General features: G+C 39.9%; 1 protein-coding gene across 1 annotated transcript; it reads right to left on the bottom strand.

The window, feature by feature from the left end:
• Positions 1-5,810: 5,810 nt before the first annotated feature.
• On the bottom strand, positions 5,811-31,485 carry CDR2 (cerebellar degeneration related protein 2). The gene is made up of 5 exons (XM_007449971.1): positions 31,087-31,485; positions 22,761-22,873; positions 9,653-9,801; positions 9,234-9,395; positions 5,811-7,741 (listed from the first exon to the last, which is right to left on the bottom strand). The coding sequence occupies exons 1-5, from the start codon at positions 31,163-31,165 to the stop codon at positions 6,883-6,885; spliced, it is 1,362 nt and encodes a 453-aa protein (XP_007450033.1). The 5' UTR covers positions 31,166-31,485; the 3' UTR covers positions 5,811-6,882.
• Between the last annotated feature and the right edge of the window lie 40,604 nt (positions 31,486-72,089).

A 72,089-nucleotide genomic window follows, 5' to 3' on the forward strand; every position in this document is an offset into this window, starting at 1 on the left:
AATATTAAGTCTTCAGTTATCTATCTGCTAAGACTTCTGCCAATTTCGTTAAACAAACCAAACTGAATTGTTTTACTGTTGGTTTCCTGTGGCCATTTTCCCTTTTAAAACAACCTACTTTATGTAGCAGTCTCAACTGTTTACATGAACCATAGCAAAAAATCAGAATCAAATCCATTTCTTCTTAATGTTTGCATAAGGATGCAAGCAAAACCAGGTAAGTATGGAACAGTGTATAAGTGAGGTCATCACACTTTGATGTAAAGAATTTATATTTTGTGTATTTTTAAAATAAATGCTAACACTAACGTGGCATCATGGTGCTGTTGTCTTCAAATGGTTACAAGAAGGCAATGCTCTCTGTGGTTTCAAAGCCTTGTATGTACACCAGAGGGAAGAGAGCCAGCAGCACTGCCCAGTAGTGCTGTGCAGTCACATATGTAATTGTAAAATTTTCTGGTAGACACATTAAGATAGTAAAAAGAAACGGGTTAAATTTTAATGTATTTGATTTAGCCTAATATAGCTAAAACATCAACTTGTAATAAAAAATAATATTTTCTTGGTACAAAGTTTTCAAGATCTGGTATCTTATAACACGCACAATTGGACTAGCTACAGTTTAAGTACTTGGCACATGTGTCTCGTAGTGACTACTGGACAGTGCAGCCCTTAGAGGATTATGAAAAAATAAGCCGGATTGGGCTAGATGTGAAATTTTGCTAGTTAAGACGTTTGCCCTGGTCTATTTTGGGCAATAGAGCCATTACTATCTGAAGGTTTAGATGATGGTCTATGTGTATGTACACCCCGCCCTCCCCCCCCCCCAAAAAAAAAAGAGAAACATCTATTATTTGGTAATGTAGTTTTTAGTAGGCATTGATTGATTGTATATTATGTTCTTGGTTCTAATTGTTAACATATATGAGTCTGAAAAGAGTAAAAAAAGCTTCCAGAATTTTTCTGGAGTGTGTCCAGCTATCATATAATACTTCCAAGGGGAGGCCCCTTGTGGTAGAGCAGAGACTGAGCAGAGCAGAACTGGCAGGGGTTGGGGGAAGTCAGGCTCAGCAGGGAGTCAAAGCCTTAAACACTAATAAAGAGAGATGAGTTAAACACTGAATTCAAATAGCTAGGAAAATGATAAAGAACATAGGAAATGTTGAAAAACAAAATGAGGTAAAAAATGAACGTAAAGTAAGATATCTCAGTAGTTACCAGTGAAGGAAAATGGCACAAGCTTGTATAGATAGTGAGATGGGAAAAGTTACAGGGATTAGATGATTTATAAGAAAAATATAAATGACTAAAAGTGGTTGGAAAGAAATTGCAGTAGAGCAATTATTAGAGAAAAAAGGGCCAGGGATTATCATAGTTGAATTATAGCACATCTTTCTTTATGAGGTAACACAAGGGTTAAACTTCAGCATGTAATAGGCCCCCAAGTTCTTATCAAAGGATTAATTTAAAAACCTGAGAAAGGGGCTTCCCTGGTGGCGCAGTGCTTGAGAGTCCGCCTGCCGATGCAGGAGACGCGGGGTCGTGCCCCGTTTCGGGAGGGGCCCACATGCCGTGGAGCGGCTGGGCCCGTGAGCCATGGCCGCTGAGCCTGCGCGTCCGGAGCCTGTGCTCCGCAAATGGGAGAGGCCGCAACAGTGAGAGGCCCGCAGAACGCAAGAAAAAAAAAGAAAAAAAAAAAAAAAAAAAAAAAAAAAAAAAAAAAACCTGAGAAAGATAGCATGAGATGAATAAAAATTCTAACTAGTGGATTCCAATGGCATGTTAAAGAAGTCAGTCAGTCAACCATAAAAGGGTGCTATCCGGGCATTTCCTCTAAGATCAGGCACGAGGCAAGGATGCCTACCGTAACTGCTTCTGTTTAACATAGTGTTGGAAGTCCTCGCTGGACCAGCTATAGGCAAGAAGAAGAAAAAACTTGGAAATGAAGAAGTAAAATGATGTTTGCAGATGGTATGATCTATACGTAGAAAACTAAAGCTTCCACAAAAAGCCTGTTCCGATGAGTTCAGCAAAGTAGTAGGAAACAAAGTCAGCCCAAAAATCAGTTGCATTTCTACACACTAACAAGGAACAATCTAGAAAGGAAATTACAAAAACAATTCCATTTACAATGGCATCAAAAAAATAAAATATTTAGTAACTGACCAAGGAGGCAGAAGATTTGTATAATGAGAACTACAAAACATTGCTGGAAGAAATTAAGACAAACGGAAACACATGTTCATGGATTGGAAGAGTCAATATTGTTAAAATGTCAACAGATTCAGTGCAATTCCTATCAAAATCCCAATGATGTTTTTTGCAGGAATAGAAAAACCCATCCTAATAGTCATATGGAATCTCAAGGGACACCAGATAGTCAAAACAATCTTGAAAAAGAACACAACTGGAGGACTCACACTTCCTGATTTCAAAACTTACTGCAAAGCTACAGTGATCATAAAGGCACATAGACCAATGGAATAGAGAGCCCTGAAGTAAACCCTCATATATATTGTCAAATGGGAAAGGGCAGTCTTCAACAAATGGTGCTGGGAAAACTAGACATCCACATGCTAAAGAGTAAGTTTGGACCCTGACCTAACATAGAAAAAGTTGACTCAAAATGGATCAAGGACCTTGATGGAAGATCTAAAACAAAACTTTTAGAAGAAAACAACTAAAGCATTACTACACCGGATTTGGCAGTCGTTTCTTGCTATGACACCAAAGGCACAGGTAACAAAAAATAGACAAATTGGACTTGGTGAAAATTTAAAAATTTTATGCATCAAAAGACTCAACAGAGTAAAAAGGCAACCCACAGAATGGGAGAAAATACTTGCAAATCATATCATCTAATGAGAGATTAATATCCAGATTATATAGAGAACTAAAACCCAACAAGATAACCCAATTCAAAAATGGGTAAAGGACTGGAGCAGACATTTATTCAAAGCCTGGTACAAGCCGGGGGTGCCCTGAGGTGGTCCTGGCAGGCCAGCCAGAGCACTAGGTGGTCTTCAGTCTGTAGCCTCCACACTGGGACTGGGAGCAAGCAAGTGTGCATGCTGCTCAAGAGCAGAATCCTGGTTACTTACAGCCATCTGGTAAGACCCACCGGTTTTCAAGCCAGCTAATGGGGCTCATCTCAGTGTCGGACTCCAGGGCTGGGGTGCCTAATGTGTGGCTTGAACACCTTGCTCCCCAGAGCGGATCCCTGAGCCTGCCCTGTGATATCGCCTCTTCTGGGTCACCTGCTATGGGTGCAGGCCTGGACTACATCACTTCTCCCTATCAATCAGACTCCGTGTGGTTCTTTTTTTACAGCCTTGGTTGTGGAAGAGCCACACTGCTAGTCTTCAGATGGCTCTCAACGAGAACTATATGTGGTTGCAGTTTTGATGTGTTTGTGGGGGGAGGTGAGCCCAGGGTCCTACTCCACCATCTTGATCCCGCCTCCCAGAGTTATTGCTTAATGGCTATAGTTTCAGTTTTAAAGAGGAAGTGTTATGGGGATGGATGGTGGTGGTGATGGTTGCACAACAACATGAATGTATTTAATACCTCTGAACCGTACACTTAAAAATGGTCCAGATGGTAATTGTGTGTGTCTACCATACCACAATAAAAACAAAACCAAAAAACTTGAAGTTCAGATGGCCCAAACAATCGTCAAGCACAAAAAGAAAAGTGTTTAAAGATTAATAAAACTACATAAAAGTATTGCTTGGCAAACTGCCAGTAACAAGGTAAAAATTAAATAGAATATTTGTAATTTCTAATTGCAAAAGTGAATTTCCTAAATACTAGAGCTCTTAAATAAGAAAAGTAGGAGGCAAAGGACAATACAAAAATGGCTGTTAACAGATTAAAATCTATTCAACCTTATTAATAAAAAATACAGAATTAAAAGGAAACACCATTTTCTTCTTCTCTTAGTTTGGCAAGGGTCATAAAGTTTATTGGCATGGCAACAGGCACATGAAAAGATGCTCAACATTGGTAATTACTAGAGAAATGCACATCAAAACTACACTGAGGTACCACCTCACACCAGTCAGAACGGCCGTAATTAAAAAGCCTACAAATAAATGCTGGAGAGGGTGTGGAGAAAAGGGAACCCTCCTATACTGTTGGTGGGAAAGTAAAGTGGTGCAGTCACTATGGAGAACAGTATGGAGGTTCCTCAAAAAACTAAAAATAGAGTTTCCATATGATCCAGCAGTCCCATTCCTGGGCACGTATCTGGAGCAAACTAATTCAAAAAGATACATGTACCCCTATGTTCACAGCAGCACTATTTACGATAGCCAAGACGTGGAAACAACCTAGATGTCCATCAAGAAATGAATGGATAAAGAAGGTGTGGTATATATATATATATATATATATATATAATAGAATACTACTCAGCCATAAAAAAGAATGAAATCGTGCCATTTGCAGCAGCATGGATGGACCTAGAGATTATCATACTAAATGAAGTAAGTCACAAAAAGACAAATACCATTTGATATCACTTATATTGGAATTTAAAATATGACACAAATGAACTTATCTACGAAACAGATTCACAGACATAGAGAACAGACTTGTGGTTGCCAAGCAGGAAGGGGGTGGGAGAGAATGGATTGGGAGTTTGGGATTAGCAGATTCTATTATATATAGAATGGATAAACAACAAAGTCCTATTGTATAGCACAGGGAACTATATTCAATAGCCTGTGATAAACCATAATGGAAACCATAATGGAAATAAACCATAAACCATAATGGAAAAGAATATGAAAAATAATATATAGGTACAACTGAATCACTTTGCTGAACACCAGAAGCTAACACAACATTGTAAATCAACTATACTTTAATAAAATGTTAAAAAAAATACATGGTTCAAAAAAAGAGATAACATGGTTCAGTAAAAATGGAAGATATAGTATACTCCTATTTTAAAATATGGGGTGGGACTTACCTGGTGGCATGGTGGTTAAGAATCCGCCTGCCAATGCAGGGGAACATGGGTTCCATCCTTGGTCCAGGAAAATCCCACATGCCGCAGAGCAACTAAGCCCATGTGCCACGACTACTGAGCCCGAGCTCTACAGCCTGAGCCACAACTACTGAAGCCCGTGTGCCTAGAGCCCGTGCTCCGCAACGAGAAGCCACTGCAACGAGAAGCCCGCGCACCCCAACGAATAGTAGCCCCCACTCCTGCTCGCCACAACTAGAGAAAAGCCCAGCAACTAAGACGCAACGCAGCCAGAAAAAAAGAAATAAGGGATGATAATGAGCACACTTGTAAGGATATACCAACAAACTGGTAACCAGTTGGTTCTGGGAAGAAAGGTTGGGAGGTCAGGGAAGATGAGACAACTTACTTTACACACTCTTTGTACTGTTTGAAAAAATAATGTTTTACCCATTAATCCAATTTTGCCATTGAGCAAAATTAGATTCAATGCTCATTTTAACATCTGAATACTGTAAAATGTCTTTCCTATGACTGATCAAATGTTTTGAGAATTACCTAGTCAAATGCTCTTAATCCAGAACCAAGCCTGACATTTCTAAAATAGTGAAAATTATATACAGCATATAAATTTGAAAATGTTTTTCAATCATAATTTTAATGAACATTTATCAGTATGAACAGAATTTGTGCTATTACACAATTCCAAGGAATGGGAAAAAATGGAAATGGAAAAAAAATCACTCAGTTCTTCCCAGAGAGATTTGTTGGAAGAAGAAAAGTTGGTAATAACAGTGAAAAGGCTTAAGCTTAAAATAACAAGCAATTGATCCATTTGTTCATTTTCATAGGTAGTTTTATTTGGTTTTTAGAAAAATATACACAATAAATGGAACCTCAGTTCTCTTAAATAGTTTTAAATTAAAAGTATGCAAGTGAGAGGATGAGTGTTATTTCCACAGTCCGGACATCAACACTGTTTAATAAAGTGGCAGATAGGAATTTCTGCAGCAAGTCACAAACGTTTACAGGAATGGCAGGAAGTGAGGAGAGCAGCCTGAGGCTGGCAGTCTGGCCAGCTCAGACGGCACTGCGGGTACAGGTTCATCGCGCCCCTTCAGCCTGAATTTAAGAAAAGAATGATTTGCCTATCCTACAGCTTTGAGTAAAAACATTTGAATGTGGGGAAGAGGCCCTCCAGGGCTCTAACAAGCTAACTGGGCCAACCAGAGCCTGCCCTTTTAGTTTGGTATTCAGTTAGACTAAAATGTATTAGGGTTACCTGTCAGTCACAGTTCAACTGGTAGCCCATGTAACAAACTCAAAGGCCTGGAGTATTTGTTAATGCCATGTATTTTGGATTAGACCACTGCTTTCTCCTGAACATTCTTCTTAATGAATTCACAGTATCCAACAGTGTTTGCGAAAGATATTTTCCCTTGACAGCCATCTGAGTTCTACATAGTTTTGAGAAGTTAAGCAAGGAGGCAGTAGGAATTGTCTTAGCTTTGTCTCAGCTCTGCCCCTTTCCCTATATAATATACACTACATATATATATGTATACATACACATACACACTATACACCACAGTTACTCCAGGCCTACTTCTCCAGGAGCACATATTTTCCCTCCACTGGTCCTGGGGTTTTTCAAGGAATCGCAACCTAATTGTCACGCCAGCCAGAGGCCAGTTTGTCATGGGATTTACTGAGGAGCTTAAATGGAACTCGATTATACAACTGCCACCGGTAGCCACCTTCCTCCCTCGCTGTATGCATTTGCTAAATAAGCAAAGCAATGAGGCAGACGTCAGGAGCAGTATCAGGCTTTGGGGTCTACACACACTTGTGTGAGTGCGGGAGAGAGGTGATAGGAAACAGGCCAATTAGTAGTGGAGCTGGCGGTTCACTTAGGAATGAGAAGAGAGAGATCGGTATTTTGTTCTCTGTTCGTCTATTTCCTGTTTGGTTTTCTTGATGCAACTAAAGATCTCCTTAAAAAGCACTTTGTATTCTGGTGGCGTCGAGGTGGTGGGGCAACTGATGGGCTCTGGGGTGACGGAGGCCGGTTCCCAGCCAAGAGTGCCAGGCTCAGGCTGGGCGTTCACTGCGGCCGGGTCCTTGGCCCTGGAGGTCTGCACAGCCTTGTGGGCCAGGGAGTCCTCCTCCTGCTGGCACTTCCTCAGCAGCTCCTCGTACTTCACCTTGAGGGCGCTGTACTGCGTGTCCACCTCGTGCAGGAGGGACATGCCCCTCTGCTTCACGGCCTTGGCCCTCCGGATGCAGGTCTCCTCGTGGCCCTTCACAATGTCGCCACCCGCCAGGCTGCTCAGCACCGTCTCGCTGCTGCTGCGCTTGAGAGGCTTTCTGTGCGCTTCGGGCATGGTCAGGAACATCTCCTCCAGCAGGCTCTGGCTGGGCTCCTTGACAGGGACAAACAGAGAATCTGGCACCAGCTTCTCAAACCCATTCACAAAAGGCCGCTCTGACTGCAACATCTGCCGCATCTCCGCCACGTCGGCCTGCAGCTCCAGCACACGGGTTCGGTAGGCTTCCGCGGCCCCCAGCTGCTGCTCCAGTTCACTGTTCTCCTTCAGCACCAGCCCGTACTCCTCCTCCACGGTCACCCGCTTCTGCCGCTCCAGGCTCAGCTGGGCCTGCAGCATGGTCACTGTTTTCTTCAAATGCTCGTTTTCTTCTTCATCAGGGCTCTGCTGACTTTGTAAGGCAGTGATCTTCTCGGCAAACACATGATCGTACACGAAGTGCCTGGGGAAAATGTTGAAAATCTATTACACAGGTCGACTGAGAATGCAAAGAGGGAGACTGATGATTTTTTTCAACTACCTATTTTTGAGGAGCTGTGATGTGACTGATGTTTTGCCTATTCCACACTAGAGCAGTGGCTAAAATGAACACATGTGAGAAAACACAAGTTCTGTAACTAATTTTTTTTTAAACATTAAAAATACTACAGGGCAATTATACTCCAATAAAGATGTAAAAAAAAAAAAAAAGAATACTACAGGGCTTCCCTGGTGGCGCAGTGGTTGAGAGTCCACCTGCCAATGCAGGGGCCACGGGTTCGTGCCCCTGTCCGGGAAGATCCCACATGCTGCGGAACGGCTGGGCCCGTGAGCCATGGCCGCTGAGCCTGCATGTCCAGAGCCTGTGCTCCGCAACGGGAGAGGCCACAACAGTGAGAGGCCCGCGTACCGCAAACAAACAAACAGACAAACAAACTACAGAACATCGATTCCCAAAGACCAGCTGTATGACTGATACTGTTCAAGGAAATCAGAACAACCAGTGGTGCTCAGTCTCGGCTGCAGATTAGAATCACCTGGGCAGTCTTAAAAAATACTGAAGCCTGGGTCCCACCCACACAGATTCTGACCTAGCTGGTCTGCCACCTGGACTTGAATTTGTTTATTTTTTTAAAAAGCTCTTCATGTGATTCATAATATACAGCTAAGACAGAACCACTGCTGCAGCGATTTTTAAACCACAAACACATATCAGAAACACCTGGGCAGCCTTTTCCTCACACCTAGAGATTCTGATTAGGCCTGAGGGAGTCGCTGCTTTGGCAGTGTGAAAAACCGCACAGGTGACCTGGTGAACGGTCAACGTTGAGGACCACCAAGTGCACGGGCTGGTCTCTCGCCTCTTCAGACTCCTAGGCAACTTGTAACTGTACTTATTTGTGTGATTATTTGCTTATCTGCCTCTTCATGAGACTGAAACCTTCAGGAGGGCAGGAACTTTGTCTGTTTTGCTCACCACTCCTCACATCTGGCATTAGCACCTGCCTTACAACAGGTGCTCAAGAAACAGTTCCTAAATAAAGATTCAATCTCAGAACTCTATATTGTAAAGGCATTTCTACAGGCAAAAAAACCTTGTTTGCCTGGATTTTTGTTTTACTGAATTTTCAATTTTTTTCTTCACTGGAATGTGAAATACAACCCCCAAATCTGTAGTCTATCAGAAGTACTGCACCTTATTTTAAATTAAGATTTAACACATTAAAAGCACTAAAATACAGGAGACTTCCCCAAATAAGTGTTCACTGAAGTACTAATACTCAAGAACTCAATCATTTGTATGTTTAAATTAAGTGGTTTTGTTCAAACCACCGTGGACTAATAGCCAAGTGGCATTTCCTAAAAGGGTACTTTTAATCTACTGGAATCCAGAATGTGTCAGTGACACGAGATGCGCTCCTGCTTGCAAATGCCATGGAAAGGCAGGCTCTTACTGGCGGAGGTCATACAGCTCTTTCAGAGACGAGAAGCTGGGTGCCGATTTCTCCTGGTCATGCTTCCCCCGGCTCCTCCCTTGGCCAGATGACTTCAGCTCCTCCACTTGGCTCTGGAGGTGATCAATGTTGGCTTGTAGGCATTCAATTGTTTCAGTCAGACTGCGAGGAACAGACAGAAGCCAGTTGCTGCTTGTCATATTAAATTAAGGGCGTAAGCAGTGACAAGAGATTAGCTGCCAGCCACTCAAACTGGGCTTGCATAATTGGAAAAGACTTCTATTTAATCTCTATTCTCCACAGAGAATTAAATTAAACCTTACCCCATATCGACCCAAACCCACTACAGCCATGTTCTATTCTAGTTGATACTAAATGACTTTTCCTAGGGCTTCTTCAATGGATTCTAAAAACTTTACCTCAGAATCTTCTGCTGTGAGGCCTTGCTGTCAGCAACGAGCTTTTGATTTGTTTCTTCCAGTTCCCTTGCTGTGACATCTAATTGCTCATAAACCTTTGCGTGCTGTTCATTCATCTGCCGCAGAAGCTCCACCTGCTTGGTCAGATACTGGAAGAGATGATTGTGACCAGTTTACACGTTAAACAGATAAGATACCTGCAGCATTCCAGCACCAACTGCATCCCACAATTCAATTCAGTTCTGGCACTAACTACTGGAGCTATAAGGGCTCAGCCCCACAGAACCGCCCCCAATTCAGGCGCTGCTGTCAAGTCCCAGGGACCGCCCGTACATTCAAACAACCAGCTGTAAATCTGGGGGCTCCCGTGACCTCCCCTCAGGTTCAGTAATTCGCTAAAACAACTCACAGAACGCAGGAAAGGGATTTACTTACACTTCCTGCTTTATTATAAAGAATACAACTAAGGAACAGCCAAAGGGAAGAGATGTGTAGGGCAGGGATGGGGGTGGAGAGCAGTGCGGGGCTTTCTTGCCCTCTCCAGATGCACCACCCTCCCAGCACATCCATGTGTTCACCAACCTGGAAACCCAGCTTCACTGCACAGACGTGATTCATTCAATCACTGGCCACTGGTGAATGAACTCAATCTCTAGTTCCTGGCCCCTCTCCAGAGGTTGGGGATTGGGCTGAAAATTCTAACCCTCTAATCATGTGGTTGGTCCCTCTGGCAACCAGTCTCCGTCCTATCATTCAGGAAATTCCAAAGGATTTAGGAGCGCTACACCAGGACATGGGGACAAAGGTCAAATATATGATTTTCATTATACCACAATACCACAGGTTTATTTTATGAAAAGAAGAACTTTAAATCTCAATTAAACTACTTTCCTTAGTAAGAACTGAGTACAAACCATCCTTTATATGCTCAGTTTCCCTAAAGCTCACCAGCATCTCGTGTATCATAAGGCTCTTCTACTCTTACAAAGCACAAAACACACATAAAATTAATATTTGACAGAAAAATCTAAGACACGATAATCCCACAAGAGAAAAAGCATGGAATACATGATCAATGTTTAAACAAAAATATGTTTTATAGACATAAGAAAAGCCTAAAGAGGAGGATTTTAGATGATTTTTGCTTGAAAAAAATTTAATTTTTTTCCCTCTGGGTGAGACATTCTGGACAAAGAACAGGGAGAAAGTACTGATGTAACCAGAAAAAGATATTTTAACTTAATATTATTCAAAGATACTTTTAATTCTGTGAGAATGTTGTCACCATAATCCTCCTTATTTGTGAGAAACTTGCCAGATTATTTATTTTGGTACTGCTAAGACTGCCTTCTAAATGGCCAAGGATAAAGGGGAATAGTCACAACCTTAATGCCTCAATGTTACGTTTCCTTGTTTCCCCTCTGACTCAACTCCACCTGAACAGGATGAAATACAGTATATATTCCAAATGAAATAGTCACAATATTTCTCTGGGGCACAAGCAGAAAGAGGAAAAAGGTAGGTCTGAAGCATTACCAACGACCAAATGGTAACAGACCAGACATGACTTTAAAAATACTTTTCTTGAGGCTTCTCTTAAATACCTATACAAGTATTTACAAAGCTAACAGACTTCCTTCACAGACTTCTTTCAAAGAAAGGGCTATATGACTTTCAATGGGCTCTTTAAATGGCAGTGGTGTGGCAGAGTTGAAAAAAGTATATATGAGGCCTTTTTTCAAACTAGTTACATAGCTCGGTAGCAATGTGTTGATTCTCATACCCTCTCATCTGAAACTCTTGGCCAAGAGTGTTTTGGAAAATTCTTTAAATTTTAGGAAGACGACACACACTTTATAACATCCCAGTGAGGGTTGGGTAGCACCCTGTTATCAAGCATTGATATTCTCATCAAAAGTATGAATAAAGATTATAAACAGCCTCACATGAGTTCAGTCAGGGTTTGCTGTCAAATGAACTTGTTGCCTACTTAAGAAAAAAATCTTGTTTTTATAGAGTTTTTCGGGTTCAGAATTGAAAATAAATTGTGGATCCGTTAGTACCTACCTTGTAGGATTGAAAGTATTAAATGAGATGGAGTGAGCACACAGCATAGCCCCTGTAAAAGCCTATGTTTATTCTTCACTCTCTCAATCCCCACCAGCTTCTCCTAGAAGTGTGCCTGTAATCCTGCCCTCTGGCTGGCAATGTTCTGGTAGATTCCTGTCACTGGTAGGGAATGTTTTCAATCTCTTTGGAATACTGGAGTAGAAAAAGGTTTAGAACATAGGAGTGTATATAATAGCTGCAGAAATTTTGCAAGCTACTTTATGTCAAGTATAAGATCTCAAGTATTCTTTGGGACTGATTCATAACAACCTAAAAAAAGTCTAATGCACAGACCAGACACTAATTATTGAGTTACCACAGGAGCTGTCCCTGCCTAGTGATTGGAATAGTCGCATCCTCTGTAGGACACATCTGCTCCACAGAGGGCAGGTGGGATGCCAAGTCTTGGTGGGCACAGGATCAGAGAAGAGAGATGGCCTGATGGGAGGCAGCAGCACAGAAGCTAAGAGCACAGGCTGTGGGGTTGGAATTTGGTTTGAAGTCCTACTTTGCCATTGCTAACTGGGTGACCTCCTGTAAGTAACTTAGTTTTTCTAAGGTGAGATTTCCTCATCACCTACCTCACAAGGTTGCTGTGAGGTTAATATGAGGGAAGGGTTCAGCATGGTATCTCGCAAATGGAAAAACTGCTCGATAAGAGTAGCTATTTCATCCTTATCTACAGTTACGCGTTTTCAAACTTTACATGTGCTAAAATTCAACTGGGGGATTTATTGAAGTATAGGAATCTGGGCCCCTTTCCCCTAAAATTCTGAGTCAATGAGACTGGGGTAGAGCCAGGATTCTGCATTTTTAGTACAAACCCCAGGTGATGTTAGTGCAAGTGGTCCATGGATCACACTTATTAGAGAAATGTTGATCTTGGACATGGAAAATGCTGGAAGCCTCCCCTCCTCCAACCCAATGTCTCTCTTTCTCTTGGGTCCAGGAGACATAAACATTCACTTGGATCGACCATGATTCTTAAGCTTAATGTATACCATTTCCCTTCTTAGGACTTAATTTAGTTGCAGTTATTCACAAAAATTAGGCTATATTTTGACTGTATCGCAAAAGCATTCTTTATCATGTTGTATTTTGACATGTTCCTACAATCATAATTCCCTGAAATTATATACTACTTATATAATTGAGTACTCCTTCCTAAATTCTCAGTCCACCCAAATACTGATTCTCTACAGATGGCTAATCTTATCTACTGCATTTAAAAAACTTGTTAAAATGGGGATTCCCTGGTGGCGCAGTGGTTGAGAGTCCGCCTGCCAATGCAGGGGACGCGGGTTCGTGCCCCGGTCCGGGAAGATCCCACATGCTGCGGAGCGGCTGGGCCCGTGAGCCATGGCCGCTGAGCCTGCGTGTCTGGAGCCTGTGCTCCGCAACGGGAGAGGCCACAACAGTGAGAGGCCCGCGTACAGCAAAAAAAAAACTTGTTAAAATGGATAATTTCAAACATATATAATTGCAGAAAAATGGTTTAATGAACCCTCATCTATCCATCATCCAGTTTCACAATTATCAATACACAATCTTGTTTCATCTCTACTTTTCCACTCCCCTCATTCCCCAATTTAAAGCAAATCCAAGACATCTTAATTTAAGTATACATATTTATATATTTCTAAGCGATAAGACCTCATTTTAACCACAATTCCAATCACACTTTTAAAAACCCCAACAATTCCTTAATATGTTTCAGTGTTAACATTTTCCCATCTCTTAAATGGCCCGCGTACAGCAAAAAAAAACTTGTTAAAATGGATAATTTCAAACATATATAATTGCAGAAAAATGGTTTAATGAACCCTCATCTATCCATCATCCAGTTTCACAATTATCAATACACAATCTTGTTTCATCTCTACTTTTCCACTCCCCTCATTCCCCAATTTAAAGCAAATCCAAGACATCTTAATTTAAGTATACATATTTATATATTTCTAAGCGATAAGACCTCATTTTAACCACAATTCCAATCACACTTTTAAAAACCCCAACAATTCCTTAATATGTTTCAGTGTTAACATTTTCCCATCTCTTAAATGGTTTTTCCAGCTTCATATGTAGTCCTTATTTCACCCTCAGGGGGGTACCTTTATCTTGAAATTGTGGAGTTGCCTCCCTTTAAGGGAGGCTCCCCCTTCCTTTAGGGCCTTCATTACCCAATCTCCCCTCTCCCAGGGGTCTCGCCTTTCCTGGTTGGCTCCTTCTAATTCAGCAGCTCTTGACCTCAGGTCCACGGGTTGAATTGACAGGGTCCACGAACTTGGATGGGAGAAAAGTTACACCTTCATTTTCACTAACTTCTAACTGAAATTTAGCATTTTCTTCAATTATGAATGGAGGCCACATACCACCAGTAGTATGAGGAGTACTTAGGACTTCATCACTTACAGGAATCACAGATGTTTCCATAGCACATGATAGTGGCTGCAGAAATCTTGACATCACTATTTGAAATGACAGTTTTTAGATTGCTATTAGGTCTTGGTATTTAATGAATTAATAAACACATATTAATATATCACAAATTTATTTTTTCAATATTTTGATAGTCATTTCAATATAACCGATTCCCTCTGTAATTTTATGTATTTTATGTATTTTAAGAGGTTCATCTTAGAGTCACGAGATAGCCAAAGGGATCCACAGCACAAAGATGGCCAAAAAACTCAAGATTATCCTTTAGGCCTCCCTGTAAACATAAAGGCTTCAGAAGCCTTTCTAGACCACCCCGTCTATAGCAACACCACTCCCAAGGCACTCTATTCGTTTCCCTCAAAACACTTCACACTTAATAATAAACAACCAAACGGCTTACTTGTTAATGTCATAGTCTTCCTAACCCTCCTTGAAGAAGGGAAGGCTCTTATACATCTAGTCCATTTAGCACAATTCTTGATACACAGTAGGGACTAAAAAATACTGGCTAATGGCAATTTCTAGACCTCTCTTCACAACAGCTCATCATGCTTGGTACCACAACTCAGACTGCTGTAATGTCGAGAGCCTTCTTTCAAAGAGTTTGAGAATGGCTTTGGCTATAGCCCTTTTGGGAAAAGGCCCTAATAGATACTAATTCTTTCCCCTCTTGCTCCATTTATGGACAATTTCTCTGTGTTTATTCCCATGGCACAGGTATGCCTTAGCAATCTGAAAGAGACATTTTTTTACCAGTCTCTCTTACATGGGCCCCAAGCTGTGTCCCTTTTTAAAGATATAAAATTCAAATTAGAGTTGTGGCCGACATAAAGGAAATAAGTCAACATGTAAATAAGTACAAAGAGGCTGTTTAGAAAACTGCAGTAGGTCCCCCTCATTTGATATATAAAAACCTGTAGGGGAAAAAAACCACAATGAAACCATTTAGGAAGAACTTGTGATATTCTGGTCTTAGAGGACTTGGCTTTAAGGACAATCTAAAGAATGGCAGGAAGCTTGTTTTCACGTGGTAGGAGTTTAATCTTATTATGATTAAATCAAAACTAATCAGAAAAGCCCTTCACTTCTCCAAGAATCTGTGATAGGTTACCTAACAAAGGAATCTGACTAAATTGGTCAGCAACTTAGAAGAAAAATTTTCAGCTCTCTCAGCAAGTATTGACGTGAGGCCAGAGAATCAGAATCCATGTAGTCAGACACTGCTTTAAGGCTTGGCCTCTAAAACTTCAAATTAGTATTTAATCAATTTTTTTCTGATTCTACAAGGAAATGGGTTAGCTTATTTTCTACCCTTCATTTAAAGGTATGGCTATGCTTCTCATGTTCTGGTTTTCTCAATTCAGAATCTTTGATCATAGCCTCAAATGAACCTGTCTGGACTGCCAAGATCCTAAAATTCAAGTGCCAAAAAGAGATCGAGTACAAAAGTATTTGTCATATTAAACAGGGGTGGGTGATGAGGGGATATTAAGCTAAACAGTGGAGGGAGGGGAACATGGGGGTAGCAAAAACACAGGCAAAAATGTCAACTTATAGGCAAGAGTGTCAAAGTTTAAGTTCCGTGGGTTATCTCCCACTTGTCTTAGAATTTGTACAGAATGTCACCTCAACTAGAAGTAAAAGGTTCAGGTTATGTGAAAAAGCTATAAATAGGCCACCTTTACAACTGAGGCAAACTTTTGAAAAAGGCCAGCAGGAGTCTATTAACACCTGTTTGCAACTGTAGAACCCTGACCTGGAATGCTGGAAAAGACAGACACAACCAAACTAAAAACTCATAAGGAATGGAATGGAAATTCAGCTTTTATGCAGTGTTGGGATTATTCTTATATTAAGGATTACAGCCCAAATCCTCTGAATTTAGTATCGAAATGACCTTCCACAATACTGAAGAAATATTTCCCATTACCTTTGAAAAACTTCCTTCCCCTGATTAAAATATTATATTTCCCCTGAAGGAAATTTAGGAAAAAATTAAAAAGTATGAATATGAAAATAAAAACCACCTATAATCTCACTATTAAAAGCCTGGCTTGTTCCTAAGATCTATTTTCCAATAATTGAAAAGGATTTATTTGTTTCAGAATTAAGATTCTTTCATGACTAAAATTCTTAAAACACGGATAAACTGTGCAACGATTTATACTGTCCAAAATATACACACATACATAATCTCATCACCTCAGAACAACTCTGTACCAATGTCATGCAAGCATTCTTATCACCATTACACAGCAGAGCAAACAGGATCTGAGAGGTAATTCACAGGCCTAAAGTTCAGCTATTTGCTATAGAATTAAGGGCTTAAGTCTGAACATTCTAACACTGAGGCCAGAGCTCCTTCCACCTCCTTTCAAAATCTCCAGAGGTGGAAACCCACAGTTTAGGAATTATTGGAAGTGCTTTGTAAACTGCTTACCTGTCCTCTGTTAAGATACTGATTTGAACAAGTATTCAGTGATTACCTACTATGTTCCAAAGACTATGAATAAACACAGCAACAGCCTTCAATGTTGCAACGGAAAATGGGGAGGTGGCGGGGGGAGAGAAACAGAATAAAACAAATCAAGAAATAAGTGTAATATATAGTAGAATATCGATAAATGCCATAGGGGAAGCACAAAATGCTTTAAAATTTCCGAGGAAGACATGAGCTTTTGAAAGAAGGGACACCTCTAAGGCCAGACTTCTTTGACTCCTGTGGGGATAATGCAGGTTTCCAAGCAGAGAAGCAACAGAAACACAAGGCTGTGGGCTGCTCACACAATTGTAGAAAACTTTACGAGAATCCGATTGTGTCTGATGTGTCAGATCTCATAACTCTCCAAAGCTTCTCTCCACTCCCTCATTCAGGAGAGAAAAACTTGCTCTGGAATCCTGAAAAATTAGACGCTAAGTAAAAGCCACACAGACTAAAGGTATCTCTGAAGCCAATCATTACTTTCAACGTTTAATCATTTTTTTACATTAAAAACAATGCCTAACAAAATACTAATTTTTATGAGGACTGTTTGAAACCCGTTAACAGTCTTTGAAAGCACACTTGTAGTTCTACTGAGAAAATATCCTTTCACAGTTTCCTAGTTGTCTATTTCCATAATGAGTCACAGTTTGGGGGATTTTTTTTTTAAACATCTTTATTGGAGTATAATTGCTTTACAATGGTTAGTTTCTGCTGTATAACAAAGTGAATCAGCTATACATATACATATATCCCCATATCCCCTCCCTCCCACCCCTCTAGGTGGTCACAAGGCACCGAGCTGATCTCCCTGTGCTATGCGGCTGCTTCCCACTTGCTATCTATTTTACATTTGGTAGTATATATATGTCCATGCCACTCTCTCACTTCGTCCCAGCTTACCATCCCCCCTCCCCGTGTCCTCAAGTCCATTCTCTTTTTTATAGCTTTTTAAAGCCATATAAGTAACTATTCCTAATCAATACATTTTTTAGTTTAGTTTTGTTTTTGAACTTTATATAAATGGAATCACCCCATTTTATATTGCCTTTTTCTGCTTAATCTGATCTCATTTACCGGGGCAAGAACCCGTATCCCCTGCATCGGCAGGCGGACTCCCAACCACTGCGCCACCAGGGAGGCCCTTTTTTTTCTTTTTTTTCTTTCTTTTTTTTTTTTTGAAGTCCATTCTCTACATCTGCGCCTTTATTCCTGTCCTGCCCCTAGGTTCTTCAGAACCATTTTTTTTTTTTAGTTTCCAAATATATTTGTTAGCATACGGTATTTGTTTTTCTCTTTCTGACTTACTTCACTCTGTGTGACCGACTCTAGATCCATCCAGCTCACTACAAATAACTCAATTTCGTTTCTTTTTATGGCTGAGTAATATTCCATTGTATATATGTGCCACATTTTCTGTATCCATCCATCTGTTGATGGACACTTAGGTTGATTCTATGTCCTGGCTATTGTAAATAGTGCTGCAATGAACATGGCGGTACATAACTCTTTTTGAATTGTGGTTTTCTCAGGGTATATGCCCAGTAGTGGCATTGCTGGGTCGTATGGTAGTTCTATTTTTAGTTTTTTAAGGAACCTCCATCCTGTTCTCCATAGTGGCTGTATCAATTTACATTCTCACCAACAGTTCAAGAGGGTTTCCTTTTCTCCACACCCTCTCCAGCATTTATTGTTTGTAGAGTTTTTTGATGATGCCCATTCTGACCAGTGTGAGGTGATACCTCATTATACTTTTGATTTTCATTTCTCTAATGATTAGTGATGCTGAGCATCCTTTCATGTGTCTGTTGGCAATCCGTATATCTTCTTTGGAAAAATGTCTATTTAGGTCTTCTGCCCATTTTTGGGTTGTTTTTTTTTTTTTTTTTTTGCAGTACGCGGGCCTCTCACTGTTGTGGCTTCTCCCATTGCAGGCCACAGGCTCCAGGTGCGCAGGTTCAGCGGCCATGGCTCACTGGCCCAGCCGCTCCGTGGCACGTGGGATCTTCCCAGACCGGGGCACGAACCTGTCCCCTGCATCGGGAGGTGTACTCTCAACCACTGCGCCACCAGGGAAGCCCCTGGATTGTCTTTTTGATATTGAGCTGCATGAGCTGCTTGTATATTTTGGAGATTAATCCTTTGTCAGTTGCTTTGTTGGCAAATATTTTCTCCCATTCTGAGGGTTGTCTTTTCGTCTTGTTTATGGTTTCCTTTGCTGTGCAAAAACTTTGAAGTTTCATTAGTTCCCATTTGTTTATTTTTGTTTTTATCTCCATTTCTCTAGGAGGTGGGTCAAAAAGGATCTTGCTGTGATTTGTCACAGAGTGTTCTGCCTATGTTTTCCTCTAAGAGTTTTAAAGTGTCTGGCCTTACATTTAGGTCTTTAATCCATTTTGAGTTTATTTTTGTGTATGGTGTTAGGGAGTGTTCTAATTTCATTCTTCTACATGTAGCTGTCCAGTTTTCCCAGCACCACTTATTGAAGAGGCTGTCTTTTCTCCATTGTATATTCTTGCCTCCTTTATCAAAGATAAGGTGACCATATGTGCATGGGTTTATCTCTGGGCTTTCTATACTGTTCCATTGATCTATATTTCTGGTTTTGTTCCAGTATCATACTGTCTTGATTACTGCAGCTTTGTAGTATAGTCTGAAGTCAGAGAGCCTGCTTCCTCCAGCTCCATTTTTCTTCCTCAAGATTGCTTTGGCTATTCAGGGTCTTTTGTGTTTCCATACAAATTGTGAAATTTTTTGTTCTAGTTCTGTGAAAAATGCCATTGGTAATTTGATAGAGATCGCATTGAATCTGTAGATTGCTTTGGGTAGTATAGTCATTTTCACAATGTTGATTCTTCCAATCCAAGGACATGGTATATCTCTCCATCTGTTTGTATCATCTTTAATTTCTTTCATCAGTTTCTTATAGTTTTCTGCATACAGGTCTTTTGTCTCCTTAGGTAGGTTTATTCCTAGGTATTTTATTCTTTTTGTTGCAGTGGTAAATGGGAGTGTTTCCTTAACTTCTCTTTCAGATTTCTCATCATTAGTGTATAGGAATGCAAGAGATTTCTGTGCATTAATTTTGTATAGTTTTGGGGATTTTATCCTAGCATTTTCACCAGTTCTGCACATTCTTCATCTACTCAGAGTAGCTTGTTCCAAGACCATTTTCTGGCCGATTTAAAATTTCTCTGGGTTGGTAGGATAAGAGCTTACTTTTTGGTTTTCATCTATATTTTGCTAAATTTAAAAAATGATCATGATCGAATCAGGAAAACCCCCAATAAACATTCTAAGAAGTCAGTTTAAAACTTGTACAAGTGATTCCATTTGTGTAAAGTTCAAAGACAGGCTAAACTAATCTAGGGTGTTAGAGTGCTGTTTAGGGGCCGTGGTGACTGGAAGAGCTGATAATGTTCTCATTTCTTATCTGGGTATTGGCTGCATGGGTATGTTTATGAAAATTCTCTGAACTATATACTTAGCATTTGTGCCTTTTTCTGTATGTATATTTCAAAAAAAAAAAAAAAAAAGGTTACTTTAAAGAGAAAAAAAAGACATAAGGTTTGAATTAAGGAAAGAGTCCTTATAAAGTTTAGGGGGCTCCAAAAGGATATAATGATAAGAGGCACTATACCTATTGCAAGGGTCATCTTTTAGTACAGAATTAGGTTCTTCAGCTGCCTGGTTACTTTTACAAGAGCGTCAGGCTTTCCTTGTTGTAGACTACTGGAGGGAGACCTTGGAAGTCTGTTGAGATCTGCAAGTCTGCCTGGGCCCAGGTGTGAACCAAACAGGCAGTAAGGCTGGTCTGTGGGAGGCCTCTGGCTGATAAGCGGGCTTAGCCAGAACTGCCATTTCATCTCCCTGTTTCATCCCATTCCTATTGACTTTCAGGAAGTGATTTATAAAAAGAAAGAAAGAAAGAAAGCCAATCGTAATGGCAGAGAAGAAATGTAAGACAGTGTTGTTCTTAGTCAAAAAACCGCTTTGGATAAAGAGTGAAATGTTGAAGGCTACAATGCTTGGATCTACGAACCAGTGGACCACATGCTCTGTTACAGAAACAAGAGATCCATGGAAATGTTTCTGGAAGTAATCCAGGCTAAATTTATTTAATTAGCTTTATACATATATTTAATTGTATATTTATTTAATCATTAAGGTCTGACCTGGACACTTCATTTCTATTATGCTTTTCAACATCTTATAAGAATTGGGGGTTGGGGAGAGGTGACTGCAGGGGCCAAGGAACCACATCTGTGTAAAAGCTTGATTACAAACATTTTTTAAGGAAAAAAAAATCTTACAGAAGACTTTAGATAGTGAAGTGTTATTTGTAGATTTGGAGACTCTTCAAAGATCTTTGGATTTTTTTCAGAATGTCAATGATCTGTTTCAACTGTTTAATCATCTTCAATACCACAGAAAAGAAAATAAAGGTAGAAAGATAGGTAACTTAGATCATAAACTAACTGTGTTTGTCATCTCCTATAGTAACAAATAGGCATCATTCTCTAATTATACAAATATTTGGACTTTTTCATCTATATTTGGAAAAATGTGCTAAAATAAGCATTATAGTATTCAGTTATAGTGATTTATAGGTGCTTTCATGGAAAACATCAATACAATGTATTAAGACTATGTTTCTACCCAAATACAGATAAATGTACCTCACGGTATGCAGTGATCTTCGTGTATATGCCCTAGGACCACTCTATGAAATTTTCCAGTGAGTTGAAAAACGACGTCTATGAAGCAAAACAGGAATGAGTTCCTTGATCATGTATGACATTTGGCTAGTTTAATAGTTTTAAAATGCCTGGTTTTCCTGCATTTTTAGGTTTCTGCCCAATTCTATTCAGTTTTGGGTATGGCATGTTCTATGCTCTTCTGATATAGAATATACCAAAAATGATAGCTGGTGACTTCAATATCATTATAAGATACACCTTCCTAGAATTAAAAAGGTATATTTCAGTCACATCATTGGCTAAATTCATAAACCCTGATGAAGGGGGGAGGGGCATCTACTGTATGCATCTTAATTATGGCTACTATGTAAAATTAAGGATACTGAAATAATAAATTTGTCTTAGTTTTGATGATAGGCTTATTTGTATTCAAAAACTGAAATCTGTGTAATTTTGATTGAAGTCAAGGACAATGTTATTCCACGTCTTTGCATTTCTAGCACCTGGTTCAATATATAATCAGAGCTCAGTAAGTTCTGATCTTGATGAATGGCTTCTGTGTTCTAAGGTCTTTTATATTTTTCTGCACATAGACATAAGAGTCCTGGTTCTACTGTACCAATTCGAGGAGAAGGAGTTATAATTTAAGTGCAATGCTTTTTGTGGGTGGGAGGGTAGTTTGGGGCATGAAGTGTTCTAATAGGACAAGTGTTTGGTTAATATCCATAACTAGCATCTTTACAGTCACCTGACCTACACATAGCTGGGCTACTTTAATGGGACTATTTACAAGACAGCACCTCCATTTTAAAGCCTTAATCTAGCATCTTTCATATTATGAAATGAGGTACTACAATTTTAAATTTGTTCATCAAATTTAGGATGGTGTTTGTTAGGGGGAGGGGATGCAGCCAAGGAGGGGTTATAGAGGGAGTCTCAACAATGTGGATGGTTTTCTTTCTTAATCTGCTTGGTGGGTACACGGGTGTTCACTGTATTTATTCTCTTGTACCTCTTCGCATATCTCAAATATTGCATCATTCATTTTAAAAAGAAAAAAGTGAAAAACTAAGTATAATATTCACAGCTTTATTTTGCTTCACATACTTGTAAATACTGCACCATTTACTTCTAGTACACTTCACCCAGGGTGAAGAGAGAAATTTCTTTCATCACAGCAGACTTACATGTTGGGAAAGCTTAAAGAAAGTAAAAGTCAGCCTCCACACACTTCCCAATGGTTCTTTATTCTAAAAAAAGTGTATATTAGAAATTAAACATTGCTTTTAATTCCAACTGTTATTTTAGTAGAATACGATTGGCGCTAGAGCAGCGACAGGCCACACCTCAAAGGTAACTCTCCCGCTGAGTAAATTACCTCAATTTCCTGTAACTGCTCCTGATTGGTTGTGTACATCTGCTGAAGAGAATCCTCCAGCTCTGTGTTCCGATCCAGTAATGTCTTCCCAAGCTCAGCGGCAAGTTGGAGATCTAGCACAACAAGTAAATCTTAGAATAGTGCAAATGATCTCACTTTAACATTTTACATAACCTAGTCCTTTATTTTAAGAATGAAACAAGACCTAACCCAACATATAAAGTTTAAGTCAGATCCCAATGGAAGGTGGAATGGCACAGAAGGAAACCTGGATTCTACTTAAAATTCAGTTGTATTAGGGCCTTTTACCAGGTAATGTACTCTTGATGTACCCTCACTTGTAAGACGTGAAGAATAGTGATATTCATTTCTTTAGGAATGATCATTCAGGATTGTGACATCTAAGATCATAATTATTTGCTAATGGACTGGACTTAATCATATCCTGATTGTCTACTTTTCTGAATGGACTGTTAAGCCAAAGCACAGGCAAACCTTGCAATAGTCTCCAAAGTTCCCAGTAATCTGGCTACTGTGAATGCAACTGTCAAAGCAAAGTGTGTTGTTACAGATCCTGGCCTCCTAAGTGGACTAAAAATTAAGTCACAAAAAGGAAAACTATTGATACATCAGTGATAAGAACATTGCCACAGGTCTCTCTCATTTTTATCTGTTTCTCTTCATGTCCTTCTCTAAGATGAGCAAACCAGATAAGCACAGCAGCAGTACAGTTTGTGTGGTAACTCAGTCATGGCTCATACTTTCATTTAGCAAAGAAGCATATTTCTTTTCTAAACCTTATTTTTCAAAGCTCTCTCCTTAGGCATATAGGCATGTAAGACAGGATTTGTTATAAATCCCAGAAATAAAAATTTAGTGATACAAAAAAGGACAATAGTTCTAACATAGGTGACTGAAACACTTATCTGCATAGTATATTTCTTTGAGAGGTCCTTTGATATAGTGGGAAATGCACTGAACTGAGTAGGAAGGTCTGGGGTCCAGTTCTGATTGCCATTTACCAGGTTAACACTTTCAATATAGTCCCTACATTTAGTATTTTGTGTAGAGAGATGACTGTCCTGTCAATATGATTCTGAAAATCAAATGAAATAATACAGAAGTACTTTACAAACTAAGCTGCAATACACAGGCAAAGTTATTATTAGTATTCATTGATTCACAAATGAATGATTTTGTTGCTAGGCACCATGCTAAGATTTGGCTAGAATGGTGAATAAATGGATGAATTTCCTGCTTTCCTGACACTCCCAGATTAATGGGGGAAGGCAGACAGCAAGTAAGTAAATAAACTTGCAAACTGTGATAAACACTGTTCATCCATACATGTATGTGTAATTCAATAATAGCAGACACTGTTCTGGGGATATAGGAATAAACTCAGCTAAAAAATTCCCTGCCTTCATGGAGCTTATACTCTATTGGGAGAGACAGCATGAAAAAAATATATACTAGATAGCAAAAAGTGCTAAAGAAAAAAAAAAAAAAGAAGGAAGCGGGCAGGATGTGGGAGGTTGAAATTTAAGAACAGGCGACAAGGGCTTCCCTGGTGGCACAGTGGTTAAGAATCCGTCTGCCAATGCAGGGGACACGGGTTCGATCTCTGGTCTGGGAAGATCCCACATGCCGCGGAGCAACTAAGCCCGTGTGCCCCAACTACTGAGCCCGAGTGCCTAGAGCTCGTGCTCTACAACAAGAGAAGCCACTGCAATAAGAAGCCCGTGCACCGCAATGAAGAGTAGTGCCCGCTCACCGCAACTAGAGAAAGCCTGTGTGCAGCAGTGAAGACCCAACGCAGTCAAAAATAAATTTATATATATATATAAAAAAAAGAACAGGCGACAAGGGTGACATAAGACTCAAGATGTGAAGGAACTGAATATGTGACCCACGTAGATCTACTTAGGGGACCGGCATTCCAGGCAGAGGCAAACCTGGCAAGCATGACTGGGGCTAATAAGGAGACCAATGAGGCTTGAGGTGTGTGTGTGTGAGTGTGTGTGTGTGTGTGTCAGCAGGAGACAAAGAGGGGCTCTATGGAACCCAGTGAAGGCTTTTCAAACAATCACTCTCTCTGGCTGTTGTGTAAATAGATGGAAAGGGACGAAGGTGGAGGGAGTGTGACAGGGATATTGCAATCATCTGGGTGAGAGAAGGTGGTGGCTTAGACTACAGTGGCAGAGATGGAGATGAATAGAGGTGTAGGATTCTGGATATGTTTTGAATGTAGAGCTAAAAGGATTTGTTAATCAATTGCATGTGGTATGCAAGAGAGAAAAAGGAAAAAACCTCTGGGTGTGGTGATAACGTACAAAGGATCTACTTCAGAAAGGGAGGTCACAAGGAAAGTCTTTCTTAGGAGATGTTTTAGCTAAAGTTTGAAGGAGGAGGATATCACCATGTAAACGCCAGGCAGAGGCCCTAAGGCGGGAAAGAACCTGGCACACTGCACAGCCCAACATAAAGCCAGTGTGACGGAAGCACACTGCAGGAGAGTGGTACGCAAGCTGGAGGAGTAGGCAGGGATCAGATCACACAAAATTTTATTGGCCATGGGAAAGAAAGTTTAGATTTTATTCTAAGTATGATGGAAAGTCATTTCACTTACTGTCAAAAAATATACTTATTATTACTCATTATGAAAACAGGGAACCTTGCCACATATGATTTTAAAACAATTTTTAGAGGTTGACAAATAAGGTTTAACATTATTCATTACACCAATATTAAAACTTAACCTAGGGCTTCCCTGGTGGCTTAGTGGTTGAAAGTCCGCCTGCCGATGCAAGGGACACGGGTTCGTGCCCCGGTCCGGGAAGATCCCACATGCCGCGGAGCAGCTGGACCCGTGAGCCGTGGCCGCTGAGCCTGCACGTCCGGAGCCTGCGCTCCGCAACGGGAGAGGCCACAACAGTGAGAGGCCCACGTACCGCAAAAAAAAAAAACAAACAAAAAAACTTAACCTAGAATGAGTGGTAAAAGAAAAGCAACAACCTTTGTTACCTGGTACTGTCCATCTGAGCGCATAATTAGCATTGTGCTTGGTTAGTTTTCCCTCCTTAGGAAAAAACAAAGCCGCAAAACCTGCCAAACACCACTATTTTAAAACATTTTACACCCGTTTAAAATAAAACCTTATACTTTTGTCAGATAGGTGTTAAAATACATTCTCCTGTGATTTAAATGTTAACAATGTCTACTAATGAACTTAAGACTTCAGATATCAAGTCTACGAAATAACATCTTGTATTCACAAGACATAAAACCCTTTACAAACCATTCAAAGCATTTAAGAGACATTAATTTTTTATATCTTTTCAAGGTAGTTAGCCGATGCTAATCAACCTGACCGAATGCACATGGTGAGTCACAAGCAAAAGATAAACCACTGTCAATTCTAACTTTCACCATCATCACAATTCTCTATTATCCATATCCACACAATTTTAAGTCTATTGACAGAGATGTCCATATACTTCTTTGTTTAAGGGAGAGAGTACACATCTTCCTAGTTGAGGTACTTAATCTTTTCACTTGTTTTCCTGGATGGCAATGAGAAACTAGAGTTAAGCTCTTTGGCTTTTACTGCCTGCGCTGCCAGTGAAAGCATATACAACCCCAGGCAAATTAATATCTTGTTTTCATTAAGTGAAAAAGGAACTAAGTACAGCTGAGACGTTCCAGAAATAATTATTTTGTACTCAGAGGGTAGGCAATGTGTATACATAGCCCCACACAGGAACCACCACGATGAATTACTAAGGACAAAGCATATAAACATTACCTAGACATTACTTAAGTCTCTCCTGGCCTGCTGTAAAGGGGTGAGTAATTCCTCACTGGGAAGGACCCGAGACTCACCAAAGATATTCTTATCTAGCAATCAAAACCTGAGCCAAAACTGCTTCCAGAATAAAGACTAACTTGAGACCCCACTTCAGCTATTTTCCTCAGTTAGGAAACTACCTATGCTACTTAATACCAGCCAGGAACAGCTTTCCTCTTCCTGCTGCTGCAGAAAGAGATGCCAAGTATAGCACTCTTCTAGTAAACAGCAAACAGAGAAGAATTTGAGACTCGTCCTTATCGCAATCCTTATTTCTAGTTAAACAAAGCCCCAGCCTGGCTCAGTAACCTGAAGTCTCAGTCTCCTAAATATTTCATAGGATGTTTAGGACAGAATTCTGGCAAAACAAGTCTCAACTACAAGAAAGTGTCTGTGAAGCCACACTGTATAATAGGATATTACTTCATCTGTTAGTTTAAAGACAAGAGTCTTTTTTGGTCTTAAGAAAAAAAAAAAGTTTATTTCCTGTTGTGTAGCATCTGGCTTCCATAACCAAAAGGAGCCAAAAGCTGGCAGTAAGCCCAAGAAGGCTTTCTAAAAAATTAGTGGGGGGAATGGGAGAATAAATGTCTTTTATTTTTAATTAACATATAAAAGAAAAGGAAACAAGATAGTTTTGAAGCCTTATGCACCTGTTCATCTCACCTTACAATAAGGATTTTCATTAAGAGGTTGCCTTTTCTAAATCCTACTGAACTGGAGTAGACAGCCACTAAAAATACCACAGATTTACTGCAGGCTTGAGAACCGCAACTTTCCAATACCTTCATGTTTAATATTCTTTCACTAATCAGTCTTTGCAAGTGATAATAATCTATTTTAACAGTGTAAACTGTTAGCTTTAAACAGATATTCTACTCAGCCCTATGCTCTAGGCAAAGTGATTTTTTAAAAAAGATCTTCCTTCCAGAATTCTGAAATCTTTAAATCCCACTGCTATTACACTTTTCTTATTTTACTTCAGTTTTTTAAAAAATACGAGGACGACATATTCCCATGTTAGCTGTAGTCCCTAGCAGTAATTCAATAACATTAAGGCTGAAAGCTTTTCCTATTACCAAACCAAATGCGTCATTTGGTGATGCTTCTGTGCAACCCCTGTTGCCAACGTTACTATAACTGGGAAAGCAAAAAACCTGAATATAAACATCAAGAAAAATGATGGTGTCAGTTTTAATGACCAGTGATTCAGCAAATTAGTTGCTCACATGGAAAATGTACTCCTCTTAAAAAGGAGTAGAAATCTTAGGATTCCTTTAAACTAAGATTTCATTTGCTGAACCATATAGTAGAAACCCAAATCCTTATTCTAAGCTTGCACAGCTCACCAAATGACAATTATAATAGCAGCTGGTCTAAAAGAAAACCCAGTCTCTTAAGTCTTTTCACCTTGTTCTCAGGGGCACATTTCAGAGCTAGCACCATCATTACCTGCACAGGAGCCTCCTGCTGTCCCAGAAAGGATCTCACCCCCAGAGACCACTGTCAGTGTCCTCACTGTGCCAACTCAGCTCTCTGACAAAAGACAGTCTCTTCATCAAAGTGTTTTATAAAAGCAAAGGGTTTTCTCCTTCTGCCTGCATACAGCTTTACGTGTTTCTAACAAGGTATGAATGGTAGGCCAGAGCCTTCCGAGGTTAGAAACTTTCGGCAATTTTAATTTTTAAAAAGAATGCCCCAAGCAAACTTTGGTACAGAGATTCAATCTACTTAAATAATGCTTCTATTGCTAAAGGAAAAAAATCTGTACTTCTATGACTTTGAGAACAGGATCTTAGTTGTTTTAGCAGCTCTCTCCAAACAAGGCTCTCTCAGTAAAATTAATAGTGAGGATGTTAAAAAATGAACAGACATATGTCTGCACTTGATAACATCCCACTAGATCTGCTTATCAATCTAAGAGGACAGACCTGCTCCCAAACTTTATTCAGCAGCAAAATTATCTAGTGAGGGCTCGCCCTGTGCCAGGCACTACATGTAGTAGGCACACACCAGGAGGTGGCGTCTCCTCCAGTCAACAGTTTCCTAGACCGTCAATGAGTAGGATCCCGCCTATCCTATCTTGCAGACAGGCACTGTGGCCCCAGTGCCTGGATGAACAGCTGGCACAGAATAAATAAAATTTTTGAGAAATTAACAAATTAAAAAAATCCTTTAGAAGTTTAGGAGTTCTTTAACATATAATTTAATGAAACTGGGACAAAGATACCCTTCTATTCACACTGTAGCCTTCTTTCTTTTATAGGCCATATTCACAGTTATGATTGTTGGAATTTCACATCTATTCCTACACTACACACTTAAACTAAGTTATGACACACAGGGTTATGTCAAAGTCCATCGCGATAACAGATGTAAAAGTCTTTTGAAAAGCACAGAACAAATTCCAAATGCAAATTGGCATTAAGGAGGTTTGGACCTGTGCTCTTTAAGGTTTCATTAAACGTGAACACCTGATGACTTCATTTCGATCAGATGTTAAAAAGTTCCACATCTAACCCCAATATGTTGCATTTGCTCCTCAGTAGATTGAAATATTACAACCAGTTGTTCCTAACAACCTCCCGCAGGGGGAAAGTGCAGTGTGGACTAAGGCACCTGATGGAAGAGAGCCATGAAAACAATAATCCTATGTGAGTGCCTCAGTTTAGTTCAACAAATGTTAAAATCGAGCTTCTATTATGTGCTAAGTATTGTGCTAGATTAAAAAAAAAAAAAAAAGAGCCCATACAGATCTACACTTTCTAAATACAGTAAAGAAAACTATTTAGCTTTGATTATAGGACAAACTGCTTAATTTATTATAGGGAAATGTTGCAAGTGCACAATGGCTGCCTCATAAATCCTGGAGAAAGTTTCAAACCAGGCCATCAATCCTTAGGGGGAATTCTGAAAACAGGTTAAAATGTAAGACAAATTTGACTTGTGGACACTGTGAACATGATGAGATACTGCACTGCAGCCACTGAATAGCTTAGACTATATGAAGCGTAATGGTGAACTACTTTGGTTTAAGTGACAGGCCACGACATACTGATTTAAGAAATCACCTTCCCCAAAAAGAATTCCTTATGTTTCTTTTCTAAGTACGAGTCATTCAAGCCTACATTCTTTCTTCCCCCCAAATTCAATGGTTAGCAGGAACAAACACCATGGCCATTTACTATTCAACTAAATGAGATGTTAATTTTTTGTGCAAGTTAGAGCTGAAAAAGTTGATTTACACAGAACAGCTGAAACAAGATGCCTGAATAAAATTCCTAAGGATTATTCAGGATTCAGTATAGTGGTTGAGAAAGTTTACCCTGGAGTTTGGAGTGGAATCCTAGCTCCCCCAATAACAGTATCTACTTCTGCCTCTGAAACTTCGTTGGATTAAACGAGCACCTGTGTGAAGGGCGCATCAGTGTCTGGCACACAAACGCTGTTTCCCAACTGCAAGTTCCTGCTATTAATAGGCAAAAAGCTGGGTGGCACTGGCTCCAAACTGAGGGCCGCTCTAAGGTTTTCTCTGGAGACAAGAAATCCAAGACAGGCCAAGACAGGAATGCCTGTTTTTAACTAAAAAGTTAGGGTGCAAAGTGAAGTAAGTGGCAGAGGCAGAAGTGCCCTCAAGTAATCTCACTTGGCATCCGGTAAACTACTCTGCATAATCAGTTTTTCGCCCCCAACAGTCTAACACCAACTGAAAAAGCTGTAAACCAGGTGGTGAAGAAGAGACAGGGTTCGGGCAGTGACTATGATGACTCCTCATTCTGTGTGGGTTCAAAAATACTTTGCTGTACAGCAGAAACTAACACAACATTGTAAATCAACTATACTCCAATAAAAATTAGTTAAAAAAATACTTGCTCCCACACTTAACTTGAGGGAAGTCATTTGGCCGCTTTAGCCTCCGCTTTCCCCATCTGGAAAATGGGGATAACGCGAATTACTCTCTCACGGAGTTATTGTGTCTATCAAATGTGTGCAAAGGGCTCGGCACGGTTCCTGCCACACAGCACTGCCAGCCGGGGACTTAACACCTGCAGCAGCTCACACTCGCTGGGAGCCCCGCCTGTGGTTCCCCCCGGAGGCGGAGAGGAAGCGGGGCACGAGCCCAGTAAGGGGCCACCCCTCTCTGCTCCGAGGAACGCCGTGGAGATTAAATCAATTAATCCGGAGAGAGCGCTTCAAATGGTGCCTGGCGCCCGGTCAGCAGTGCACACGCAGTAGTGGTGGTGATACTGATGATGCTGATGCTGATTACCGCGCAGAAGCCTGGGCCCCGCAAAGCGGAGTCCTCCCGGGTGGGACGGGAAGACGCGACAGTCCCAAGGCCAGGTGAGCGCCAGACCCCGCCCCTGGCATCGGTGGGCCCCAAGCAAAAGCAACTTTTTAACAGTTTCGCGGCCGGGAGGAGTAGCCTCGAGCCGGCAGCCGCCCAGACCAGGCCCCGCCTGGCGATCGCGCCCTCACCTTGCTGGAGGTCCTGGTGGTCGTACCACGGCTCATCCTCTTTCATCTCAAACTCCTCCATCAGGTTTTCCGCCAGCATCTCGGCCGGCTCTTCCGGGAGCAGCGGCCCCCGCCGCCGGCGGCCCGCCTCAGCCGCTGCCCCGGGCTCTCCGCCGGCCCCTCCGCACTCAGCCAGAGCCGCCCTCTGGCCGGACCCGCCGCCGCTGCCCAAGTTCCGCCGCGCCGCCCGACCACAGCCACCCGCCGCCGCTGCCGCCGCGGGGCGGCCCGCAGCACACCCCGCGGACCAGCTTCCAGACTCGCCCCGCGCCGCCCAACGACACCAACGGCCAGCGCCCCGACGCGAGCGCCCCAGCCAGCGTTGCAAACCGGCTCCTCACGCCTCAACTGGGCCCAACGTGGCACTTCGGCAGAACCCTCCCAGACCGGGGCTGCAATTCAAACCCTCGGCGGCGCCTCGGCCAATCGTGAGCGGGCCGCCGGCCGAGCGGCGGCGACGTCGTCCAATCGTTTCTCACTACAGGCCCGCCGTTCGCCCGGGCTCAAGGGCAAGCAGCCAATGGAGACTCCGAAGGAAACAAAGGAGGCGGGAAAAGGAGAAGGGGTGCGGCCGAAGGCCCCGCCCCCTCCTCTGCTTTGAGTCGCTTCTGGGCATGCGTTCGGGTTGCTAGGGTGTAGAGGTGGCGGCCTCCGCGGCCCCTTTGATGGGTGTCCGGCCGATGGACGGGCTGCGTGGGTGTGAGGGGCAGGAGTCCGGCCTCCGAGCAGTGGGCGGTTGCGGACGGGAGGCGCGAGGAGTGCCGGGACACCGAGGTCCGCTGCCCCGCCGGCCTCTACTTGTCTTTTGACTCCCAGGTTTGCTCTGCTTAATGCGGGGAAATTGAGGGTCGGTCGGAAGTTTAGAGCAGTTAACTGTTTTTTCCTTGATATCTGAGCCTCTAACCCGCTGAGAATTTGTACTCACTCCCCCCGAAATGGTGGGCCTCAGACCTACCTGAGTATCTGGGGGCAGGAAGGGGTGCAGTTGAAGCTAACTGCACAGTTAAGCATCTGAAGTCATGACGTTACACCTGGAAAGAAGAGAATGCAGCCCGAGCACTTGATGGCCAGCAGGGCAGTGAACGCTGTTCTCCACAGACAGTAACAAAATAAATACGGCTCATGGGTTGTGGCTTTTACCATCATCGTGCAGACAAAGCACAGGAATTCTAAAGTAGGGTGACAGACCAGAAGGTCAATGTTCTCAGCCTTGATGTAATGGTAAAGGTACGGCTGACAGAAGACAGCGTAGAGTAGAATGCCAGCCAATAAACGTGGAAGAGGTAATAAAAGAGGAATGGTAAACTCACAAATCCTTTTCTTCTGAATCCAGGTATACTAAAAGGTAAAATGTAACTGATCTACTTTTTATTGCTAGGTTAAGAAAGAAGCTAGGTCCCCTGTGTAGCTTGTACTGCCCTGGTTGTCAATATTGTGGTAGAGATATTATTAGTCCAGAGCCAAAAGAAAATAACTAAAACCAACTATCTTAATTTACAAGTAAGTCACTACAGAGAAAGCTCTTTGGAAAGAGAGATGATTGGATTTAGGATTTGCTGGTGGTGATTTGTGGAAGCTGAAGGGCTGGAATCATGCCTCTGACCTTCAAGAGACATCTTTCACAGCCACTAATCTGCAAGCTTGAAAGTGCTTTTTCTCCATGGCAAAAATTCTTTTGACTCTGGGTCAAATGGGAAACTGTATTGAAATGCCCTTTAACATTCTTCAAAAAACAAACACAAAACAACAACGAAAAAGAACGATCTGGCTTCCCTGGTGACACAGTGGTTGAGAGTCCGCCTGTCGATGTAGGGGACGCGGGTTCGTGCCCCGGTCCGGGAAGATCCCACATGCAGCGGAGCGGCTGGGCCCGTGAGCCATGGCCGCTGGGCCTGCGCGTCCGGAGCCTGTGCTCCGCAACGGGAGATTAACAAAACCATATTGTAGTAAAAAGTGTCCTAGGTTATGCAGTTTATATGAGAGCACTGAAAGCTCTCCAAAAGTGTAATTAACTGAATTTCTAAATGAGTAGAGAGTTCTTCCTATATGCAATGAAAATTTTATGATAAAAAAAAAAAAAAAAAAAAAAATTTAAGTGAATGAGACTTTTTTTTTTAAAAAAAAGAACGGTCTGGAGAATTAAAGTTATTGATGATTTTAAATGGCAATCCCCCCCGCCCCGCACAAAACCCCACATACCAGACTTTATACCTTTTAGTATTAGTGTGTTCTTTTTAAGGACACTATTTGGGGAAACATTTTTCCCCCTGCAAAAGCTTGAACAAAAATTGCACTGAAAAAGACAAGTTAGCTTCCAGTGCTAAAAACCCTGCTTTGGAGGGGTTTCCATCATTCTTTTAGAGTCTATGTAGTCATAGCTGAGAAGCAATCATAAGCGGCCTCTTCAGCAACATTATTATTTGGTTTAGTAATAGGTTAGTGAATAACAACCCAAGCTGATTCTAAAAGGAGGGTTTTGGGTTTCATTTAATAATTCACCAGTATTTTGTGCACCTGCCCACCCTAATCATTACACCATTTTGCTACTTTTAAACTCTTCTGTATAAAACATTTTGTGTTACAGAAGAACCAGTTTCAGAAATCCTTTATTCCTGGTTGTAAAGATACACTATTCTTGTTCTTTGGTGTTTTGTTGCTATAGTAATATCAGGTAAGGAGAGTTTTTAGATAGTAGTATTGGCTTTAAAAAGATTGTTAAGTGGTGATTTTCAGTTTGATACCTACGGAAATAAGAGTTTATTGTGATGAAAATAATCTAAAGCAAAATATTGATAGTTCCTTTTGCAGATAGTAATAAGGAAGATTTTTACTTCCTCCTCTCAATATATATAAACAGAAGTTTAGGCCATGGAGTTTTTTGTAATGTTATTAAAACCTTATATTCACTATATATATATGTATATATATATATATATATATATATCACATAAACCTTATGTTTCAGACTGGATGGGTGCTTAACTCAAAATCTTTAAAAAAAATTTGAACTCAACTAAGCAAGCTTATGACTCTTTGCAAAATTCTGAGTTTATAAATACCTGCCTTCTGACTTAATGATAGATCAGTTCAGAGGGTGCGGCATGCTTCTTGTTTTAGCATGCCTGAAATAAAACTAAGAAAGAGTGCCTAGATTTTGGTGGGCTAAATTTGTATCTTGGCTTTTGGTTCTACTGACTCCCTTGTTTTTGGCTCTCTTAGTAACCCTGTGGCCTCAGCTTCAATCTTCATTCTCACTTGTGCCAAAAGTAACTCCCTAGAGTGAGGTCTTCAGCAGCACTTCCCAGCATTTTCAAACCTGAGAATTACCTTTAAAGCCAAAAATGTTGGCTGACCTCCACATAATAGTACTTGTATTTTTCAAGAGTTTGAGAATGCATAATGAGAACAGTTCAAGTATTTGTATTGTCTCATTACAGCAGAATCTACAAACATTTTAAGAAAGCTAGTACACAAATGGGCAAAATATTCTTTATTCTGTTTACAGACAATGCTTGGTCTGCATATGGGTTTCATAACCCTTTTTGATAATTCTAGGGCTCTACTTCCCATAGAATTAAAATCATTCTTGTATCTACCCGATGCAAAATGAAACTCAGGCACTTAGGTAATTTGATCATTTGAGCCAGATGCCCACTTCCCCCTTCTAACTTGCTCTCCCCTTCTCTAAGAAATTGGGTAATATAGACTGAGGTTCCTGCTTAATTCCCAAGAATTGTTTAAGCAGGTAACATCTCTTGAATTATCTGAATATTTTTGTTTTCTGCTTCAGTAAGATTTTGGAGACCTGCCCATTATAAAACAGGAAAATCATGGTGTTATCTTTTTTTTTTAAATTTTATTTATTTATTTTTGGCTGCATTGGGTCTTCGTTGCTGCACGTGGGCTTTTTCTAGTTGTGGCGAGTGGGCGCTACTCTTCGTTGTGGTGCACAGGCTGCTTATTGCGGTGGCTTCCTTGTTGCGGAGCACGGGCTCTAGGCGCGCGGGCTCAGTAGTTGTGGCGCACGGGCTTAGTTGCTCTGTGGCATGTGGGATCTTCCCAGACCAGGACTTGAACACGTGTCCCCTGCATTGGCAGGTGGATTCTTAACCACTGCACCACCAGGGAAGCCCCCATGGTGTTATCTTAAAACTATAGTCGAGATTAAAAAAGCAAGATGAGTCTATACCTACCTCTTGCTTGGTTAACCTTTTCCTGATTTCCAGTTGGATAAATCAAGTCCCTGAAAGGGTAAGACAATATGCCAGATTTAAGAGGAACATTTACATCAGAGCAAGGACCAAAATGTGTTCTTTCTATATCCATCTTAGCTATGTCCTTTGGGCCAAAGTTACATAGAATGTCAGGAGAAGATCAAAAATAAATCTCCTAGTGCAAGTCTGTACTACTGAATGGACAACTTTATGCTAAGATGAAGGGCTTGCTTCTATTCCTTCTCTTTGACACTTGCTAAAGGATGTCATTTCATTGTTTTTTTTCTGTTGTAACCTCCCAAGTAGGGAGGATTATACTGCCATAAACACATCTCTCTGACCACTAGTTAAACATGTCTAAACTCTTGAATATATTTCAGTTTTATAAGTTAGAAGAGATACTAAAGATATATTCAAGTAAAGCCACACTCTATGCAAATTAGGGTTCCTGGCAACATCTCACAAATTGTTGAGTGAGTGGTTAAGAAAGTAAAGTATTAAATCTCGTTGCGTATTCACAGCTAGTGGTTTTGAACTTTTATTTAACTTAAATTAACTAGTGTCCAGTGGAATTTTGCCACTCATCAGTTATTGTATGCAAGCAGTGAATTTTAACTATTTCTTTTTTTTCTTAAACTAAAGGAAGAAGAATTCCTCTGTGTGGAAAATGGCATTTTTAAATATCAAAACCATTGCTTGGGCATTTTCTAGGATAACATTAGGGACTGAAATGCTAAATTCTATCTTCAATTTCTACTATGTAAAGGCTTCTTTACACCTGTACAAGATTTCAGAAGTGGCCTTTTACCAAGTGCAGGTGAGATGGAGCCCTTGTCCTTTCACCTTAGGACAGAGTTTCTCCTTCCTCATAGTTGTGCCTTGCTGTGATTTTCCAAGGAGCTGATTCCTCATGAGCTGAAAGAGTTATCAAGAAGAGGTTATCCATGTCCAAGATCCTCTGTTTAATGGCAAAGAGACTTTTGAAAGATTGTCAAAACACAACAGCTTTAGAGTTTAAAGGGTAAGCTTTTGGTTATCTGGAAAATTCCCTTATGTGGAAAAATTAGAATCATTAAGATATTCTGTGTTTTGAAATGACCTATGGTATTCACAAATTTTATTGTAACTGATTACCAATTAGATGGTCAGGATGGATAGAGTTCATAGTCTTAAAAACCCGTATGGTTTATAATGTTACTTGTTTATTACCAACAACAACATCCTTGATCTAATAAGTGTTTTTGCCATTTTGAGATGGCAAACACTAATATTTTAACCTTTCCTAATGAAATTATGTAAAACTGTGCCATGGTCTGTAAACAGGCCATCACTCTTTGCAGAGGCATGGCTGTGTGCCTTGTGGGGAGACACTGTAGCATAATGATTGAAAGTACAGACTCTGGGGTCATCTGCCGTGGCTCCAACCCTGGCTCTGTCATTTATTAGCCTGGCAAGTTGTTTAACATATCTGGCCCTCAGTTTCCTTGTAAAGCAGGGATAATAATAGTACCTGCTTCACAGGGTTGTTTTAAGGATTTAATGAAATAATTCATGTAAAAACTTGTTTGCCTAAACACAAAGTGAATGTACACTGTTTTTGAGAGGTAGTATTAGCTGTTATTATTACTATTTCAGTATGTACCCCCCCTACAGATACTGGAAGCAATGAGCTTTTTTTTTTTTTTTTCAACTGATCAACTTTGGTTACTTCACATTAATTAAAAATTCAGGGGTCATTTTCATCAGTATAAACTATACTAAAATAATCCTGTGTTGCTTTTTTTTTTTCTCCTAGATGATTTTAATGATTTGGAATGCTCTTAACGACCTGGCTGGGTATTTTCACAACAACTGTTAGGCTGACTGCTGTTCCAATCATCATAGTTCTGTTTTGTGTGGTGGCCCTTTATATGCAATTGCCTTCCTGCTTCCTTGGCTCCCTTGGAAGTACTATCATGAAGGTGACTGGCCTAGTGGGCTTATGTGCTTTTGATAGCACGCTTACCTTTGTTCAGCAAGCCCAGTGTGTACTGTTTGCAGAAATTTTCACTAGATATTTCACTAGTCGGCTAATTATTTAAATTATTTTCACTAATTTCACTAGTCGGCTTTAGCTTATTAAAATCAACCAAGTGGCATCACTGGTAGGATCTACCAGTATCCTTTTCTGTGGTCTCATCTCTGGTAACATGGAAATTTTGCTCAGTTTTCAGGCCATCACTGTTGTCATGCCATTCTTGCTACTGCCTGCCTTTACATTGGCATGCGCCACGTGAGTCACTTAGAACCTAAAAGAAGCCCTGAGGAAAACCCTTTCTCAGAAACTGAATAGGATCTCACCTGGACCTCCGTCATCTCATTGATGAGACAAATCTTGATGCAGAAAAACTTTCGCCTTTTTCTGACTATGAATTTCTTCCAAGTCTTCCATTTAACTTTCTTCAGTAACTTCATGATGATCTCTGTTGATAGTCTCATTCCTAAGGATGTTCTTCCTTCTTCCATAAGGAGCATCATGTATGGGGCAGGCTTTATCTGCCCACAGGTATGTGATGATTCTTCATATATCTTCCTACAGGGATTAAAGATGTTAACTCTTACCTGACTGAGGAATTAAAAACCTGATTATATCAGTAGTTGGAAAAAATGATTCACATTTATTAAGAGACCCAAAGATTCAGAGTCCCAGAAATTATACAAGATTCTGTAGAAATATAATGGAAACAAGAGATGCAAGGAAAAAAGGAAGGAGCACCCAAGAAAGCTGAGCAATGTAATATTTTAAACATTTAGCTTTTCAGTTTTATTCTCCTGAGCTTCCTCATTTAAACCTCCGCACAACTACGGAGGAAAATAAATACATGGCTTCCTGTGAGCATGTCATTTGCTTTGTCCTGACATTTAAGATTCCTGTGACTGTTACAAGCAAGAAGAGTTACTTGATCATGGATTCCTGAAGCCAGGTTTCAAAAACACTTGGCTAAAAGACTGGAGTCCTAGAATTCCAGAGCGTTAGTAAAATTCCATGGCCATGACCATTATTGTAGAGGGTGTATCCTCCAAAAAATGTACCAGCCTGTTGTTTATTACACAATTCGGAGAGTTGATGAATAAAATTGCTTCCCTTAACCTAAATATATCCTCTAAAGATATGACTTAACCTAGCCTATGATATGGGTTTTTCCTGTTTTCACAATTAAAATCTGTTACCTATACTCTTCAGAGAATAAGTTATTCTAGATAGACAAGTTTTTACTGTTTACTAACTTTCCAAAAGATTTAAACCATGTGGGGTAGAAGTACTTCTGAAATGTTCTAAATGTTGCCACACTTTCTTAAGCAAAGTATGAGGGATAGAATTTGCCTTTCTGCCATTAGCTCAAGGCCTTTATCATAGTTTGGTTACTGTATATACCATAATGCTGATAACTCACATTTTCTGAGTGCTTACCATGTGCAATGGACTATGCCAAGTACATTGTATACGTTATCTCATGGAATCCTGACAACTACCTTTGAAAGACCCATCCTGCCAAATGAGAAAAGGGAGGCTCAGAGGCCTTTAGAGTCGTGCACTTTAAGATTCTCTCTGTAAAGTGTACTGTGTTTATGTGGTCTGTTTAGCAGAGTTTACCAAATAGAGTAGCATTTTTTGGCTTATCAGTATAGTCCCAGGTACTATGTGTACACAGTAAAATGATGCTCCCCCTTCATGGCAGTTTGAGGTTTTTCAAGCTGTTTGCTGACCCAGAATGGGGAGCTGTTTGAGTTCTTGTTTCTACTTGTTATTGTCAGATTCTAGGCTATATATACATTCCCACTTTTAATCATGTACTTGCCTATAGTATCTCCTCCAGGTAAAAAAAAGTTTGTTAAACTCTTACATAAATTAAAAAAAAAAAAAGGAGATAGATATTTTTATTTTTTTGGCCACACCCAGTGGCATATGGCATCTTAGTTCCCTGACCAGGGATCGAACCCGTGCCCCCTTGGAGTGGAAGCATAGAGTCCTAACCACTGGACTACCAGGGAATTCCCAATAGATAAATGTTTTTAAGCAGTTTAATTGAGATGTAATTCACATACCGTACAATTAATTCACCCATTTAAAGTATACAATTCAGTGGTTTTTAGTATATTCGCAGATATGTGCAACCATCAGCACAGTCAATTTTATTTTTGTTTATTTTTAAATTTTTTGGCCGTGCCACATGGCTTGCAGAATCTCAGTTCCCCGAACAGGGATTGAATCTGGGCCAAAGCAGTGAAAGCCTGGAATCCTAACCACTAGGCCACAAGGGAACTCCCACCACAGTCAAGTTTAGAACATTTCATAATCTCAAAAAAACAAAAAATGAGTTGAAATAAGGTAGTTTTTTGGTTACGGTTTTATTGAGGTATGATTGACTCTCAAGAAACTGCATATATTTAAACTGTACGACTTGATACATTTTGACCTATGTATGTACCATGAAACCATCACCACAATCAAAATAGTAGACATACTCATTGCTCTCCAAATTGTCCTTGTAATCCCGCCCTCTAATTCTTCCTTAGTTTGCATTTTCTAGATTTTTATATAAATGGAATAATACAATACGTACTATTTTTTGGTATGGATTCTTCAGTCATGTTGCTGTGGTATCAGTATTTCATTCCTTTTTTATTGCCAAATAATATTCCATTGTGTGGATATACCACAGTTTGTTTACCTATTCACTTTGTAATGGGCATTTGGTTGTTTCCAGTTTTTGGCTATTACAAATAAAGCTGCTGTGAAAATTTGTGTCTTTTTTTTTTTTAGATAAATTTTAATTTAATTTTTATTTATTTTTTTATACAGCAGGTTCTTATTAGTCATCAATTTTATACACATCAGTGTATACATGTTAATCTTTATATGGACATATGCTTTCCTTTCTCTTGGGTAAACCCCTAGGAGTAGAATGGCTGAACTGCATGGTAGGTAAATGTTTAACTTTTAAAGACACTGACAATGTTTTCCAAAGTGGTTGTACCATTTTACATTCCTCCCAATCATGTATAAGTTTTCCAGTTCCTCCACATTCTCATCAATATTATATCAGGCTTTTTAGTTTTGGCTATACTAGTAGGTGTGTAGCAGTATCTTATTGTGGTTTTGATTTGCATTTTCCTAATGACTGCTAATGATGTTGAGCATCTTTTTTTTGTGTGTGTGATACGCGGGCCCCTCACTGTTGTAGCCTCTCCCGTTGTGGAGCACAGGCTCCTGACGCGCAGGCTCAGTGGCCATGGCTCACGGGCCCAGCCGCTCCGTGGCATGTGGGATCTTCCCGGACCACGGCACAAACCCGTGTCCCCTTCATCGGCAGGGGGACTCTCAACCACTGCACCACCCGGGAAGCCCTTGAGCATCTTTTAATGTGCTTACTTGCCACCCATATATCTTTTTTTTTTTTTTTTTTGTGGGACACAGGCCTCTCAGTGTTGTGGCCTCTCCTGTTGCGGAGCACAGGCTCCGGATGCGCAGGCTCAGCGGCCATGGCTCACGGGCCCAGCCGCTCCGCGGCATGTGGGATCTTCCCAGACCGGGGCACGAACCCACGTCCCCTGCATCAGCAGGCGGACTCTCAACCACTGCGCCACCAGGGAAGCCCCACCCATATATCTTTTTGGTGAATTATTTGTTTAAATCTTTTTTTTTTTTCCTGTTGCATTTCTTTTTTTTTTAATTTTATTTTTATTTTTATTTTTTAACATCTTTATTGGGGTATAATTGCTTTACAATGGTGTGTTAGTTTCTGCTTTATAACAGAGTGAATCAGTTATACATATACATATGTTCCCATATCTCTTCCCTCTTTGTCTCCCTCCCTCCCACCCTCCCTATCCCACCCCTCCAGGCGCCATGCGGCTGCTTCCCACTGGCTATCTACCTTACGTTTGTTAGTATATATATGTCCATGTCTCTCTCTCGCCCTAACACACCTCACCCTTCCCCCTCCCCATATCCTCAAGTCTGTTCTCCAGTAGGTCTCTGTCTTTATTCCTGTTTTACCCCTAGGTTCTTCATAACATTTTTTTTTCTTAAATTCCATATATATGTGTTAGCATACGGTATTTGTCCTTCTCTTTCTGACTTACTTCACTCTGTATGACAGACTCTAGATCTATCCACCTCATTACAAATAGCTCAATTTCGTTTCTTTTTATGGCTGAGTAATATTCCATTGTATATATGTGCCACATCTTCTTTATCCATTCATCCGACGGCGGGCACTTAGGTTGTTTCCATCTCCGGGCTATTGTAAATAGAGCTGCAATGAACATTTTGGTACATGACTCTTTCTGAATTCTGGTTTCCTCAGGGTATATACCTAGTAGTGGGATTGCTGGGTCATATGGTAGTTCTATTTGTAGTTTTTTAAGGAACCTCCATACTGTTCTCCATAGTGGCTGAACCAATTCACATTCCCACCAGCAGTGCAAGAGTGTTCCCTTTTCTCCACACCCTCTCCAGCATTTATTGTTTCTAGATTTTTTGATGATGGCCATTCTGACTGGTGTGAGATGATATCTCATTGTAGTTTTGATTTGCATTTCTCTAATGATTAATGATGTTGAGCATTCTTTCATGTGTTTGTTGGCAGTCTGTATATCTTCTTTGGAGAAATGTCTATTTAGGTCTTCTGCCCATTTTTGGATTGGGTTGTTTATTTTTTTGTTATTGAGCTGCATGAGCTGCCTGTAAATTTTAGAGATTAATCCTTTGTCAGTTGATTCATTTGCAAATATTTTCTCCCATTCTGAGGGCTGTCTTTTGGTCTTGTTTATGGTTTCCTTTGCTGTGCAAAAGCTTTGAAGTTTCATTAGGTCCCATTTGTTTATTTTTGTTTTTATCTCCATTACTCTAGGAGATGGGTCAAGAAGGATCTTGCTGTGATTTATGTCATAGAGTGTTCTGCCTATGTTTTCCTCTAAGAGTTTGATAGTTTCTGGCCTTACATTTAGGTCTTTAATCCATTTTGAGCTTATTTTTGTGTATGGTGTTAGGGAGTGATCTAATCTCATACTTTTACATGTACCTATCCAATTTTCCCAGCACCACTTATTGAAGAGGCTGTCCTTTCTCCACTGTATATTCCTGCCACCTTTATCAAAGATAAGGTGACCATATGTGCATGGGTTTATCTCTGGGCTTTCTATCCTATTCCATTGATCTATCTTTCTGTTTTTGTGCCAGTACCATACTGTCTTGATTACTGTAGCTTTGTAGTATAGTCTGAAGTCAGGCAGCCTGATTCCTCCAGCTCCATTTTTTGTTCTCAAGATTGCTTTGGCTATTCGGGGTCTTTTGTGTTTCCATACAAATTGTGAAATTTTTTGTTCTAGTTCTGTGAAAAATGCCAGTGGTAGTTTGATAGGGATTGCATTGAATCTGTAGATTGCTTTGGGTAGTAGAGGCATTTTCACAATGTTGATTCTTCCAATCCAAGGACATGGTATATCTCTCCATCTATTTATGTCATCTTTAATTTCTTTCCTCAGTGTCTTATAATTTTCTGCATACAGGTCTTTTGTCTCCTTAGGTAGGTTTATTCCTAGATATTTTATTCTTTTTGTTGCAATGGTAAATGGGAGTGTTTTCTTGATTTCACTTTCAGATTTTTCATCATTAGTATATAGGAATGCCAGAGATTTCTGTGCATTAATTTTGTATCCTGCTACTTTACCAAATTCATTGATTAGCTCTAGTAGTTTTCTGGTAGCATCTTTAGGATTCTCTATGTATAGTATCATGTCATCTGCAAACAGTGACAGCTTTACTTCTTCTTTTCCGATTTGGATTCCTTTTATTTCCTTTTCTTCTCTGATTGCTGTGGCTAAAACTTCCAAAACTATGTTGAATAAGAGTGGTGAGAGTGGGCAACCTTGTCTTGTTCCTGACCTTAGTGGAAATGCTTTCAGTTTTTCGCCATTGAGGATGATGTTGGCTGTGGGCTTGTCATATACGGCCTTTATTATATTGAGGAAAGTTCCCTCTACACCTACTTTCTGCAGGGTTTTTATCATAAATGGGTGTTGAATTTTGTCAAAAGCTTTCTCTGCATCTATTGAGATGATCATATGGTTTTTCTCCTTCAATTTGTTAATATGGTTAATCACATTGATAGATTTGCGTATATTGAAGAATCCTTGCATTCCTGGAATAAACCCCACTTGATCATGGTGTATGATCCTTTTAATGTGCTGTTGGATTCTGTTTGCTAGTATTTTGTTGAGGATTTTTGCATCTATGTTCATCAGTGATATTGGCCTGTAGTTTTCTTTCTTTGTGACATCCTTGTCTGGTTTTGGTATCAAGGTGATGGTGGCCTCGTAGAATGAGTTTGGGAGTGTTCCTCCCTCTGCTATATTTTGGAAGAGTTTGAGAAGAATAGGTGTTAGCTCTTCTCTAAATGTTTGATAGAATTCGCCTGTGAAGCCATCTGGTCCTGGGCTTTTGTTTGTTGGAAGATTTTTAATCACAGTTTCAATTTCAGTGTTTGTGATTGGTCTGTTCATATTTTCTATTTCTTCCTGATTCAGTCTTGGCAGTTTGTGCATTTCTAAGAATTTGTCCATTTCTTCCAGATTGTCCATTTTATTGGCATAGAGTTGCTTGTAGTAATCCCTCATGATTTTTTGTATTTCTGCAGTGTCAGTTGTTACTTCTCCTTTTTCATTTCTGATTCTATTGATTTGAGTCTTCTCCCTTATTTTCTTGATGAGTCTGGCTAATGGTTTATCAATTTTGTTAATCTTCTCAAAGAACCAGCTTTTAGTTTTATTGATCTTTGCTATTGTTTCCTTCATTTCTTTTTCATTTATTTCTGATCTGATTTTTATGATTTCTTTCCTTCTGCTAACTCTGGGGTTTTTTTGTTCTTCTTTCTCTAATTGCTTGAGGTGCAAGGTTAGGTTGTTTATTCGAGATGTTTCCTGCTTCTTAAGGTGGGCTTGTATTGCTATAAACTTCCCTCTTAGAACTGCTTTTGCTGCATCCCATAGGTTTTGGGTCGTTGTATCTCCATTGTCATTTGTTTCTAGGTATTTTTTAATTTCCTCTTTGATTTCTTCAGTGATCACTTCGTTACTAAGTAGTGTATTGTTTAGCCTCCATGTGTTTGTATTTTTTACTGCTCTTTTCCTATAATTGATATCTAATCTCATGGCGTTGTGGTCGGAAAAGATACTTGATATAATTTCAATTTTCTTAAATTTACCAAGGCTTGATTTGTGACCCAAGATATGATCTATCCTGGAGAATGTTCCATGAGCACTTGAGAAAAATGTGTATTCTGTTGTTTTTGGATGGAGTGTCCTATAAATATCAATTAAGTCCATCCTGTTTAATGTATCATTTAAAGCTTGTGTTTCCTTATTTATTTTCATTTTGGATGATCTGTCCATTGGTGAAAGTGGGGTGTTGAAGTCCCCTACTATGAATGTGTTACTGTCGATTTCCCCTTTTATGGCTGCTAGTTTTTGCCTTATGTATTGAGGTGCTCCTATGTTGGGTGCATAAATATTTACAATTGTTATATCTTCTTCTTGGATCGATCCCTTAATCATTATGTAGTGTCCTTCTTTGTCTCTTCTGATAGTCCTTATTTTAAAGTCTATTTTGTCTGATATGAGAATTGCTACTCCAGCTTTCTTTTGGTTTCCATTTGCATGGAATATCTTTTTCCATCCCCTTACTTTCAGTCTGTATGTGTCTCTAGGTCTGAAGTGGGTCTCTTGTAGACAGCATATATATGGGTCTTGTTTTTGTATCCATTCAGCCAATCTGTGTCTTTTGGTGGGAGCATTTAGTCCATTTACATTTAAGGTAATTATCGATATGTATGTTCCTATTCCCATTTTCTAAATTGTTTTGGGTTCGTTATTATAGGACTTTTCCTTCTCTTGTGTTTTTGTCTAGAGAAGTTCCTTTAGCATTTGTTGTAAAGCTGGTTTGGTGGTGCTGAACTCTCTCAGCTTTTGCTTGTCTGTAAAGGTTTTAATTTCTCCATCAAATCTGAATGAGATCCTTGCTGGGTAGAGTAATCTTGGTTGCAGGTTTTTCTCCTTCATCACTTTCAGTATGTCCTGCCACTCCCTTCTGGCTTGTAGAGTTTCTGCTGAGAGATCAGCTGTTAACCTTATGGGGATTCCCTTGTGTGTTATTTGTTGTTTTTCCCTTGCTGCTTTTAATATGCTTTCTTTGTATTTAGTTTTTGACAGTTTGATTAATATGTGTCTTGGCGTATTTCTCCTTGAATTTATCCTGTATGGGACTCTCTGTGCTTCCTGGACTTGATTAACGATTTCCTTTCCCATATTAGGGAAGTTTTCAACTATAATCTCTTCAAATATTTTCTCAGTCCCTTTCTTTTTCTCTTCTTCTTCTGGAACCCCTATAATTCGAATGTTGGTGCGTTTAATGTTGTCCCAGAGGTCTCTGAGACTGTCCTCAGTTCTTTTCATTCTTTTTTCTTTATTCTGCTCTGCAGTAGTTATTTCCACTATTTTATCTTCCAGGTCACTTATCCGTTCTTCTGCCTCATTTATTCTGCTATTGATCCCATCTAGAGTATTTTTCATTTCATTTATTGTGTTGTTCATCATTGTCTGTTTCATCTTTATTTCTTCTAGGTCCTTGTTAACTGCTTCTTGCATTTTGTCCATTCTATTTCCAAGATTTTGGATCATCTTTACTATCATTATTCTGAACTCTTTTTCAGGTAGACTGCCTATTTCCTCTTCATTTGTTAGGTCTGGTGGGTTTTTATCCTGCTCCTTCATCTGCTGTGTGTTTTTCTGTCTTCTCATTTTGCTTATCTTACTGTGATTGGGTTCACCTTTTTGCAGGCTGCAAGTTCGTAGCTCCCGTTGTTTTTGATGTCTGTCTCCAGTGGCTAAGGTTGGTTCAGTGCGTTGTGTAGGCTTCCTGGTGGAGGGGACTAGTGGCTGTGTTGTGGTGTATGAGGCTAGATCTTGTCTCTCTAGTGGGCAGGTCCACGTCTGGTGGTGTGTTTTGGGGTGTCTGTGGACTTATTATGATTTTAGGCAGCCTCTCTGCTAGTGGGTGGGGTTGTGTTCCTGTTTTGCTATATGGTTGGCATAGGTTGTCCAGCACTGTAGCTTGCTGGTCGTTGAGCGAAGCTGGGTGCTGGTGTTGAGATGGAGATCTCTGGGAGATTTTCGCCGTTTGATATTATGTGGGGCTGGGAGGTCTCTTCTTGACGAGTGTTCTGAAGTTGGCTCTCCCACCTCAGAGGCAGAGTCCTGACTCCTGGCTGGAGCAGCAAGAGCCTTTCATCCACTCGGCTCAGAATAAAAGGGAGAGAAAGTAGAGAGAATTAGTATAAGTAGGAGGAAATAGGAAAGAAAGAAAGAAAGAAAGAAAGAGAGGAGGGAAGGAAGGAAGGAGGGAAGGAAGAAAGAAAGAAAGAAGAAAAGAAAGGAAGAAGGCAAGAAGGAAAGAAAGGAGGGAGGGAGGGAGGAGGGAAGGAAGGAAGGAATGAGGGAAGGAAGGAAAAAATACAGAAAGAAAGAAGATACAGTAAAATAAAATAAAGTATAATAAAGTTATTGAATTAAAAAAATAATTATTTAGAGGAAAAAAAAAAGGGAAGGATAGAACCTTAGGACAAATGGTGGAAGCAAAGTTATAGAGACAAAATCTTACATAGAAGCATACACATATACCCAGTGTTCTGATTGGCTCTCCCACCTCAGAGGCAGAGTCCTGATTGCTGACTGGAGCAGCAAGAGCCTTTCATCCACTCGGCTTATATGAAGCCATTTACATGAAATGTCCAGAGCAGGCAAACAGCACAGCAGGCAACATCAGCTTCATGTTCACGTCAGTTCTTCTTGCTCCTCCTTCCCCCTGGCCTCAGGAGGCTCATGCAGAGGGACCCATAGGAATGCTAGAAGATCATCTGTTCATTTTCCATACACAACTGATGTTGAACCTTTTCTTTTCCTTTGTGCTTAGTGCAGTCTCGCTTGTAGGGCACCGCGTACAGAAGCCTCACACGGAGCCCATCAGATATTAGTGAGAAATGGTTACACCGTCACCTAAGTCAGACGTGTGGAGAAGCCTGTTTAAATCTTTAATTATTTTTAATTGAATTGTATATTGTTGAATTGTAAGAGTACTTTATATATTCAATATATTATGTATTCTCAGTAAAGGTGCTTTGTTGGATATCTGTTCAGCAATATTTTCTCCCAGTCTCTCTCGGCTATTAAATTTTAAGAGAAGTATGGCCAAAAGATTTCAACGATCCTTTTTCTCAAGCCTTCACACTAACATATGAATTTCTGTTGATCTCAATAAAAAAATCATTATAAAGTGGAAATCCAAAGTTGCCTTAAATTTTATTCTTAATTTCTAAAGAAGTGACACGTATAAATTATTGGGGTAAAAAAATGACAGCTTGTTGACATTTGTTGTTATTTATGTGGCTAAGTCACTTTAACACTCTACCTGTTGGTTTTGGTAACGAAGGCTAAGCACTGTATTTTCATTTTCTCAGGCTGTCTTCCCAGTGGCTTTCTTTTTGAGGAATTGAATAAATGAAAGGAGAAAATAATGAGCAAGTGCTTTTTCTCTCTAATAACTGTTTTAATCGGTCTGTGACTCTTCCACATCCCACTCCCCTCCAAGAGGCAGAATAGTAAATGGGTTAGGGGCATGGAGTCTGCCAGGGAGAAGTCTGCCTCCCCACTTATTAGCTATCTGACCCTGGGGAAGTTACTGAAGCTCTCTGTGTCTCAGTTTCCTTCTCTGTAAAGTGAGAATAAAAATGGTACCTACGGATTGGAATTATTATGAGGATTAAATGAATTAAGACATACAAAGTACTTAAAATGGTTCCTGGCACAAAATGAACACTCTAGAAATGTTAGCTTTTATTATTAAATCTCAGTGCAGCAAATATTTATTAAACTTTCACTGTAAACACAGCATTGCCTTTATCTCTGTTTTGATTTAGGCTTCTTTGGCATTTGTTTGCCAACACTTGTTCTGGGACACATTATTCACAAGCTTCTACTCAATAAACACATGAATGGAGAGCCAAAACCCTCAGTTTGTAGAAGGCTTTACTTTAGTAAAAGAAAAAGTAGTCTCTTTTTTTGTCCTTATATTACTCATCATTGGCTCCTATCTTTTTTTTTTAAGATAATGGTTTTTAATTTAATTTTACTGATTTATTTTTGGTTGCATTGGGTCTTTGTTGCTGCACGTGGGCTTTCTCTAGCTGCCTCGAGTGGGGGGCTGCTCTTCGTTGCGGTGCACAGGCTTCTCAATGCAGTGGCTTCTCTTGTTGCGGAGCACCGGCTCTAGGCACGCGGGCTTCAGTAGTTGTGGTGCACGGGCTTTGCAGTTGTGGTGCACGGGCTTTGCAGTTGTGGTGCACGGGCTAAGTTGCTCCGTGGCATGGGATCTTCCCAGACCAGGGAATCGAACCCATGTCCCCTGCATTGGCAGGCAGGTTCTTAACCACTGTGCTGCCAGGGAAGTCCCTGGCTCATATCTTTTTATGTTGGACAGAAAAGTAATAAGGAACAATTATTAAGTACTTTATATGATGAGAAAGACAGAGAGAAGGGGAGGGAGTGCTAGTGGGAGGAAATGCCTCTTAGGTAAAGTAACTTGTCTATGAATGAACAGCTGATAAAAGTGGCAAAGCTGGAATTCAAACCTAGGGACATCTGATTGCAAAATCTTTCTCTTTCCACTTTGCCACATATTTCTTACATTATTATTTTCTTATATTTTGTATAGTATTTATGTATTAGAGATTGAAAACAAGCTTCATTTCAATATGTGGAACTGTGTAAATTTACAATATTATTATTAAATATAGGAATATAAGGGGGCTTGCTGGGGTATTTTACATACTTCACCTTATAGAACTCTAAGAAATGCCTTGGATCCCATCAGTCACTGAGCCATTGTTTTAATATTTTAAAAAAAGCGCTCTTGTTCCTTGAAAGTACAGAATTAAACCAAAAAAATCAGTCAGGGGGAAAACCCCTTATTTTTGTTAAAGAATATTGGTATTTTACTTACATCATTGAAAATTCTCCTCTAATTGTAATGTATGCACATTTGGTTAGTGAAAACAGTTCAGGGCTAAATGATATACTTCTTAAAACTGAAAACAAAGAGGATCTTCTAATCTTTGTTAATGTACATATGTATATTTAGCACTAACTTTTTGGTCTAGAACAATGAACTTTTTCATTGGTAGCAAGAAATGCAGTAAAAAAATGTGATTGAGCTCTCAACATGAATCTAGTAGAATTATGAAAATATATAAGATTAGGCAGGAAACACAACCAGAAGAAATGTAGATAGAATCATAAACTATTGTTTATCTCTGGTGCTTGATTTTAAAAAGTACATTTCAGACATATTACAGCAAGAAGAATAGTAAGATATTCATTTAACTGTTTACTATTGTGTGCTAGGTGAATTCTGGGCTTTAATCCCAAATTTTAAAATCTGAATTTATTTTAGATTTGATCTGGCCTTTTCACATTACAATAAAGCAATGCTTGTTGTTTCTAAGTGATGGTTCTTTCATAGTTGGTTTTAGTAACACCTCCTCATGTTAGTGTGAAAATAAAAATGTATGAAACTGTTTCTCACTTTGTTCATTTTATAGGAAATAATAGCTGTTTCCTTGTTCTTTATAGAATATTGGTCAACTTTTATGGATATAAATGGATAATAACATTTCTAACCATGATAGATAGTATTAGTTGTGTGTTTCAACTGATGTTATAATTCAGAAGCAAATTTATCTTTGGCTGAGAACGTGTATTTCATTGTCAGGAAGAATAAGCATAATTCATGGGATTCCATCTTAACAGGACGCCAATCTGCTTCCATTTCAGTGCCTTGTACTTGTCAGCCAGTCCCAGCTCTACCTAGAAAGAACAGCCTCCATTGCCATGTTACTTCTTGGACAGCAATCCTATTATTTTTTGGCTCGTTATCTCACTTTTATCATGTAAGTAAATGCCAGTGCCAGTCCCAAAACTACAGTAGGTCTTGCCGTTTCCTTTCAAGCAGTGAAACATCTTTGATCTGAAATGTGTTTAGTATTCATTTCTAGGCAGAGTCATTATACCTTTCTGTCAAATTGAACGTGAACTCCTTCTTTTGTGTAGAGACTTCTAATGCTAAATTTTGTGGTAAAGTTAAGCACCTCTTTGTAAGCTATTAAAGTGCATCATTTAGTAAATGCTGCTGCCAAATAATAATCTTGTCCCCAAAAGATGTTCTTTGCCTTTGCCATCTTGGGAAATGGCTCTACCATCTTTCTAGTTGCCCACGTCAGAGACTGAGAAGTTGTCTTTGCCATCTCTTTCTTGTCTCCTACATCCAATAAGCTACCAATTATTAGTAGTTTTAGCTCCCTAATATGTCCTGAATCCATCCCTTCTCTGTTTCCACTGCCATTCCTTTAGCTCAGGTCCTCATCATCTCTTACCTGGATTTCCATATAGCCTCCCACATGGTCCCCTTGCCTCTAGTCCCCAGTCCCTCCAACCCCTTCTTCCATATTGCTTCAGAGTAACGTGTCATTCCATTGCTTAACAACCTTAAGTGGCTTCTCATTGCTTGCATGATATAATGCAAATAATGACATATGAGGTCCTTTGTTATGCAGGCCCTGTTTACCTCTTTATCTTCATTTCTTGTTACTCCTCTGCTCAGAATGAACTCCCTGCCATAAAGAAACATTTTGCAGTGCCTGATTCAACACCTCCATGTCTAACATGCAGCATTTTGTGCCTGGAAAGCTTTCATTGTTTCTTATATGGCTCTCTCCTAGTGTTTCTTTAGGCTGCAGCTCAGGGATGTGTTTTCTGGAAAGCCTTCCTCTATTTCTTCATCTGGATTGGTTGTCCCTCCTACATGACCCCAATGCCCTGTGCTTATCTCTGCTGTAGCATTTATCCCCCTGTCTGTGATTGTGGCTCCCACTGGACTGAGCTTATTATGAATAAGGTCTAGTTTCTTATTACTGTGGCCCCATTAGCTACTATAGTTCCTGCAAATAGTTGGTCCTTAGAAAATGTGTTTTGGGTGAATGAATTAATAAATCCTACTCCAGGTCCCTGCTGGAACAATTTGAGAAAATTTTCATGAAGACTTACCTGCATTTTGAATACATTGGTAATGGAGAGTATACTAATTAACCCAAAGGATTGAATCTCTGTGAAACTTCAAGATATTAGAACCCCACATAGATAGCTATTCTATAAATCTACAATAGTGGCCTTGGCTATATCATATTTAAAAGGACATCTTGATAGAGATTTTTAGAATAAAAAATTTTGTTTGCTTTTTTTTTTTTTTTACTTAAACCATCCCTCCATTTTTATTCTTCTATCATAACTAAAATGTTATATGTCCTTTTATAGTTCTTAACTTTCCTATCTTGATATCAAGAGATTTCTGTATTGGATGTGCTGTTGAACCAGAAGATTTCTAAATGCTTCTCCAGTTAAAATATATTGGAATTTATATTATTAAATACTTACTACTTATATATAATATTTTACTTAGCTCATTTTTTTTTGCATGGGATAAAGATTGTGCAAAAGAAATATAAGAAGATAATCTCCCTTCCCTTAGCTTATGGTAAAGAATTAGCAAACATAAGTAATAGATTATAAATTTAAACTGAAAAAAAAAATTAAAATATCTGCTATACTTGCCTTCTGTTATCAAAGATAATTTTAAAAATTATATGTTTATGTGAATGAGAGATAATGGATTCTCATTTCTTCTGTTTTATTGTGCAGTTTACAAAATATTTATGCTGTTTAAAATATAAACCAAAAAAACACCATGTCATTATTACCATGCTCATAAAGCTAGAAAGTTCATTTTAATTAAGGCAGATCAACTATAGGAAATAAAAGGGAAAAAAAGGAAAAATAAAGAGAAAAAATGTCTGATGAATTTCATGGCATGTTTTGTTCTTTAGAACCTATCCGTAATTTAAGCAAATTTAATGAGCAGTCATCTGGGAATGAGGAAAATGCATAGTAAATTTTTCAAAATGTATTTTATTTTTAAAAGAGAATTATGTATTCATAGATATATTTTGGGAGGATAGAAGTGTGTGCCTAATATATGTTTACTTTTATAGTATATTATTTCATTTTTCCTTTTTGCAAACCGAATGTCTACTTTTATTTGATGTTTGGTTTTTAAACAAATCTGTACCTCCTAGTTATAGAATTTTCATTTGTGTATTTAAAATTGTTTCTAGGGTGATTGTGCAAGCTTCTTTTTGCTCATTTAATCTGCCACCAGCTGACATGGTCGATGCAGATTTACTGAAGTTCAATTGGTAGTAAGTAATATTTTTTCAAATATTAGCTATAAAAATATCACATGGGGGCAGGACCTATCAGAGTCTCCATATCTCAGTTACATTGCCATTACAAATCACATAACTGAAAGATGATCATAAGAGGCATCATTGGGAATCAGAGAACAGAAAATAACAGGATATTCATAATTGTTCACCCTGGGCAAGTTTTCTCTGCTTTTGAAAGGACATCATAATTTTTTATCCCTCAGCTTCACACAGCCAATGCTACAACAAGATTAAATCTCAGAAACCAAAGTGAAACCTCAGATAGCTTTATGTTATAATATTGCAATATGCATTATTACACTGGATGATCAGGCAAAATGACCTTCGCCCTGTGACATCACAAGAATTAAAATTGAAAATCAAAGTCCATCTTATCCTCTTTCACTTGAAAAAGTGTAAGCTGATGATGAGAGATTTTGTTCCTTGGTATGGTTATTATAGACGCTTTAGATCAGCTATAAAATTCACTTGATGGGCAAATATTTTGTGATATGTGCCCTATTTTATGGATTAGAGAGTACTGTATTATTTGAAGACTGGCATAGTCTTTATTAGCTTTGTAGAAACTGCATGGCTTTTTTTTTTTTTTAATGCAACTTAAATTGAAGGAAGCTTTGCCAATCCAGCTTGGTGATTTCTTCCTTATATAATTTCTTTCCTGTTTCAGGGTTTGTTGCTAAGTCATATTTGGAGTGATGAGCAAGGTGGTGAGCTCCTTAAGGTTCAGGACCGTGTCCCTAGTGCCTAGAAAAATGACCGGCTCAAATCACTTTAAAAAAAAAATGAATAAGTTAACAAGAAGAAACGTCAGTAAACATAACCCTCAAATTCTTTTTGAATGAGACTGGGTACAAATGAATAAAATGCCTCAAACAGTCGGAAAGGGAAGGGCACTGACATTTATCAAATGCCAATGTGTGTAAGCACTGTATGGCTTTTGCTCATTCAAGTCACACAGCAGCCATGTGTGGTAGAATTATTGACTCAACAAATATTTATTGATTGCCTCCTATATGTCAGGCACTGTGGTCAATGCTGGGGATACAATACAGCAGGTCTTGTAACAGATCCTTTCTAAAACATACTCTCTCCTATGCACATGCTCTATGCTTCTGACTGAATGGCTACTCTTGAAGACACATGTGCTTTTCTGCTCCCATAAGTTATATCCTTACCAAGAGTCAGTACTTTTTGTTTCAAATTGGTTAATGTCAGATGCAATTGTTATTATAATTACAACACTTAATTACACTTATCTTTTATAAACTTAGGAAATATAAGTATGAAATGAAAGTTATTTCTATGAAAACTAAGTTGAATGCTTTAGAAAGACTTGATAAAGATTAAGTGTAAAAAAATTACTATCAAATCTGATGTGATGAGAACTGTAAATGTTTTGGGGAAAAGTCATAAAAATCTAAAGGTATTCTGTTCTTAGATTGCCTTGTGAACAACTTTAGGTTCTCTCTATAACTGATAGTAAAAACCATAGATCATATCCTATGGATACTATACATGCCAGAAAGATGGCACAGCACTTTCATCAGTGGACCTGTACTTAAAGAAAAGATTGGTGAATGAGTATAGTTAAGTTGAAATAGAATGGTCAATGTCTTGTCTTCTGAAAATGATTTTTTGGCTTCAATCAACTGTCGTCCTGATCAGGTCAGATAAGAACTTAATGCAGGGAGCCAAAGCAGATGTAACCCTTGCCTTTATGGCACTGACGGTCTAGTGGAGGATACAGACAGCAGTTGTATTATTATATTATCATGAAATCATAATTATCCCCATTTTCAGGAAACTAAAACTCTTGAGGGGTTAACTTTCCCAAGGTAATGTAACCAGCAGATTGAAGAACTGGGAATGAATCTCAAGCTCTTACCATCAAAGCAATCTTCCAATTCTCTGGCCTCATCGTTTCCCTTCTTTCCTTTCCTTTTCTTTTTTTCTTCCCTTTCTTCACCTCCCCTTTTTCTTCTCTTCTTCCTTAGTTGCAAGGTTTCCATCATGAGTTGAAATATGACAAAATTTCAGATTACTCAGCCAATGCACTTGATTTATTTTATGTGATGTAACTAAATTATCAAAAAATGATATGGCAGGATTCTTACAGAGAACATGTTAAAGTAATCCTTTATAAAATTTGGGCAGGAAGACTTAAGTATGAATCCCAGTTCTACTAGTTGCTAGCTGTGTGACTATGGACAAGTTAATCTGTCCTCCCATCCCAAAAATAGGAGTGATAATATCTTCCTCATGGGATTGTTGCGGAGCTTAAATGAAATAATACATATTGGTACTGGAGATATTGTGTGTTCAGTTCCAGACCACTGCAATAAAGCAAATATTGCAATAAAGCATGTATTGCAATAAAGCAAGTCACATATTTCTTGGTTTTCCAGTGCATATAAAAGTTATGTTCATACAGTAGTGTAGTATATTAAGTGTGCAATAGCATTATGTCTAAAAAATGTACATACATTAACTTAAAAATACTTTATTGCTAAATAATGAAATGTCCAAACAACTACAATAGTAACATCAAAGAGCACTCATCACAGATCACCGTAACAAATATACAGTAAGTCCCCTACAAATGAACCTTCAAGTTGTGAACTTTCAAAGAAGTGAACGTGCATTCGCATGTCCAATCACATAAGTTAGTTCACGTGTCTGGCATACGTTGTCATGTGCGTACATCCGCTACAAGTGGTTGTGCTTTTGTGTACTTTACTGGACAGTACTCTATAGAGTACAGTAGTACAGTATCTTTATTTCAAGCCCAGGACGTCCAGAAGCAAGCATAAAGGCAGCAGTATATAGCCGATTGTGTTAGTTGGGTGCCTAGGCTAACTTTGTTGGACTTACGAACAAATTAGACTTACGAACGCGCTCTTGGAACAGAACTCATTTGTATGTAGGGGACTTACTGTAATAATAATGATAACGTTTGATATATTGCAAGAATTACCAAAATGTGACACAGAGACACAAAGTGAGCAAATTCCATTGGAAAAATGGCTCCAATAGACTTGCTCGATGCATGTTTGTGGCAACCCTACATTATCAGATGATGGTTAGCATTTTTTAAACTATTTCTATTATTGTCTATTTAGGCTCAAGGAGGACTTAATAGCCAAAAGGTCCTTGATACTTGTATACATATATATGTATATACATGTACATATATACACACATGTAATTTGTGTGTGATGTAGGCACATGCTACTTTTTTCTGTTCCAGGTCACCCCTTTCCTCAATGGTCTTTGGCATCAATGCTTTATTTACCAAACCTGCTCAGTCTTTAGCTCCCATGATGATACTCTCTAGGCTAAACCAGTATGGATATGGAAACCCAAACAAAAGGTAGAGAAAAAAAATGCTTTGAAATAATGTAATAGAAATATGAAAGCAAACTCAGCCTTTTACATTGATTACTAGGCAGTATCTTAGACTTTGGGCATTATTAGTCATTAATTTATAGATCTTGAGTAAACTACAATAAAAAGTATTCATGTCAAAGGAACTTCAATAGGACTATCTTTAAGGGTATTCTTTAAATTATGAATGCTACAAATGTCTATGTAATTCACACTAAGCTACATATTGATTGCTTTTCTAAGTCATTCACTCATTTATTATTTCATTCCACAAATGTTTCTGAGGGCCTGCTCTTATCTGCTAGGTTCAAAGGTTCTGGGCATACAAGATGAATAAGGAGACTCCAAAGTCCCACAGGTTGTGAAGCACTGTGTAAGGCCCCACCAGCCTTTGGTGATAATGGGCACTGTGGTAATGCAGGGAAGAGGTTCTTGCCTCTGTCTGCCTAAAGTCAGGGAGCCCTTTGCAAAAGAAGGGTTTCTTGAGCTGAATTTTGGAGGCTGAGTGGGATTTTTCTCTTCTGAACACAGAGGAATGTCATTCCAGGCAGAGAATACAGCATGGCAGATATCCAGAAGCATGAGAGAACTCTCACTAAGGTATTCATTTATTCACTCAACAAACGTTGTTGAGAGCCTACCACATCCTAGGCTCAGGGATAAGGCAATGAACAACAGGGAGCAAAACCACAGAAGCCTCTGCCCTCACACAGCTTACATTCTAGTGGGAGGGAGGCAGGCAGACAAGAAATTAGCTAAGTAAAATACATAGTATGTTAGTTGGTGAGAAGTCCTCTGGAGAAAAATAAAACAAGAAGAACAGGAAGGCTTGAGGAAAGCTGCATTTTTAAATAAGGTGATGGGAAGGCCTCACCGCCAAGGAGATGACATTTGAATAAAGACCTGAGGGAAGGTGGGAGGGAACCAGGGTGGTCTTTGGGAAGAGTGTTCCCGGCAGAAAGCACAATGAGTGCAGAAGCACTGAGTGCAGCATGTCTGGCACTAGGTCTGCCGAGGAGGCTGCCAGCATGACTGGAGCAGAGTGAGCAAATCCCATAGATCCTTGCAGCCCTCCTTTGTTACCTTGGTTTCACTATGAGGTAAATGGTGATGGTGAGGCAGTGGAGGATTTATTCATTTGTTTATTTGACATTCTTTTTTAAAGCAGTCGTAGGGTCACAACAACACTGGGCAGAAAGTACACAGAGTTCCTGTAAATTCTCTGCCTTCCCACACAAACTGCTTCCTCCACTATCAGCATCCCGCACCAGAGTGGTACAAATGTTATAATCCATGAACCTACATCCTTATCACCCAAGTCCATGGTTTACACTAGGGTTCGTGCGTGGTGTTCCACCTTCTGTGGGTTTTGACAAATGTATAATGACGTGTGTCTTCACTGCCCTAAAAATCCTCTGTGTTCTGCCTATCCATCCCTCCTTCCCACCAACCCTGACAACTATTGATTTTTGTTTACTGTCTCCATAGTTTTGCCTTTTCCAGAATGTCATATAGTTGGAATCATACCTTTTCAGATTGGCTTCTTTCACTTAGTAATATGCATTTAAGATCCCTCCATTTCTTTTCATGGCTTGATAGCTCATTGCTTTTTAGCACTGAATACTATTCCATTGTCCGGATGTGCTACAGTTTGTTTATTCATTCACCTACTGAAGGACATCTTGGTTGCTTCCAAGTTTTGACAATCATGAATAAAGCTGCTATAAACATCACGTGCAGGTTTTTGTGTGAACATAAGTTTTCAACTCCTTTGGGTAAAGACCAAGGAACACAATTGCTGGATCATATTATAAAAGTATGTTTCCTTTTCTAAGAAACTGCCAACCTATCTTCCAAAGTGACTATACCATTTTGAAGTCTCACCGGAAAAGAAATGGGAGTTCTTGTTTCTCCACATCGTCATCAGCATTTGGTGTTGTCATTGTTCTGGAGTTTGGCCATTCCAATAGGTGTATAGTGGTATCTTGTTTTAATTTGGAATTCCCTAATGGCATATGATCTGGAACTTTTCATATGCTTATGTGCCATCTGTATGTCTTTGGTGAGGTGTCTCTTCAGGTCTTTTGCCCATATTTAAATCAGATCCTTCGTTTTCTTATTCTTGAGTTTTAAGATTTCTTTGTGTATTTTGGATATCAGCCCTTTGTTAGATATACTTTTTGCAAATATTTTCTCCCAGTTGGTGATTTGTCATTCTCTTGAGAGTGTCTTGGGCAAAGCAGAAGTTTTTAATTTTAATGTAGTCTAGCTTACCAATGATTTCTTTCATGTATTGTGCCTTTCATGTTATATCTAAAAAGTCACTGACACCTAGATTTTCTCCTAGTCTATCTTCTAGGAATTTTATAGTTTTGCATTTTACATTTAGTTCTGTGATCCATTCTGAGTTAATTTTTGTAAAGGGTACAAGGTCTGTTTCTAGATTCATTTTTTGGCATGTAGATGTCTAGTTGTTCTTACATCATTTGTTGAAAAGACATTTTATTGCCTTTGCTCCTTGGTCAAAGATCAGTTGACTGTATTTATGTGGGACTATTTCTGGCCTCTCCATTGTGCTCCATTGATCTAATTGTCTATTCTTTTGCCAAAATCACAATGTATTTTTTCTCTTCCAGTTTTTTAAAAAATATTTATTTATTTGGCTGCGCCGGCTCTTAGTTGAGTGCAGGATCTTCGTTGCGGCACGTGGGATCTTTTAGTTGTGGCATGTGGGCTCTTAGTTGTGTCATACGAACTCTTAGTTGTGGCATGTGAGATCTAGTTCCCTGACCAGGGATCTAACCTGGGTCCCCTGCATTGGGAGCGCAGAGTCTTAGCCACTGGACCATGAGGGAAGTCCCTCTCTTCCAGTTTTATTGCGATATAATTGACATACAGCGCTGTATAAGTTTAAGGTGCAGAGCATAATGATTTGACCCACATACCACATGAAATGATTATCACAGTGAGTTTCCTGAACATCCATCATCTCATATAGATACAACACAGTGTCTTATTACTGTAGCTTTATAGTAAGTCTCAGTGTCAGGTAATATCAGTCCATTGACTTTGGTTTTTTTCAGTGTTGTATCGGCTGTTTTTGATCTTTTTCCTTTCCATGTAAAATTTAGGATCAGTTTTTTGATAGCCACAAAATAGTCTTCTGGGATTTTGTTAGGGCTTGTGTTGAATCTATAGATCAAGTTAGGAAGAACTAAAATCTTGACAATATTGAGTCTTCCTATCCGTGAACTTGGAATCTCTCCATTTATTTAGTTCATCTTTGATTTCTTTCATATTTTGTTAGATTTATGCCTAACTATTTCATTTTGGGGGGTCCTAATGTAAATGGTATAATTTAGTTTCAAGTTCCATTGCTGATATATAGGAAAGCAATTAATTTTTGTATATTAACCTTGTATCCTGTAACCTTGCTATAAATGCTTGTTAGTTCTAGGAATTGTTTTGTTGCTTTTCTGTTGTTGGTTCTTTTGGATTTTCTACATAGACAAGAATTTATTTTTTAAAGTTTTTCTCTCAACTCCCTGCATATTTCTATTATAAATATTTTCAAATATACAAAAAATTTGGATAATTTATACAGTGAAGACATATATTCACCACCTATATTCAACTATTTATATCTTACTATATTGGTTTTAACACATATTGACCAAGGTATCCATCCCTCTATCTCTATATCAATCATTTTGTTTTTCCTCACAACTTCCTTTTTTTTTTTTTTTTTTTTTTGGCATTGCGCGGGCCTCTCACTGTTGTGGCCTCTCCCGTTGCGGAGCACAGGCTCCAGACACGCAGGCTCAGTGGCCATGGCTCACGGGCCCAGCCGCTCCGCGGCATGTGGGATCTTCCCAGACCGGGACACGAACCCGTGTCCCCTGCATCGGCAGGCGGACTCTCAACCACAGGGAAGCCCCACAACTTCCTTTTATTATGAAAAATTTTAAACACAAAAGATATTGAAAGAAAAATACAGGGAAAATCCATGCACCCATTTCTTGGATTTAACCGTTTTAACATCGTGCCATATTAGCTTTATCTGTATTTATGTGTATGTATGTATTTTGTCCTCTGAACCATTTTAAGGTTAAGTTGCAGATATAGTAGCATATCATACATCTTATAGCTTATGTACACCTTATAGTTTAACTTACATCTCCTAGAAATAAAAGCAATCTGACTGAAGAGTTCTGAGCACAGTAATGACATGATTTGACTTATCTTTTTTTTTTTTTAGAAGATGTTGGGGGTAGGAGTTTATTAATTAATTAATTTTTGCTGTGTTGGGTTTTCGTTTCTGTGCCAGGGCTTTCTCTAGTTGTGGCAAGCGGGGGCCACTCTTCATTGCGGTGCGCGGGCCTCTCACTATCGCGGCCTCTCTTGTTGCGGAGCACAAGCTCCAGACGTGCAGGCTCAGTAGTTGTGGCTCATGGGCCTAGTTGCTCCGTGGCATGTGGGATACGCCCAGACCAGGGCTCGAACCCATGTCCCCTGCATTAGCAGGCAGATTCTCAACCACTGAGCCACCAGGGAAGCCCTGACTTATCTTTTAACAGCATCCCTCTGGCTGCTGTGAGAGAATAGATGAATGAGGGGAGTTAAGACTTGGGAAACCTGTAGTTTAGTAACATATGGTATATTGTGCTTGATGGTAGCTGGAGGGAGGTGAAGCTGGAAAGGTCAGGGGGTGATGCTGCATTTAAATTTTCTTAATCCTATACATCAGGGTGTCCCAAATGTGATGACTTTTTAACTTTTGTTATATGAGTTCTCTCTATACTATTATTTACTTAATATTTTTCTTTAAATTTATTTTAAATCACAAACTTAAAAAAAATCTGGTCATAAGCAAAAGTATCTGTGATATATATGTATAACTGAATCACTTTGCTGTATACCTGAAACTAACACTACATTGTAAATCAACTATACTTTAATAAAAGTTAAATTGGGACTTCCCTGGTGGTCCAGTGGTAAGACTTCCTACTTCCACTATAGAGGGCATGGGTTTAACCACTGGTCAGGGAACTAAGATCCCTGCATGTTGCCCAGTGCAGCCAAAAATAGAAACAAAATTAAATTAAATTAAATTATTTAAAAAGTAGGACTTCCGTGTTGGTGCAGTGGTTAAGCATCCACCTGCCAATGCAGGGGACACAGGTTCGAGCCCTGGTCTGGGAAGCTCCCACATGCCACAGAGCAACTAAGCCCGTGTGCCACAACTACTGAGCCTGTGCTCTGGAGCCTGAAAGCCACGATTACTGAGCCCACATGCCACAACTATTGAAGCCCGGCCAACAAGAGAAGCCACCGCAATGAGAAGCCCGTGCACTGCAATGAAGAATAGCCCCTGCTCACTGCAACTAGAGAAAGCTGGCGCACAGCAACGAAGACCCAGTGCAGCCAAAAATAAATTTTTAAAAAATAATAAAAAGTATACATGAAAACATTCATTTGGTGGGTTTCACTTTTTCTAACACGATTAAAATAGTTAACCATTAAAATAACAAGAACTATTGTGTATCATCTGAAAATCATCACATGTACTACCAGGAGTACAGACGCTGTACTTTGGGTAAGACTACTGTAGGTAAAGGAAGTCACTGAAGATTTTTTTTTTTATTGGAGTATAATTGCTTTACAATGTTGTGTTAATTTCTGCTGTACGATGAAGTGAATCAGCGATATGTATACCTATATCCCCTCCGTCTTGGACCTCCCTCCCACCCACCCCATCTCACCCATCTAGGTCATCACAGAGCACTGAGCTAAGCTTCCTGTGCTTTATAGCATGTTCCCACTAGCTATCTGTTTTACACATGGTAGTGTATATATTGGCAATCCTAATCTCCCAATTTGTCCCACCCTCCCCTTCCTCCCCCTTTGCCCAAATGTTCATTCTCTACGTCTACATCTCCATTCCTGCCCTGCAAATAGGTACATCTGTACCATTTTTCTAGATTCCACATATATGCATTAATATATGATATTTTCTTTTCTCTTTCTGGCTTACTTCACTCTGTATGACAGACTCTAGGTCCATCCACATCTCTACAAATGACCCAATTTTGTTCCTTTTTATGGCTGAGTAATATTCCATTGTATATATGTACATGTACCACGTCTTCTTTATCCATTCATGTCATTGGACATTTGGGTTGTTCCCATGTCCTGGCTATTGTAAATAGTGCTGTGGTGAACATTGGGGTACATGTGTCCTTTTGAATTATGGTTTTCTCAGGGTATATGCCCAGTAGTGGGATTGCTGGGTCAGGCAGTGGTTCTATTCTTAGGTCTTTTTGTTGTTTTTTTTTGCGGTACACAGGCCTCTCACTATTGTGACCTCTCCCATTGCAGAGCACAGGCTCCGGATGCGCAGGCTCAGCGGCCATGGCTCATGGGCCCAGCCACTCCGCGGCATGTGGGATCTTCCCGGACTGGGGCACAAACCCGTGTCCCCTGCATCGGCAGGTGGACTCTCAACAACTGCGCCACCAGGGAAGCCCCCTCATTGTACTTTTGATTTGCATTTCTCTAATAATTAGTGATGTTGAGCAGCTTTTCATCTGCCCCTTGGCCATCTGTATGTCTTCTTTGGAGAAATGTCTGTTTAGGTCTTCTGCTCATTTTTTGGTTGGGTTGTTTGTTTTTTGATATTGAGCTGCATGAGCTGTTTGTATATTCTGGAGATTAATCCTTTGTCTGTTGCTTTGTTTGCAAATATTTTCTCCCATTCTGAGGATTGTCTTTTCATCTTGTTTATGGTTTCCTTTGCTGTGCAAAAGCTTTTCTTAAGGTCCCATTAGTTTATTTTTGTTTTCATTTTCATTACTCTAGGAGGTGGGTCAAAAAAGGTCTTGCTGTGGTTTATGTCAAAGAATGTTTTTCCTATGCTTTCCTCTAAGAGTTTTATAGTGTCCGGCCTTACATTTAGGTCTTTAATCCATTTTGAGTTTATTTTTGTGTATGGTGTTAGGGAGTGTTCTAATTTCATTCTTTTACATGTAGCTGTCCAGTTTTCCCAGCACCACTTATTCAAGAGGCTTTCTTTTCTGCATTGTATGTTCTTGCCTCCTCTGTCATAAATTAGGTGACCATATGTGCGTGGGTTTATCTCTGGGCTTTCTATCCTGTACCATTGATCTATATTTCTGTTTTTGTGCCAGTACCATACTGTCTTGATTACTGTAGCTTTGTAGTATAGTCTGAAGTCTGGGAGCCTGATTCCTCCAGCTCCATTTTCCTTTCTCAAGATTCCTTTGACTATTTGGGGTCTTTTGTGTTTCCATACAAATTGTAAAATTTTTTGTTCTGATTCTGTGAAGAATGCCATTGGTAATTTGATAGGGATTGCATTGAATCTGTAGATTGCTTTGGGTAGTATACTCATTTTCACAATATTGATTCTTCCAATCCAAGAACATGGTATATATCTCTGTCTGTTTATGTCATCTTTGACTTCTTTCATCAGTGTTTTATAGTTTTCTGAGTACAGGTCTTTTGCCTCCTTAGGTAAGTTTATTCCTTGGTATTTTATTCTTTATATTGCAATGGTAAATGGGATTGTTTCTTTAATTTCTCTTTCTGATCTTTTGTTGTTAGTGTATAGGAATGCAAGAGATTTCTGTGCATTAATTTTGTATCGTGCAACCTTACCAAATCCCTTGATTAGTTCTAGTAGTTTTCTGGTGGCATCTTTAGGATTTTCTATGTGTAGCATCGGGTCATCTGCAAACAGTGACAGTTTTACTTCTTATTTTCCAATTTGTATTCCTTTTATGTCTCTTTCTTCTCTGATTGCTGTGGCTAGGACTTCCAAAACTATGTTGAATAAGAGTGGTGAGAGTGGACATCTTTGTCTTGTTCCTGATCTTAGTGGAAATGCTTTCAGTTTTTCACCATTGAGAATGTTTGCTGTGGATTTGTCATACATAGCCTTTATTATGTTGAGGTAGGTCCGCTTTTTGACCATTTTTTGGAGAGTTTTTATCATAAATCAGTGTGAAATGTTGTCAAAATCTTTTTCTGCATCTATTGAGATGATCATATAGTTTTTATTCCTTAATTTGTTAATATGGTGTATCATTTGCGTATATTGAAGTATCTTTGCATTCCTGGGACAAATCCCACTTGGTCATGGTGTATGATCCTTTTAATGTGTTGTTGGATTCTGTTTGCTAGTATATGGTTGAGGATTTTTGCATCTATGTTCATCAGTGATCTTGGTCTGTAATTTTCTTTTTTTGTGATATCTTTGTCTGGTTTTGGTATCAGGGTGATGGTGGCCTCGTGGAATGAATTTGGGAGTGTTACTCCCTCTGCAACTTTTTGGAAGAGTTTGAGAAGATAGATGTTAGCTCTTCTCTAAATGTTTGATAGAATTCCCCTGTGAAGCCATCTGGTCCTGGACATTTTGTTTGTTGGAAGATTTTTAGGATTAGGGTTAGGATTTATTCTTTTTTCCACCATTCTGTCTTCCAGTTCACTTATTCGTTCTTCTACCTCAGTTATTCTGCTATTGATTCCTTCTAGTGTGTTTTTCACTTCAGTTATTGTGTTGTTCATCTCTGTTTGTTCTTTAGTTCTTCTAGGTCTTTGTTAAACATTTCTTGTATTTTCTTGATCTGTGCCTCCATTCTATTTCCAAGATTTTGGATCATCTTTACTATCATTACTCTGAATTTTTTAAAAAATTATTTATTTATTTGTTTATTTATTTATTTTTGGCTGTGTTGGGTCTTCATTGCTGTGCACGGGCTTTCTCTAGTTGCAGCAAGTGGGGGCTACTATTTCATTGCAGTGCGCAGGCTTCTCATTGCAGTGGCTTCTCTTGTTGCAAAGCATGGGCTCTAGGCCATGGGCTTCAGTAGTTGTGGCACACGGGCTCAGTAGTTGTGGATCGTGGGCTCTAGAGCACAGGTTTAGTAGTTGTGGTGCACGGGCTTAGTTGCTCTGCAGCATGTGGGATCTTCCCGGACCCAGGCTCGAACCTGTGTCCCCTGCTTTGGCAGGTGGATTCTTAACCACTGCACCACCAGGGAAGCCCCACTCTGAATTCTTTTTCAGGTAGGTTGCCTCTTTCCTCTTCATTTATTTGGTCTTGTAGGTTTTTACCTTGCTCCTTCATCTGTAACATATGTTTTTTGTCATCTCTTTTCTTTTTTTTTTTTTGATGCGTGGGACTGTGTTCCTGTCTTAGTGGTTGTTTGGCCTGAGGCTTCCAGCACTGGAGTTTGTAGGCTGGTGGGTAGAGCTGGGTCCTGGTGCTGAGATGAGGACGTCTGGGAGACCTCACTCTGATTAATATTCCCTGGGGTCTGGGGCTCTCCGTTAGTCCAGTTGTTTGGACTTGGAGCTCCCACCACAGGAGCTCAGGCCTGACCTCCGGCCCATGAACCAAGATCTCGCAAGCCACGTGAGGTGGCCAGAAAGAAAGAAAAGAAAAGAAAAAAAAGGAGCAGAGCAAGAACAAAAAGTAAAAAATAAAATAAGATTAGAAAACTAACAGATATGTTAGAAAAAATAAAAATATAGATGAAACAACAACCGGAAGGTAAAACAGAACCACAATAGCAAGAAAGGAAAAAAAAAAGGCCGGCAGAGGCCTTGGCTGTGGGGGGTGGGGCTTAGGCAGGGGCGGGGTTTAGGGAGAGGTGGGGTCTAGGCTCAGCACGGCCCGGAGGGGCCCTGGAGTGCCTCTGGCCTTGGAGTGTGGATGATCAGACCCAGGACCTCAGCAGGCTCCCTGGGCCCAAGTGGGTGGAGGAAACGCTAGCCACGCTTCCCCATGATCCTCTGATCCCAGAGGGCCCCTCCCTGCCTGCCTCTCCTCTTCCCTCCCCTCCCCTCCCCTCCCCTTCCTCCCACCTCCCTCGCACACCCCCAGGATCCACGCGGCCAGAGGGAGCCCCGGAGGGCGGAGGACCCGCCCTGCTACCCCAGCAGGCTTCCCGGGGCCTGATTGGGCAGGGGAAACCCTAACCGCATTCCCCCGCTGATCCTCCAAACCCCCGAGGGTCCCTCCAGGCGTGGGAACTCCTCCCCTCCCCCAGCCACCCCTCAGGGGTGGCAGTGCCATCCGGCCTCCACTTCTCCACACCCTCAGTCCCCCGACATCCGACCTGGTCACTCGGGGGTTCCTCCCATCCCCTTGGGTGTCGAGGTCCCCCACCAGCATCAGGTAGGCGCCCTAGTTGTGGGGAGACCCGAACTCCGTGTCCTCCCACTCTGCCATCTTGACTCCACCCCCCCACTGAAGATTTTTAAACTTGGGAAAGACATAACCTGAATTTTGTTTTAGAGTGTTCTGGCAGTGGTATAAAACAAGGTTTGGGGGTGGGGGGGCGGAATTAAAGCCTAGTTACTAGTCACCTACTGTAGAAAAAGTGCTCAGAATACAAAGATAGATAAAACAGTTTGCTGCCAGTAAGGAGCCTGCAGTCTAGTAAGGGTGACAGACATTAGGACAGGTAATTGCAGCACAGAATGGTAGGTGCTATGACTAGAAGTATATGCAATATGTAACAGAGGCTGAAAGGTGGGCATGATAGACACTGCCTCAGAAACCAAGTGCAGGAAGGCTGTACACAGGAAAAGATGCTTTAGTCATTTCAGTGGAGGCATTAATACTATGAATGAAGACTGGAGGTACCTGGGGAAGAGGAACAGTATCGCAAAGCGTGGACATGTGAAATGATGGGGCATTCATTCAACAAATATATACCGAACACTTAACTATATACCAGCTCCTGTGCTGAGTCCAGAGAGCAAAGAGACAAGAGATGCAGTCCCAACTCTGAATAAGCTCACAGTCAATTATAGTGAAAATCATAGTGCTATGTGTTAGGTGTTATTGATGTAAGTGTGGGGTGCTATGGAAGTATGTACTGTCTGAGCATATAATTCAGACTCGGTAGCAAAGAAATGATCTCTCAGATGAATTGTGAAAATGCAGTAGGAGTCTGTGCAAGTACAGAGAGGCATGAGATCATGTGACATGCTTGGGGGAGCTGTGCATGGTTTAGCAGAGTTTGAGAAGTATGGATTTGATCCTGAAAGGAATGGAGTATTATTGTCGTTAAACCAAGGGGTAATAATATCATAGTCAACTTTGAATACATCACCCTGCCGTGTAGAGAATGGTTTGAAGGGAGGTTAGCCAACTCACAGAGAAAGAACAGTTTGAAGACCAGAGTTGGTTTCATATGAGAAATGCTGGTGGGGGCCCGAGCTAAAGCAATGTAACATGGAAGGTCAAGAGGAGATTGACACAAGAGAGGTTAGGGCATTAGAATCATTAGAATTTAGTGATACTTGGATTTGGAGCCATGACTGACAATTGGGTAACTGTGTTGAAAAGTGAGTTGAATGTGTGAGAGAAGTGAATGTGGACTGTTCTGGAACACATTTTTCTGTAGAACTTTAAGAAACTCTTTCTCAGTCTTAGCTTCTCCATCCACAAAGTGAACGTTTTCCACCTGCATTAGGGAAGTTGCTCGAAATCCAAGTAGCATTAAATGCCTCAAGCAATGTTGTGGAAGAAAACCATGGTGACAGGAGGGGGCGAGGAAGAGACCCTAGAGGAGAACTGACTCGAAGCTCATTTGCTGGTAGATGTGAGAGCAATGGGGGAAGAAACGGCGTGCTTAGCTTGTGCCCCTCCAAATTTTCTTTGAGAAACAGAAGCTCTAAAGTAATGGTTCTCAACCATGTTGCACATTGGAATCACTTGGAGCTTGAAAAAGTCCTGATATTCAGGCCACACCCTCGGCCAGTTAAATCAGAATCTCTCGGGTGAGATCCAGGCATCAGTAGTTTTTAAAGTTCCCTATTCTAGTGTGCAGCTGATGTGGAGAACCTGGAGATTTACTTCCTTGGAAGTAAGAGGCTCTGGAGACTAATTCTTGTTGACTCAGGCATAGATATGTTGACAGCCAGACATGTTGGCTGTGTCATCTCGTGCTGCTGTAAGTATTTTTAGAGTCATATACTTATTCAGGGCACTCAAGTATCATTTATCTTTGATAATTTAACATTCGGTATCTTGTGGCCTCACATAGCTAATGCCAATCTGAAAGTGTCTGACTGAAGTCCAGAGGCTAACTGTATACTTAGCAGGATATGGTTTGATGATCAGAGAGTGCTTTGATAGTCAGCAGTATGACAAATTTAGCAAAAAATGTCTATTTGAAATAAATTTCATACTTGCAAGTGAGTTTTCTAATATCTGATTAATATTTTACTATTAAAATATACAGAACTGTATGGTTCAGGGGTATTATTCTCCCCCCTGTGATTTTTGAAAGATGGTCTGTGGTTCCTTGATATAGTTAGAGAAATGTTTGTTCTGCAGGGTAGATTATTTTTCTAAGTTTAGTAGATCTATTTGGGAGCCTGTAAATGTAATTGTTAAACTTATTGCTAATGGAGATTCATAACGGAGGTACTTGGGCAAGAAAACCAACGTGTAATCTCTTCTAATTATAGGGGATAAGGCATTTCATGTCGTAATATTAGAAATTGATTACCTAATTAGTTTATACATGTAGCTTCTATCAAAAAAAATGCAACAAAGTCCATACTTTTCACACAAAACAAACAATGACTGAAATTCTAGTATATTATAGATAAAGGGCTACTCTGTCCATTTGGTCAATTAAGCATGCTTGCATGCTTTTATCAGCAAACATTTGTTGAGTACCTACTGGGTGTGAGCACTGTGCTGGGAGCTGAGGTAAAACGGTCATAAGACATGCTGCCTTTTTGCCTTTGGGAGCTCACGTGGCGCTAGTGGTTGAGGCAGACGGCAAAGTCCAGTGCAGTGAGCCAAGTCCAGGGTTGTGATGAGCACACAGTGCAGGAGGATCACAGACTTGACCCTCGGTGGCTTGGTGCTGCCCTGATGTGGTAGTACTGTCTTTTAGCTCTGGCCAAATCCCTGCTGCTTGCTGCACATTCTGCAATAGAAAGATACATTTTCCCAATAGTCAAAGTCTGCCTATTTATTTGTTGAATTACAGTGTCATCTGTAAAGACTTTGCAGGAAACCTAAATAAAATCTATCACACACACACAAAATAGTCTTCTAGATCAATCTGCTATATATATAAGTGTGTTGTTAAATACTGTATATGCAGGTTTCCTTTTTCTTGTCTTTTGTCTGGAAGCCTCACAATAGATACTTTCCAAATTATACTTGCAACGAAAGTTTAGGAGATGACTTTTCTCTTAATAACAGAGTAAACAATACTGTCTTTAACTCCAGCGAAGAAGCAGATCCAAAGTGAGTTGCTTCAGGGTGAATAATTGACAAAAAATAACCTCAGGCCTTTGTCTTTTAAATAATGAAAACAATCTTGGTATTTAACTACATGTAGTTAATCATTAAAATCAATCTTAAAACTGTGTTTTGAAAACAAGTAATTTCCATAGAGATTTACTATAACAACAGCCTGGAAATCCTTAGGCAAGCAACTCTCCTGCTTTTTTAAATGACTTCTGTTTCATATTAGGATGAAATCAGTGGTTTTATTCAGTGTTAAAGATTAAGTTACCTAGACTAGAAATGAGCTAGTCTTATGTCTTATACTTGGTGCTGGTGGATTTTGGTCTTTCAAAGTATCCATTCTATATCATACTGTTGATTCTGCTGTAGTTATGAAATGCTTATTGTGAATTTCTTTATTAATGTTTTACATATTCTTGCTTTATGAGACGACTGATGAAGCATAGAGGCTTGAAAAGGAAAAAAAAACAACAAACCCTCCTCTGAGCAGCTCATGTGTCCTAGTATAGGATCCCTAGGAGAGCTAGAGATAGTCAGCAGTTAGAGCACTCCACATATTCAGAACCTCAAAGTTTGTACTTTGGTGAGACATGACTTTCCCCTTCTCCATCGCTGTCTATTTAGGAACGAAGGATTAAAAACAAATAAAAAATCTTACAGCTGTGTATATGAACTGTGTACATATAAGCATATACATTCATTGGGGTTGCTAGAATGAATATCGGGATAATCAGTTAATCCATGATTCAAGGTTCTTATAATAAGTCCATTTGCCAACTATGATGAACATGAGCACTTGTAGCATTCTAAATTATTAAGAATATTTGGCCCCAAATATTCTGCCTGAAGCTAAGTCAGTTCATTAATAGTGTCAGAAATGGAGCTGTGATGTGAAATTTTGTGTAGGAAATTCTATCTGGAATTTCATAGGACCGCAATAATATAGACCCTATGTTTTGCCACAGAATTATCAATGCTGTGTTGATTTCTTCCCTATAGCTCACTTCTCTTCCTCTGTAAATAAGGGTCATAACGTTTCATTGCAAAGGGACCACCTGAGGACAAGGTTATGTCCAAAGAAGGAGATAGTTGGGCTTCCCTGGTGGCGCAGTGGTTGAGAGTCCGCCTGCCGATGCAGGGGACACGGCTTCGTGCCCCGGTCCGCGAAGATCCCACATGCCGCGGAGTGGCTGCGCCCGTGAGCCATGGCCACTGAGCCTGCGCGTCCGGAGCCTGTGTTCTGCAACGGGAGAGGCCACAAAAAAAAAAGGAGATAATCAACATTAGGGATTTTTTTTTTTGGAGAAATATTATGATCTTACTTTTTTCCATTTAGTCTTTATAGTTGGTAACATTAACAATAGCTCCCAACCTCTGGCAAAGAAAAACAGGTGTGTCAGGAGTTAAATCCTTACATTTTGACGTCAGCAATGTGATCTGTCAAGCTCTTCTTGTTCTTGATATTCGTTGTAGACAATTGCCTTTCCTTGAGAGTTTCTGAATTCATTTCTGCAGAGAGCATATGACTTCTCCTTTGAAAATGAGGGGTTTTTTTTCCTTCTGATAAATTTATATTATAAATACCATTTTTTTCTTGCAGAGATTTTTAGTTTAGATCTAGGTAAAAATCTCAGCTCCATACTTACTAGCTGTGGAATGCTGGGTGATTTAATTAACCTGGCTAAGGCTTAGTGTCTTCTTCAGGGTCATTGTGAAAATCAGTAGCAATGACAGAAAAGTGTCAAACAGGGCGAGGCACATAGGAAGGCTGCCCTACATGTTATGCCATCATTGTTCTTACAAGGGTCTCATTAGGCTGACCCTAGAAAGGAGAAATTTCTTCTTGAGGCAGCAACAGCTTATGTGGACTCAGGTTTCCCGGACCCTAATTCAAAGAAGACTGTATGGCCACAGAAACCATATTTAGGTCTCCTTGGCCTTTTCCATCCTGGGTTCCTCTTTCTCTGCAGTTCTCACTGATACCGATTTTGGCAGCAACTTCTTTGACAGGATTTGTCTATTTTTGTACTAATGACTGTAAACATATTTCACCAATCCCATCAGGAAGCAACTTTATTAATTTTATATGTTTTTGAGCTTTTTTTTTTTTTTTTTTCGGTACACGGGCCTCTCACTGTTGTGGCCTCTCCCGTTGCAGAGAACAGGCTCCGGACGCGCAGGCTCAGCGGCCATGGCTCACGGGCCCAGCCGCTCTGTGGCGTGTGGGATCTTCCCGGACCGGGGCACGAACCCGTGTCCCTTGCATCGTCAGGTGGACTCTCAACCACTGCGCCACCAGGGAAGCCCTGAGCTTATTTTATAAGACAGCAGAAAAGAAGAGTGGAAAGGAGGCCGACTTTGCTTTAGTGTTGAGATGTGGAAGAGCCGCAGTATGATAGGATTGGAGGTGAGAGGATAGTGATTTATATGGCCCCCTTTACCTCACAGAGCTGAATTTACAAATGGTTTAGCAAGGAAAGCTAAGCTAAGACAAGTAAGTAAGCTAAACTAAGAAAATGAGGGAAAAGATACCAGACAGTAATATTTCAGAACGTAATAACCTGCAGGTAGATATTTTTCTTTTAAAAGTAGAACATGGGCTTCCCCGGTGGCGCAGTGGTTGAGAGTCTG

Source organism: Lipotes vexillifer, unplaced genomic scaffold (assembly GCF_000442215.2).
Source record: "Lipotes vexillifer unplaced genomic scaffold, Lipotes_vexillifer_v1.1 scaffold811, whole genome shotgun sequence".
In the NCBI taxonomy this organism is placed as follows: domain Eukaryota; kingdom Metazoa; phylum Chordata; class Mammalia; order Artiodactyla; family Lipotidae; genus Lipotes; species Lipotes vexillifer.

Bases quoted from the DNA above. Each gene is read 5' to 3' on its own strand.
- CDR2 (XM_007449971.1), bottom strand. From the start codon at position 31,165: ATGCTGGCGGAAAACCTGATGGAGGAGTTTGAGATGAAAGAGGATGAG. The intron at 22,874-31,086 runs GTGAGGGCGCGA...TTGTTGTGCTAG, and splicing joins CCACCAGGACCTCCAGCAAG to ATCTCCAACTTGCCGCTGAG. The intron at 9,802-22,760 runs GTAATTTACTCA...CATCTCTTCCAG, and splicing joins AGCAGTTACAGGAAATTGAG to TATCTGACCAAGCAGGTGGA.